This window comes from Cetorhinus maximus, chromosome 21, assembly GCF_964194155.1.
Source record: "Cetorhinus maximus chromosome 21, sCetMax3.hap1.1, whole genome shotgun sequence".
Lineage (NCBI taxonomy): Eukaryota > Metazoa > Chordata > Chondrichthyes > Lamniformes > Cetorhinidae > Cetorhinus > Cetorhinus maximus.
This window is the reverse complement of record NC_135899.1, coordinates 64,846,827-64,918,915: the sequence shown is the minus strand read 5'-3', so window position 1 is coordinate 64,918,915 and position 72,089 is coordinate 64,846,827. Positions and strand designations below refer to the sequence as shown.

The following is a 72,089-nucleotide window of genomic DNA, read 5'->3' as shown; positions in this document are numbered from 1 at the left end:
TCCGATCCTCCGGCACCAACTCAACATCCAGTGAGGATTGGAAAATTATGGTCAGGCACTCACAATTCCCTTCCTGATTTATTTTAACAGCCTGGCATACATTTCATCTGGTCCTGGCAGTTTATCCACTTTCAAGGTTGCTAATCCCCTTAATACTTCCTCTCTCCCTACGTTTATCACATCCAATACTTGACACTCCTCCCATCCCCTGCCGGACTGGTTTAAAGCCTCCTCAACAGCACTAATAAACCTCCCAGCAAAGATATTGGTGCCAGCCTCATTAAGTTGCAAACTGTCTGGCTTGTACAGTTCCCACCTCCAGCCTGGTTCCAATGTCCCAGGTATCTGAATCCCTCCCTCCTACACCAACTCTCCAGCCATGCATTCATCAGCTCAAACCTCCTATTTCTATGCTCACTAGCAGGTGGCACTTATAGTAATCTGGAGATTGTTACCCCTGAGGTCCTGCTTTTTGATGTCTTACCTAGCTCCCTACAATCTGCTTTCAGGGCCTCATCCCTCTTTCTACCTATGTTGTTGGTAACAATGTGAACCGCACCTCTGCCTGTTCACCCTCTCCCTTAAGAATGTCCTGCAGTCGCTCAGTGATATCCTTGACCCTGGAACCAGGGAGGCAACACACGACCCTGCAGTCACGTCTACAGTTGCAGAAATGCCTGTCTGTTCCCCTAATTATGGAATCCTCTACCACCATTCCTCATCCACTCTTCATTCTTCCATGCAGCTGAGCCATCCGTGGTGCCCCGAATTTGGATCTTGCTGCACTCCCCTGAGGAACCATCACCCTCACCGGTGTCCAAAATGGAAAACCGGGTTGTGAGCGAGATAGGCTCAGAGGACTCCTGCACGACCTGCCTGGTCCTCCTAGACTTTCTGGTCATCATCCATTTCCTCTCTGCCTGCATGCTCCTAACCTGTGGTGCGAACGCCTCCCTACGCGTGCTATCTATGTAGTCCTCAGTGTCATGGATGTGCCATAGTGACTGCAGCTGCTGCTTGAGTTCCGAAACCCGGAGCCCAAATTTCCTCAGCTGGTGACACCTCCTGCACATGTGCTCGTCAGGGCCACATAAAGTATCCATGACTCCCCACAGGATGGGCATTCCATGTGGCCGAGCTGCCCTGCCATACCTTAAGCTTGCTTTTGGACTAGTTCCCATAAATTGGAGACTAGAAAGTAAAGTAGACCTACTCATTAAACAGCTCATCCTCTTGTGCCTATAAGTTGGTTACTTAAGGGTTATGTAAACCTTTTATGTTTTTCTATTTTTCTAATATAACGTGCTGTAACTTTTGAGCTCCCCAGCCTCATTTTGAGGAGTACCCCAAAGATGCGCTGGGGAATCCCCTTTGAAGGTTCCCTAGTAAGGGTTTGCATGGCAATTGCCTGGAAGTGCAAACTTCTCCTGAGCAATTGCCTTGCACTGGGAACCATCCGAAAATGCGATATAAATCACAAACTTCGGATGGTTCCAACTGGGTTAAGTCAATAGTTACCCAGAAAAAGCTAGAAGAGTTAAAACCTCTTCTAACTTCTGGGTGACTTTTGCACAGGCCCACACCGACCCCATACAGCTCTCCCCCCACACCCACAAACCCCAGGGGACTCACCCACACCCCCACATGACTCCCCCACCAACTGGACCCCCACCACTAAAGTGTGTCCCACTGGGCCCCCCAAGGAATTCCTCGACTCCCCATGTGTCTTGCCCCACTCCACCTCCCTCAACCCTTGACACCACAGGGGTCTCCCTCCATCTCCCCAACTACCCCACCCCACAGGACTCCCCCACACCCATGGGGACTCTTCCTCACCCACCCCCCCCCACCCCCCCCGCATGACACTCACCCCCACCACTGCCAGAGGCCCATCCCCCTGAGGCCCAACCCAAGCCTGTCCTGAGATCCGAACCTCCCTGACACCCACCGGCCCCTGAAGCTGGACCCCGCATCTCACCCTCCGAGGCCCAACTCGACCCCACCCTCAGGCCCAATACTCAGGTGTAGTCTCCTGTCCGCATGCCCCTTACTGTTGATAATTGGAGATCTGGAATTGGGAATCATCAAAGTGGCTGGCTTCTATCTACATGCCAGCCCCTTAGCACGTGAAACACAGAAGAGTTTACTTAGCTGTGCACACACTGATATTCCATTTTTGAAGAAATAGTGGCTGTGTTTAAGGATGTTGCAATACATTGAAAAAACATTGAAAGATACCACAGCTTATATAATGGGGCTCACCCTGCTTTGCTACCAAGTCATCTTTAATCTTTCCATCTCCAACAACCTCTTCTGAACTATCTGCCTATTGTTTGCTAAGATTCCTGTTCATATGGACTCAGGATTTTCACTGTTTCTTTTCCACTTGCAATTTTCCTTTCCAATATGGGGAGAGAATAGAATGAAAGAACAATATGAGTGTGTGGAGACTTGTTTTCCCCAATATGAATCATCCAAAAATGAAGAGAGATGCAGGTGCATTGTCCCTTTAATTGAACTATCCTTGAAGAGTATCTGATGTCCTTGTCTTCGTTGATGGCAAGTAGGCATTATTAGCTAGGCCAGCATTTATTGCTCATCCTTAATTGTACTTGACAAGGTGGTGGTAAGCCACCTTCTTAATCTGAAGCAGTCCATGTGGTGTAGGTACACATAGTGCTATTAGAGAGGGAGTTTCAGGATTTTGATCCAGTGACAGTGAAGGAATGGTGATATGGTTCCAAGTCAGGATGGTGTGTGACTTGGAGGGGAAATTACAGGTGGTGGTGTTCCCATGCATTTGCCATCCTTGTTCTTCTAGGTGGTGGAGGCTGTGGGTCTGGAAGGAACTGTTGAAAGAATCTTGGCAAGTTGCTGCAGTGCATCTTGTAGATGGTATTGACTGCTGCTACTGTGTGCTGGTGGTGGAGGGAATGAATGTTTAATGTGGTGAATGAGGTGTTGATCAAACCAGCTGCTTTGTCCTTGATGGTGTCGAGCTTCTTGAGTGTTGTTGGAGCCGCACTCATCCATGAAAGTGGAGAGTATTCCATCACACCCCTGCCTCGTAGATGTTGGACAAAATTTGTGGAGTCAGGAGGTCAGTTATTCTCTGCAGATTTCCCAGCCTCCAACCTGCTCTTGTAGCCACAGCATTTGCATGAATCATATTTTTCAATATTTCAAGCCACAGTATTTATATGTCCGGCCAAGTTAAGTTTCTGGTCAATGGTAACCCCCGGAATGTTGGCAGGCTGTGTGAGCTGACAGATAATCGTTAACTCAGATAGTGTTCGAATGGAGTTCCTCAGAGAGCAAGAAGATGTGAGACAAGGAAGTGAATAAAACCTCTATCAGAGATACAGGATGTGGATTGGTATATATGCCTTGACTTAGCTTTACCATCTTTGCAAGTTTATTTAAGCTCTCCCTGCACTGTGTGACAGCTTCTAGGGTTTTGAATGTTTTCCTAATTGCTTCTACAATGTACATCCCTCATAACATCCTCTTATGTGGTTTTCTGCTGTCAGTGCCCAAGCCCACTTCTTTCTGCTCTGACTAGTGATACATTCACTGATGCATCTGAGAATCTGGGAGCCCTTCATAGTGCAGACCTCCAAGTGCAAACTGTCAATGACACCAGAGCTGGCCAAGGGGATGAGCCCTGGCTGCTTGGACTGAGTGCCTTGCGGCTCGAGGGCCACAAATCGGATGTGTCCTGCTAGGTATTCTCCAGGTGGGGTTGGCCAGGCTGTAATGACGCTGCAGGTAGAGAGTGGACTAATCAATGCTCCTCTGTCCTTTCAGGAGAAGATGAGCCATAACCAAATTGAGAGGTCACGGACAGGCGGAGGCCCCCCAAATCTCCTAATCCTGAGAAGATTTGAGCAAGAAGCCTTGGAGCTGGAGAGGTGCCTCGCACCTCGGTCAGCCGGTCATGGAGAGGCGGGGGTGTCAGACGAAGGTAAGAGTGCAGTGCACAGAGGTGAGAGTTTCGGATGGTGCAATCATTCTTGTGTAGTCTCTTCATTGATGGGAGCCTCAAAAGTGGAGTCCCCATTGATCATTGAAAGACAATGGCACCGTGATGCAGATCTCCATTGTGTCACCAGGGCGCCTGGCATGCACAGTGACAGTGTGATGACATAAACTAATGACATGTCCTTGTTCTCTCTTAGATTCGCCAACAGACACTTGTTCACAGGACCTCGAAGAGCCACCCCTGACACAAGAGGACCGCCAGGCTTCACCTGCACCTGTGTCACACCTGCGCTCTGAGCCAGGCACCAGCGCAGATACCAGCACCTCGGTGGGCGTTAGATCTTTAGCTACAATGTCAGTGCACAGCGGTGAGGGCACTTCACATTTGCTTGAGGAGCAGGTGGAGGCATAGAGTGCCCAGGACGTTGGCAGTCAGAGGACTGCTGGAGACCAGGGTGATACTGAGTTGAAGGCAAATGGTGAGCCTCTAGTTGCTCATTAGGCGGTAGATGCTGGATGTCAAGCGGGATGTGCGGGAGGATCTGGCAGAGATCCATGAGGGCATGTGTGGCATGGTCTCTGTTGTAGAGGAGTCCATGTGGAGCATGAGAACTGTGTTGACCCTTATGGCTGAGCATATTGCCTCCTCCATTGAGAGAGTGGAGACTCTCATGGAAAGGCAGCTCCAGGGACAGAATCAGGGGTTCCTGGGGTTGCACTTGGATCTGCAAGCCCTCACACAGGCAATGACCTCAGGTGATCAGTGCAAGTGTGGGAGATGGATAAGGCACCCAGTATCCCAGTTAGGTGCCCATCCATTAATGGCATGCAGGGAGGACCAGAGCAATCTCACATTGGTGCACGAGCTGCTGTTCGTCTCTGTGGGCTCCTCTCAGAGTGCTCTGGATGATGGCAGCAGCTCCTCCACCCCTCCACCAGTGACTATGGCATCTGATGAGGCTGCGATGACTGGGGAGATGGCAGCCGTGGCACTGGCCGCTCCCTCCCAGGCGGGGCCAGCACAGGCTCCACTGGCCAGAGGACAACTGCCAAGGTCATCAAGGCACCAGAGTCAGCAGGCTGAGTCCAATGCCGGTGTTGGCTAGGGGAGTGGTGGTGGGGGCACCAAGACGTAGCACTCGCAAGCGTAAGTTAAAGGCACCATGAGCACAAGAGGGACTGGTCATGGGTGATCTTCTGTTCTGTAATGTTTTGTTTATGTTTGCTGGTGTGGAAATGAACACCAGAGTTGATAATGTTAATTTGTTTTGATCGTGGAAATTGCATAAATTTTGTTTTTGTCGTAATGGCCTGATGCTTCATCTTTATTTTGGTGCAGGGTACGCCAGTATGTAATGCTGGACGTGAGTGGCTCTAAACTTTATTGCACAAGCGCTGAGTGGACTTTGCATTCTAATGAAAGACATCCGGGATGGAGGTGGTAGCCCTGGAGTGAGGCAGAGCCAGATCTTTGGCAGCCTAGCTGAAGGAGCAATGGGATCAAGGCGTCCCTGGTTTACCTGCCTCCCTGAAGGATCCAGAGATCTGCCTCCACATCCTCATCATTCTCCTCACCGTGCTCCTCTTCTGACTCACTACTGGATTCATCCTTTGTGACCTGTGGAGCTGTGTCATGATTCTCTTCCTCCAGTGGGTTCCCCCTTGCCAATGCCATATTGTGGAGAGCGGAGCATGCAACCACCATCAGTGACACCTGCTCTGAGGGTATTGTAGTGCTTCCCCTGAACGGTCCAGGCATCGGAAGCGCATCTTGAGAAGACCTATGGTACTCTCTATCACCACCCTTATGGAGTCATGATACCTGTTATACCGCTGCTCTGCCTCTGTTCTTGGGTGGCGGAGAGGCATCATAAACTATCTTTTCAACAGGTAGCCCTTGTCACCCAGCATCCATCCATCCAGTTGGGCTGGAGCACTGAAGAGTCTTGGCACCTGTGAGTGTCTCAGGATATAAATATCATGGGAGCTGCCAGGGTACCTTGCACAGACTTGCAGAATCTGCATCCTGTGGTCACAAACTATCTGGATGTTCATTGAGTGGAATCCCTTCCTGTTGATGAAGGCACTCGGCTGACCTGCTGGTGCCTTGATGGCCACATGTGTACAGTCAATTGTATTCTAGATGTGGGGGAACCCAACAATCGCTGCAAACCCTCTGGCTCACTCAGCCTGGCTGGCCTCATCCATACAGAAATGAATAAATATTATTACCTGCTTGAACAGAGCTTCTGTCACCAGCTTGACGCTGGTGGCCATTGACAGGTTGGTGGGCCCGCAGCTGATTTTGCTGTGCCCCCGTCTTCCTGACAATTTAAATGGGGTGGGGTGACGTAGGGGGTTCCGCCCGATGTCATCCCGCGTTGGTGAGCGGGCCCCGCCCCCAGCTCGTCGACGGCAAAATTCTGCCCTATGGCTCTATGACCCCGGAAAGAGCCGGAGGCATAGAAGTTGAGGGCAACTGTGACATTCAGAGCCACTGGCATGGGGTTTCCATTCACACAGTCGGAGGTGATCTCAGGCCCAATCATCTGATAAATGGAGGCCACGGTCTCCCCAGAGAGGCGGGGCCTCCTTCAGCTTTGCACCTCAGACATATTGAGGTAGCTGCATCACTGCCTGTAAACCCTGGCAATAGGATAGTAGCATCTTCTGCAGTCCCTTACACCTTGGTCTACTTGCTGGCCCTGCGCCCCATATGCCTGTGCCTTCCCTCCCACAGGTCACTCCCCTGGAAGCTGCATTGGGACACCCGGCCTCCTCTCCCTTCTGCCCCCCTTTTCCTCCTCAGAGGAGGTGCCTCCAGCGGAGACCACAATCCCCATTACCAGGGTAACAGAAGGCTGTCTGATACCTGGAAATGTCCACACGGTCAAAATTCTCCGGGGGTCTTGGAGACACCAATGAGTCCTGAAATGAAGCCTGGAAATGCTAAGAATGAAGCTGTCAAGTTTAAATAAGCAACCAGCAGCAAACTATCTCCTAAACTCCTCACTACTCACAATGGCAATGCTGCTGATCCTTTTTATCCCGCCCTTGGATGAGGTCTTGCAAAATGTGGGCTGCCCGCCTGCCCGTTTTGCCCATGCGATGGGCGTGAAATCACACAGGCAATGTAAAATTGGATCAATTGGGTTTTTAATGGCCTTAAGTGGCCTTTTAATTGACGGTGGGCGTGGCTCTGACACCCACGCGCGCCCACGGACCCGAAGGTTGCTCGCGTGCGGGATGACGCGCTGTTTTACGCCCAATCGGGCTAGGTGTGCGCCGGCCTGTGAGGTGTAAAATTCTGCCCATGGAGAAATAGTGCAAACAGCTGTTTTTAGTCACGCACACTGTTTCATTGGGGATTTAACCAACTTTTTGCTGACAACTTTTGTGGAAATTTCAGACATTTGCCTCATTGTTTGTGAGCAGCTGACTCAGCATAAAAAACATGCACGTACGTGGGGCTGTTAGTGTGAACATACTGTTATCTCATAAGTCCTCTGATCGATCTGAATGAATTCCAGTTCACTCGTATGGGCACCTGACATTTTCCTAAAGACAAGCCTTCTAACTGCACTGACCACTTGTTCTGTGTGGAGCTGTACAGTTGGGTAGATTGGTTGTAAAACTGGAAGCCAGGAGCCAGTACAATTGATCTAGGATTGCCCCAGATGCCTTCTAGAGAATGTACTGTACCTTTATTTTCCTGAATTACAGTAGAGAATGCTGAATTAAAAAGCGTACTGTCACTGCTGTGACCTGTGGGCACTTTTTTTCTTGCAAGTTATGCCCTTTTGTACACATGCTTCCTGGGCTACTGACACATTGTGGCTAAGGAGGTGTGTGACCTCTGCTAATGTCATTCACACTTGGCAGCTAAATGGCATGTGAAAGAAATGCAATTACATAGGAACAATTGAGATGTTCGTCAAGGGCAATTTTAGGAATTAGGGAGGCGGGCATGCCACATAGCACAAAAGGGCACATCCCCCTAATTTTCCTGCTTGGTTGTCTCTATGCCCTGTGACAATTTCCCCTATGATTTTCCTTCACTACTTTATCGGAAGTGTCTCATTTCTCCTTGAGGTGTCTTCATCTGTTGCAACTGAGATAGGAAACTGAACCTTCTGGACACAAACCCGTATCCTTATTTTTATTTTTAGCTTATTTTTCATAAACATGCACCTTGGAGTGATTACTGTAAGATCATTCATTCCTGTCTCACCTTTAATTGATAGTGATTCTGATGATCAATATTTAATCTTTCTCATGAAATTACAACCCATTATGTTTTTTTTTTAGTTGCCCACCTTCTCCTTGCATTCTCTGTAATTCTTCTAACAAACAACATATTTATTTTTCATTCACATTTTTAGTTCAGGAATCATCAAGTAAAAAACTAATTATGAATTTGCCTTGACAACCAAAGCAAAACAGTTCCAGTGAGGTTGGAAACAGTCCAAGATGACGACAATTGGAATGCATTAGCCAAAGAGACTGCAGGGCTTAAAGAAACATTGCAGCATCTGGAAGATGCACTGAATAAACTTATTGGGCGTAATGCTAAAATGGAAAGCGTACTTTCGGGGATTACTTTTCAAGTACAGTTGATGAATAATTCATTAAACTATTTAGACAACAATCTGCAGCAGTTACAAAAAGAGAGTGAAGAGGAAACTTACAACATGGTTTTGATGTTTTGAGAGAGAGATGAGTTATGCTCTGCAGAATTCCCTGTCTTATCTATCTTCAGCTGCTTCATCAATGACCTACCCTCCATGATAAGGTCAAAAGTGGGGATGTTCATTGATGATTGCACAATGTTCAGCACCATTCACGACTCCTCAGATACTGAAGCAGTCCATGTCCAAATGCAGCAAGACCTGGACAATGTTCAGGCTTGGACTGATAAGTGGCAAGTAACATTTGGCGCCACCCAAGTGCCAGGCAATGACCATCTTCAACAAGAGAGAATCCAACCATAACCCCTTGACATTCAATGGCATTAGCATCACTGAATCTCGCACTATCAATATTCTTGGGGTTACCATTGACCAGAAACTGAACTGGTCCAACCATATAAATACTGTGGCTACAATTCAGAAGTGTCCAGCAGGGTCGGGCGAGTGCTGAGGTGGGCTGCTTAGAAGGCCTGCCTCTGTTCTCCGGGTCTTTGGCGCAGTTGTATTAAAGGCAGCTAGACCCTCTAGCCTTCATCTCCCACACACCCACATTCCCCACCTCCCTCCATGCTCCTCCATGCCTCCCATGCCCCCTCATATCCCAAATGCCTCCTCCATGCCCCCTCCTTGATCTCTCATATACCCCATGACCCTGCATGCCTCCTTATATCCCCATGCCTTTCCATATGCCTTCCATTACTCCCATGCCCCCCACATCCTCCATGCCCATTTACCCAGTATGCACCATGTTCAGCACCAATGAGCCATATGATAACAATGGCAAGTATTGGAAACCTCATGAAAAAAATACCCAAAGAACACCCAAAAAACACTTTAAAGAAAATGCTGTTCTTACAACCTCATAAAAGTGTGTCACGACTCACTAGGGATAGTGCGCTGTAATATCAAGCCCCACTGTTCCCCGAGCCCCGACAAATGTGAAAAAGTTTGATCAAACCACCAGATTGCCCCAATTCTACCTAATTGTTTAATTTAGGTTAACAGAATACGAGCACCAGGTTTGTAAACTTAATAAGTAAATAACTATTTATTGAACAAACCGTCGTTAACCAGTGGCAAAAGAAAGAAATATGAACTGCTAACTTCTAACACTATAACTTAAACTCTCTCCCCTTCTTAAATCCCTACACACACACACACGACACATAAGACACACAAAACATGGATTTCAAGGGTGGGATAGAACAATTCAATAGCACTAATCCGGAGTACAGGGTTTGATGGGTTGATTTTGACCGATGTCTTCCAAATTCCTTTCAGTTCTTGTTGATGACATGAGGTGGTCATGCAGCACTTTATGGAGTATTTAGTTCACTGGTTGAGAACTTGCTTTTCAATGTCTTTAACAGTGGTTTTCCCCTTTTGTTTTATACAGGGGTTTCCTCAGAGAGAGGGCAGGTTATAGAAATATGAGGAAAAGAGATTTTATATGTTTTCTCTTTGCAGACCAGGAACTTTCTGCCTGCTGCATTGCTCTCACACAAACCCCTGGTCATCTGGTCAGGAGCCAATTAAAATGCTGTTGTCGGGCAGCTCCCTTGGTCCAGGACTCCTTTCCAGCACCACCCTGTCTTTCATGGTATACTCTGTTCCAGGACTGCAACATTGTATATATCTCTCATCCTGTCCCAGTGGATATGATTCTCAAACTGCAGCCATTGCAATTTTAATTCACTGTCCAACAGAAAATAAAAAGATATGTTCTTTACAACAGTCCAACAGAAGTAAAAATATATGTTCTTTACAAGTGTCAATCAGATACAGCTGTTCATAGTGCCAATACCAGAAGCTTCACCTCACTTCACTCCTCTTAATCTTGTCCAAATAATTGTACCAACAGTGAAATATCACATCAGATAAAGAATAACTTTTTATAACCTCATAAAAATGCCAATCAATTAAAGCTAGAACCTCTATTGAGCTTTCTAAACAGACCCTGCTGAGCTGATTCCATTAGTGAGTCTTGGAGCTCAGTCAAGCATTCATGATGAGGCCATCTGGCAACTGTAACAACAGAAATAGAAGGCCAGACATTTTTTCTCCTGTTGGCCTCAATCCTTAGGTCCCACCCACCATTTTAAAGGCCTCCAGAGTAATCCTGACTCAGTGAAACCTGCCATTCTTATCTGGTCTGGTCTATATTTGACTTGAGTTCCATGTCAATGTTGTCTTGTCCTTTTCAAGTAGCAAAGCACTCAATTACGTTCTCAGGGCAACTACGAACTTGCAATAAATGCTGACCTTGCCACTGAGGCCCACCCCTAAGAATCAATAAGAAGAAAAAACTGCAATAGATGATCAAATGATCAGCATAAGTGAAACGAAATAGAGAGGCTTATGGTCATGTCATCTAGCCGAATCCACCTGTGATCAATATTAATTTTGGGGCATGCCACCACAACATCATCATCTGTCTTTGTATTCTAAAAGCTGACCAATTTGTATTTCCAATATTTTCCTTTTTGTTAATTTAGTTTAATTCACGTTATGTTTTTGAAGGTCCCAAAGGAGAAAAGGATGATCCAGGAGAACAATGTGAAGTTGGATTGCCAGGGTTAAGAGGTATTTTGTGTCAAATATAAGAAACAATTTCACAGTAGTATTCTATTTTTTGATTTTCTGATACTTAAAAAAGATGATTGTAATTGAAGTGCTGTAACCATTGTTACAAAATAAGTGATAAAACCCGGGTTTTAAGCTGAGATAAAACAACCATTGTTAGTGCTTGTGGCAGGGGAGAAGAAAATGATCATTGAATCCTAATTCCTATCTGGGCATCTTGGAGAGCTGTTGATTTTGCTACAGTGAAGAAACATTTACAACACTGTCATGAGTATCAGTTTAATCATTGTAGGAACACACCCTGGGAAGCTTCTTAGTCACACAAAACAAACTTCATTTACACAAGAGCTTCCGTGGCTGCTTGTATCCGGCCAGCACCTCGTGCAGCCATTTTATTTCAAGGAAACCCCTCCCTAGAATTTATTGCCCCGCGCTAGCCACACATTGGTTGAACAAATCACGTGACCCCTACGAGGTTGAACTGATCTTAAGGCGACAGTCATCACAGTTAGGTTGAACCATGCCACGTAAAGAATCAATCTTTTAGTCAAGGGTTCAGTGGCATAAATGCACACTCAGACTATTAAAATATGAATATTTCATGGGTCATTTACTAGTCTAGAAATTGTATTTGGTTGTTCTGGAGGAAGTCATGCCACTAATATAAGGTGTATCGAGACCAATAGTATTGCAGCAAATTTCCAACATTAATACCTCTCACAGGTATTCTGATGCCACTGAGGTTCAATGTCAGAATGCCATTTGGTCAATTCTGTTTTTAATGCGTTTGTTTTAGGCACAAGATAATGACCCAAAATTATCTCACGGTGTGAACTTTTACTAAACAAATGGAAGCTGAAGAGTTGTGAAGAACTCTGTTTTCATTAAATTCTCTTAACATTGGACTTTGTGGTCAGCAGTGAAGTGATTTTTAAACACCATTGCTGTTCAAATGGTTGGACTAAACTGCTGACCTATCTTCAAAGGAAAACATATCATTGCTCGTTGAGCTTGCTAAAAGTTACATTTCTATTTTACCTGTGACAGTTGGGCAGATTCAGAACTCAGAGACTGAAATACAGTGTTTTAGGGATTAATTGCCACACGTGGCTAAAAGCTCCATTTTAAAATGCAAGAGTACGACCAGCAGCTGAGACATCAGACTGTTGCTGGACTGCTAACTACTTGCAGTGTTTCACTTGTTTTTGAAAACTATTATACCCTAACACTGATAGATGAAGGTATCATATTTCCTTGTAGCCGTGTTACTAATACCCAACAGTAATTTTCCCTTATATGTAAATGGCAGATAAGTAACAAAAGTGGACAGGGAGAAAAAGAGCATTGTTGAGGGCTTGTTAATGTTTGAATATTATTGTTGAAGGCTTTTGCGGTCAACAACAAGCCCAATGGCGCCATCAGTTCACATAGATATTACATAGATATTGTAAAGATTAGGCAAAATGTTGTGGCCATAGGCTGAGGGCAGGGAGGAGACAATATGAAACAATCCAGAATTTAAGGGCTGGATTTTACGTGCGTCCACCGGGTGTGTTTTTGACAGGGGGGGGTACATAAAATATGATGGGTGCCCACCCCAGCACCTTCCCCACCCCCTAATTCACCCCCATAACACGGTAGGTGGGCGGGTGCTGAAATTGGCAGCCCACCTGCCATATTTAAATAAATCATCAAGGATCAATTGGGTTTCTTCACAAGCCAGCTGACCCTGACAATATGCTGCCCACACCATAATAGGGTTGATGAGGGCAGTCGAGTGGAAGTGGGCAGGCCGTTTTTAAAAAAGTTTTTAAAAGGGCAGGAAGGAAGGGGGTGTACTATCTTTGGGGGGCGGGAGGGGGGGTGTCCTTTGTGCATCGAGTGGCAGCCCCCATTAAGAAAGTACCACCCTTTTTTCCTACTTGCTTGCTTGCCAAAATCCACAACTCCACCCCCCACCCCACCCCTAAACTGGCTGAAACCTCCCCGCTCAATACCCCAGACTTATCTCACTCCAAGATCCATTGGGCTTTCTTCTTCCATTGCTGAGCTCTTGGTGCTGCTGGGATTGCTGGAGCGGTTCAGTGGGTGACAGAAGTCCCACTGTCAGACATCTTAGCCCGCCTGCAGTGCGTTATGGCTGTGGGGTGGGCTGGCAGGGAGTGAGTTGGCTTCCCGCCATCTTTGCTTCCAGGTGCACGAGCTGTTAGCTCCCCTGTAATGTGCAGCCCACAAAGTCTGTCGACCAGATTGTGGTGGAATGCAATTCCTTTGCAGACTGTGTGGGGCAGCAGTAAAGAGTATTCCTCATATTGGAACCTATGTATTTTTAATGATTAGGTTTTCCAGGGCTGCCAAGACTAATTGGACTTCCAGGTTACCCTGGCATGAAAGGTGGCAGTGGACTTCCTGGACTACCTGTAAGTAAAGGATCAATGGGACAGCCTGGTATGTAATTATTTCCTAATATATTGATCAGCCTGCAAAGCCTGGCCAACCTGAACATTGTTGAAACTGAGGCTTGCATGAACACATAAAATAGCTGAAATCAGATCAAATACTACCTTATGCAGAATATCAGGAAAAAAATTAGTGTAACCATTACTTAAATATAATTCCTGTAATCATGTGATTCTGCGATTGGACAACAGTTACTAAATAATCCTCAGTGTGCTAAGAATTACACTGACAATCAATTTGAGATTGTTAGTCAGGCGTGCAGTGTGGTGCATTTGCATGTACTGGAAGCTGCATATATTAATACAGGGCCCTGTTCTTTGCAGGCAGAGGGGGGAATTTTAAGGTCCCGTCGTGGCGGGGGCGAGGCTGTGAGTTGTGGTGAGCCATTCAAAAGTCCATTGAATTGGTGGGACACTGATGTAAAATTCCACCCAGGAAGAACATGTGGACACATTACGCCTGTTTCAGTTAAACAAAATAAATGATAGCCATTTGCTGGTTCACTCCTCAGGGCAATGTCTTGACCAATCAGGGTCATGCTGCATGGTTTAAATTTCAAACAATGCTTGGCAGTTAACTGTCAATAATCATTAACAGATGCATTCTCCATGGCAATGCCTCTACCAATCAGAATCTACTTGCCAACCAATCAGCACTCTCTTCTCATACAGTATAAAGTTGTTGCTTTCCCTGACATTGGTATTCTTGTGATTGTTCTGATGAGTGCAAGATGAAAAGCTTCGACAAAATGTCTTTTTTCAGCAATGCTCAAGTTCTGTACTAATAATCATCCTGTCCTGATCTCCTGCGCCCGTTCTCAGTAAATTCCTAATCATCCAACTTTCCTTCCTGGTTCCCCTGCTAGTTGATATTGTAAATGGTTCCATCTCCTAAATTACTGGTCTCCTACCTTTCAAAACCATTGCCTTCAATTCCTTCCTCTAAAAGCTCAATGCTCTGAAGATCATCATTGATCCCCTTTGTCTTTGCAAATTACTGCCTCTTCTAACTTCTCTCTCCTCTCCAAAGTCCTTGAACATGTTGTCACCTCCCAAATCAATAACCTTCACCCTGCCGATCATTATAACTTCCTCCACTCCTACTTCATCCCCCCCGCCCCAACCTCCCAGAACTCCAGAGATTCACCAACTCTGGGCTTTTACGTATTCCTTCTTCCCTTGCCCCGCTATTGGCTACTGTTCCAATGCTCTGGAATTTTTGTGATAAAATCCCCTCCTCCTTTAAGCCCGCATTTGGGTACCCTGCTTGATATCTTCTCCTTTGGCCAGGATATTTCTGATGCTTCCTCTGTGAAATGCCTTTGGGCATTTTCCTACATTAAAAGCACTGGACAATGATTCCCTGTTTACATTGATGATATCCAGCTCTACCTCACCACCATCATTCTTGACCCCTCCACTATCCCTGTGGCAGTCCAATATCCGTGGATGAGCCAAAATTTCCTCTGATTAAACAGAGGGAGGACCAAAGCCATTGACCAGGGTATTAGCAGGAGGATGGTGGGATGGGCTGGGTTTGGAAGGCCAGGGCACAGGATTTTGGACAAGGAGCCTGGAAGTTCAGCTTCCCTTGCATGCTGTGAGGTTTTAACTCCAAAGCATGCATCTTTTCTCCTTGACAGACTCCCTGTCCATAAGTCAACCTGATTAACAGGCTTCACTTCGACTCTTGTGGAGATGACTTTGAAGCAGGTGGCAGAAACAGATACATTCAATCCCCTATCCCAGGCAATTATGATGGGGTGGCCTGGTCCTTGGCCATTCTGGCGGGGGAGGGGTCCAGACACAGGGCGGGGTGGCGTCTGGTCATAACCCAGAGAGGAGGGATCTGAAGGGGGGAGCTTGCGGGCCTGTGGGGGGAGCATGACTTCTCCTTTTGGCCCACAAGCAGTGCTATGAGGCCACTTAACCTTCCCTCCAAAGCTGTTCTTGCCTCCTTTCAACTTCTAGGTTTGCTTGGAAAACATGACCAGCTTCTGATAAATCTGTAAACAGATTAAATCAGAGGCTGCCATCCACATTAAAATATTTAAATTGCTGATCCGCCTCCCAGTAGTAGGCTTACTGCCTGACCTTTGTCCTCCCTCTGTAGAACCCAGAAGCAGGTGGGTTGAGATCAAGTTTGAGATTTAAAAAATTTTGACAACTGACCTGACCCAAATTCATCCATTTTGGATGTTAAAATTCAGCCAGTTGTCTTTAGTTCCCACCACAAATACTGTTTCCTAGCCATAAATTTCATCCCCCACCCTAGCTACTTCTTATGCTGAACCAGGCTATGCACAAATTCTGCATCCTATTTGGCCCTGTGCTGAGCTTCCAGCTTTATATCCTCTCCGTCACTAAGACCACCTAAATCCACCTCCACTCCTGTCGCTGTCCCTGCCTCAGCTCATCTTCGGCTGAAATCTTCAACTAAGCCTTTGTCATCTTGAGACTCAGCCTATCCTTTATCCTCCTTAAACTAACTTGCGTCAAGGCTTTCTCACCCATCACCACCATGCTCTCTGATCTACATTGGCTCTTGATCCATCAAAGCCTCAAATTTGAAATTGCAGAACGACTTGGAACACAATTTACATTGGGATCGCCTGTTGCGCCCAAGGTGGAAAACCTTTGCCGACATATTTGAAATGCTTCTCATAACATGACTAAAATAATATATCAGGCCCTTTAAAAGTTAGGCAGGTGCATTTTACATATCAAAACAAGACTCTGAAAACAGTTTTCTACTTACAATTTATAAATAAACTCTGATCAGTAGGGAGCTTTATGTCATTTTTATGTTTTATTTTATTCATATTTTGCTAATCAATGAAACTGACTCTACTGCTTCTTTTGCAGGCTCAGGGCAAATAGGGCTAGAGAAACATTGTACACTGGCAAAGAGGACAGTAATTAGAGATGTCCAGCAACACTTGGCTCTGGGACTGTACACATTCTGAGGATTCTGGGGTGACCTGTAGATAAGTGAAACGATTTATGCTTCAGATTAACTGTTTCTTTTAATATCGGGTAGTAGAGAAAAAAATGTGAACTGTTTTCTTCTAAACAAGTGAGTAAGAGTTCGGTTGAATGATCATGTTTTCTGTCTTTCCAAAAGATAGCTGTCTTTTGTATTCAGGATACTAGCTTATTGATTTTAGTTTTAAATTAACATGCAGTGTAAGTAGCAGATCACTTCAGCATTCTGTTTTTTTCGACTGTACTATGCAAATATTAGAAGGATGGGACTATTCAAATTAGTTTCAGTCACTTAATTTAAAAGCAGTTATGTGCAGTCCTAAAAACTACAAAGTGTTTGTCAACAACAGATTGAATTAGTCTAATGCTTTGCAGGTAGAAAAAAATTCCAAGGTGCTTTACAGAAATTTAGTCAAAAAAGGATGCTGAGCCAAACAAGGAGATATTAGGAGGGGTGACCAAAAACTTTATCAAAGAAGTGGATTTTAAGGACGGTTTTTAAGGAGATGGAAAAGTGGAGGCATTTAGAGATGGAATTCCAGAGCATTTGGTTTAGGCAGCTGAAGACATGAGGCTGGATTTTACATGCCCGACTGGAATGTTTGAAAGCGGGTGGCACCCAAAATCCAGCAGGTGGCCTTCCCGCCACCTACCCGCCCACCTCCCACCTGTTTGAAATTTTACGGAGGGCAGTAGAAGCATCAGGTGACCCACCCATCCTTGGCCGATTGAGGTTCCTAAGTGGCCAATTAATGGCCACCTCAAGGCCTCATCCTGGTGCCATTGGTATTTTGCTTGCAGAGAGGGGAGGCCCATGCCATGCAGGAAGCCTGGCAGCTTTAACTGCCCAGGCTGGTGTTGAGCAAGGGGGGACCTCCTTTGCTCATCGGAGGCACTGTCTATAAAGACATCCCCCCTTTAAACCTCCCTCCTGCCTCTTGAACCCAGCTCGCAAACCCTCACTCACCCCCTCGCCATGACCTCCAACCCAGGACTTACCTGTCAGTCCAAGCTCCTCAGCCTTGGGGATTGTTTGTAGTCCCAGCAATGGCTCCCAGTGACACTGCAGGCACTACAAAGCTGGTACCATGAATTTTGGTAGAACAGTATACTTGTGCCTAGTAAGAGGCAGTGCTTTGTCCTGAGATAGGGACGAAGTCTCACCTTAAAGCCAGTAACACAACTCACAGTGTTCAATTGCTAAGAGGCAGTTGTCGGGATTGTGGGTAGGCTCCTCCATAAGTTTTTATCCAGGGAGTGGGGACCACAGCACCCTGTAAAATCCAGCCCTGGTATGGCAAAGGGAGTGGGTGATGAAAAGCGACCAAGGTTAGAGGAATTGGGTGGGAGTTGATGAGGATGATAGAGCTGGAGGAGCATAAGGAAGGGATTTAAATACAAGGATGAGAATTTAAAATTTGAGGCAATGGGAACTATATCATTCAGGAGGTCAGGGGCAATGGGCGAGCGAGGCTTGGAGTTGGATAAATATGGGTAGCAGAGTTTTGAATGTGAAGTTTCCAGATGGTAGTCCGTTGTGTTTCTGTTTGGTACCTTTAAAATTCAGCTTTCCTTCTTTAGATAAATTAAGCAGATAAGGCAGAATCTATTGGCATATTTTAAGCTCTTGCTGAATTCTAGAGGCTATTTATTCTAAATAACATACTTCAAGGTCTGTTTATTTAACATATTTCATGTGCAACTTCTTTCTAAGGGTTGAGACAAGAGCTCTGAAGTTCCAAATGGATTCTCCTGTAGTAATTCCAGTTAGAGACTAACAGAATTCCTAACAAAACTAACATTAACTGGGTGGAACCCATTTTTCCAGATTGTTGTCTTTTTGGGGAGGGGTCTATTGGTCTCTCATCAATGTTACAGTGGGAGAAGCCCCTTGAAGTTCCCAGGCCAACATCCTGTTAATCAAGGGGCACTAGTAGATGATTGGCTAAAATTCACGGTGCAAGTCCTTAGGCTTGTTTTCATTTTAAGAGACAGTTTTTTTTACTCTGAGCGGCTAAAAGACTTTTAACTCGCAACAAAGGCTGGGTGAGAGCTCTGATGAAACTTTCGTTATCAGCGCTATTAGTCCTGAAATCCAATTTGTTGTTTTTATAAATGTGTCTAATTTTGGAAATAAATATGATTGCTTTTGCCTTGAGTTCATGTTTAATATTTTCATATTATTCCGAAGTTACAGTGTGAATCTTATGTGAATTCCAGCAGTGGCACAAGAATTGGGTTAATTCCAAGCTCATGCACTCTACCAAAGCAGAAAACAAGAGCATGCAGATTTCTGATCATAAGGGATGTGACCTGCTTTCAGAGACCATCAGCAAGAAAGTAATTAGAAAGAACCAGAAACTGTAACAAGAAAAAGCTTCTGAACATTCAAAACTTATTCTTTGCATTTTCCTGTTTGACAGTCTATTAGGTACTACTTTAGGCATCAAAAAAAACTTAGCTGTTTATTTTTAAACAAGAGTCTGTCATGCGTTAGACAGTAAATGTTTTGTTTTTATACTAATTTTAAAAGAGCTTGCAAATTGAGAGTAGAATTGTAATAGTAATCTGGCTATTCTAAAAACTTGAGGTTTAAAATTTGGATTCATAGCACCAGTTTTTGGCTCTACGAGTCCCCCGAAGGTCCAAAATGTGATTATGGCGTGTGCACATTACTGGCGCGAATCATGCATTGAGCTCCAAAATGGCAGCACTGGTGTCAAATTGGCATTGCACACTGACTGGCATAATGATTTGCCTACTCTGCAAACTTCCATTGCATTCTCATTGTGCATGCAATAATACAACCTGATCACTCTGACTTCTCTGGTGCCAACCCACAATATACCATAAATGACATCCTCCCCTTTTATCCTCCCCTTTGTCTCACCACTAACCATGAAATCCATGATGATGTCATACATTCCAATTTCCATCGTTTCCGCATCACTGACAAACGAGGTATAGTCATATAAGGCAGAATTTTACGTCCTGAGGGCGGGTGCAAAATAGGGCGCGATGACTTCGGCCGAGCGTCCCGACATCATCGCGCACTCGCGATATTTCGGTCGGCGGGCGTGCGTGAGAGTTGGCAGCGTGTCCGCCAACAATTAAGAGGCCCTTTAAGGCCGTTAAACTAATGATTAAGGCAGATTTTTTGTTGCCCATTGAACCTTACGTTTGGCGGGTAGGCGAATTAGCCACACGGCCTTTGCATTTTTGAGGAAACCTCATCCACAGGTGGGATAGGGTTTCTGACATTAATTAAAAAAAAATGTTTTGACATAATTTTTATTATGTTTATGTTCATGTGAGTGAACCCTATGTGGGGACAATTTTTTCCAATTTTCAAAAACTTTATTTCTGATTTTAAAATTCTTCAGCTCCCTGAGGTAGCTCCCTGCTTTCAGTGAGCTTTCAGTGCGCGCTCCCCCACACACGGACAGACTTCTGCGCTCGCCCTCCTCCCACCACCACCCCGGCAGCGCTGAGCTTCTCGGCGAGCCTTTCACGCTGGCTGCCCGTTAATTGGCCAGCGAGCATGAAATCGCAGTCGGGGGGCCGATTGCGGGTGGCGGGCCATTTCCCAGCTGCTCCCGGGCCAGCCCGCCGTGCCCACCCGACGACCCGAAAATCCCACCCAGGGCTAGAATTTTACGTCTTGCCGATGTGCGCGCGCCCGACCCGAGTGGACGTGAAATAGCGCGGGATGACATCAGGCGAGGGTCCCGACATCATCCTGCACGCAAGACGCAAGCAATCTCTAAGTCGGCGGGCGTGCACGGGCATTGGAGCCACGCCCGCCAACAATTTAAGTGCCATTAAAGACCATTAAAAAGCCATATGTACTCGAATTTACGTTGAAATTTCGCGCTCGTCGCATGTGCAAAACGGGCAGGTAGCAGTCCACTTTTAATGAAACCTCATCCAAGGGCGGGATAAAAAGGGTCAGCAGCATTGCCAGTGTGAGTAGTGAGGAGTTTAGGAGTTAGTTTGCTGCTGGTTGTTTACTTGAACTTGACAGCTTCATCTCTGTTCTCAGCTTCAGGTTTAGCATTTGCAGGCTTCATTTCAGGACACATTGGTGTCTCCAAGGCTCCCGGAAGATTCAGACCGTGTGGACCCTTCCAGGTATCAGACAGCCTTCTGTTACCCTGGTAATGGGGATCGTGGTCTCTGCTGGTGGCTCCTCCTCTGAGTAGGAAGAGGGGGCAAAAGGGAGAAGAGGCCAGGTGTCCTAATGCAGCTTCCAGGGGAGCGACCTGTGGGAGGAGAGGTGGAGGCACAAGGGGTGCAGGGCCTGCAGGTAGTCCAAAGCGGAAGGGGCCTCAGAAAACGCCTCTATCCTGCTGCCAGGATATACAGGAGTAAGTTGGACATTGGATGGCTCTTCTTTTTCCAAAGAGTTGTGAACCTTTGAAATAAATCATCAACTGGTGTAGAGGCTGCTCACTCTTTGTAAACGTCAAGAGGGAGCTGAACCAATTTTTGACTGGGGAAGAGATCCCATCATATTGAAAATTTTCTTGGATAACATGTGGTTCAAGGGATCTTCTTGATTAGTTTTGACCACCTGAGGAGATCTGAGAGGAATTTTCCAGGGTAATTCTTTTCCTTATTGATCTTGGGCTTTTTCTATTTTCCCATTCCCAGGAGGTTATATAGCTGGGTGTGGTGGTGTCGGGGGGGCGGGGGTGGGGAGGTGTGGAGGGGCAGGTGATGGCTGGTGGTTAGGTGGGGATTGTGGAGAAGTCGGTGGAGGGGGGTGATATTTCTCGACATGATGCTTCAGTCACTTTGCTGTGCGTGACAGGCTTAATGGACCATCTTGAAATTTTATGCCCTGATTTATGTCATTGCTTGATGGAGTTGTGTACAATAAGGGCTTCTTTAAACCATCCAATTGAAAGAGTCCAAACAAAAAGCAAGAAAGTTGTGGAAGTCCCAAACAAAAAATAATGGAAATAATTGGTCAACATCTGTGGAGGGAATAGATAACATAACATGTGGATCCTTCATGATAGTTGGACAGAATTTTAGATGAAATGCATTTAAAAAGGAACAGAACAAAGGGAAGGGCAGTGAAACCCCAGTCCTGTGGTCCCCAATTCTCAGATGGAGGTTATAAGCTGAAGAAATGAATGCCGGGATTTTCTGTGCCCACTGGCATCGAGCATGTTCGGTGGCATGAGCGGGTAATATGGCGAGAAGGCCAAAAATCAGCTTCACGACTTTGTGAAACCAGTTTGCGATTGTCTACTCCGCCTGCCGATGGCGGGTTGTGTTCCCCTCCACCATCAGACGTCGGGAACCTCATTGTAATACATCAGCACATCTTTATAAGGCCAGCCTGCCGCACTCATCCTGCACCCCCCTGCTGGATTGTCCGCCCACGTCGGTGGGAAAACATGCCAATGTGTTTCACAACGGCATACTTAAGACGTGCACTTGGCAGGCTGCACTTCACTTGGGGCTTCAAGGTTTGTTTGGCTACCTTGTTTCGGTCAGCACTCAAAGTCATCAATGCCAGGCTTCACAGACAGCAACACATCACTTCTAGGGGGGCTCACGGGTAGGTCACTACTTATCAGATCAGCCACATGTGGGTGGCTTTTCAAATGCTGCAGGGCAAGGTCTTGCTTGGGGAAGGGGGAGAAGTGGCCTCAGGCAAGGGAAGAGGCTGCAGGGCGAGAGCTGTAATGGGGAAGGAGAGCATCCCAGAGTGTTTGGGGGGGCACATGTTGACCTGCGCAAGTGGCTTCAAGATGGTGAGGGCTGAGGAGGCAATCTCCAGAGGAGATGAGGCCAGATGGGCATGTGAGGGTGGTGATGCCTCTTGAGCTGACAGTGAGTGAGCTGCCAGTGAATGTGTGATGGGCTTGAGTGTATGAGTTGAGAATGCTGAGATGATTGCCATACCCTGGCTGCAGGGATGAGATTATTCACCCTCTATCAGCATTAGATGGCGTGGTAATGTAGCTGCCCCTCCTGTGGCCAGAGCAGGGGTAGAGGACATCACAGCAGGCATCCATGGCATCCAAAAGGTGCTCAAGGGCTGCAGCCTTCTTGCCTTTCAGGGACATGTCTTCTTTGCTGCAGTCGTGGGCTGGAAGCACTGAGTGCGGCTGCACTTTAAATCTGATGCCTGGCGTGATGAGGCAGCGAGGTGATGGCGTGCCAGGCGAATGAGAGCCTGCCCGCCATGGAAACGGCATGTTTCCCAGGAATGCATAAGTATTGTGGCGAGTTTGATATGATACGGTGTGAAAACGTAGCAAAGTATAGGTCATTTTCATATTACTCATATGATCTCTGAGCAGCTTTACTATTGAAACAAAAGTGTAAATGTATTGCCCCCCCTGAGATTATGCTCAGAAATGTGGTCAAGAGCACACCCATTTTGCTGACAGCAAAAGATTGCCAAGTACTCTTTTATTCTCTTTACAATATGCCAGGGGGTAAGATGGATGGAAATCAGGAGGACTTAAGGAAATGCTGAAACCACATTGGTATATTTCTTCTTTGAGTTTTAAAGTACAATTTTCAACTCATTTAACAGGCATTCCTGCACATCAGACATTTTGGGAAAGATTTTCCCCCCATTGGGGGGGGAAGTGCAGGAGTGGGCGGGCTCCTGATCGGCACCCCCGGTTGGGGGTGCACCGCCATTTTACGTGGGCGGACCAATTAAGGCCCGCCCAGCGTGACGTCTGCCAGGAAGCGCTATGCGCTCCCTATGCGGGCGGGGGTTTTCCTTCAGCCGGGAGTGGGCTCTTTCGTGCATGCGCATGAAAGAGCGCACAGATCTCCCTGAGGCTAAGTGTTGCCTCAGGGAGATCGGCTCCGTTGTGAAACTTTTAATAAAGGAGTTTAAAAATTTTCCCTGGCATGTCCCCTCACGCAATACTGTTACATGAGTTAGGACATGTCCATAATTTTTATTGCAACCTTTCATTAAAATTTAAAAACACTCATGAAAGAGGCGTGAACATGAGGGAGGTGGTTAGTGGCCAGTTTCGTGAGCAGTGATTTGTTTGCATTGGGTGCATTGCAATTGCGTGTGTAACTTGCTCTCAATTAACTTTACATTGCTCTCATTGGTTTTAACCAGAATACCGGCATTCCTGGATGCAAGTGCCAAACCAGCTTGTTGTTATCATATGTCAATAGCACCATAGCAACACATATCACAGGAAGTTTAAAATGAGCCATGAATTCAGAAGTCTGAAGTACGCTGCAGAGAAAAGGTGGAATCACAAGTCTGCTGGTAAAATGGTAAGTGTTCCTTTTTGATCATAATTTTACATTTCAAACCATTTCACATTTTTAAAAATGCTTTTAAGAAGGTATGATAATCCTGGAAATGTTTTTCCCTGGCAATGAGAGGGTGCGAGAAAGATGATCATTTTGTTCTGTTATGCTTTTGTGTACTTGTGTGTGTGTGATGTGTATGGTATATGTGCAGTATGTGTGAGATGTGTATAGTTTGTGTTTTTGTGGTGTGTGTGGTGTGTTTGCTGCATGTGTGTTGGCACCTGTGTAGTGTTTGTATGGTGTGTGTTGTAGTGATGTCTGTTGATATGTTTGTACTGTGTGTTGTATGGCACATGTGCCTGGTAGATGAATAATGTGGCTTTTGAAAGGTATGTTGGTGAGTGTAAGGTGTGTTTACAGTGTTTGCTGTATGGTGTATGTATGTTGGCTTTTGCGTAATTTGGTATTTATATAGTGTGTTGCTGTGTGTGTGGTGTGTTTGTAGTGTGTGTTTTATGGTGTGTATGTATGGTATGTGTAGTGTGTGTATGGTATGCATGTGTGTAGTTTGTGTTTCTATGATGTGTTGGTGATGAGTGTTGTGAGAAATGTCATGTTGGTGTGTGTTTAGTGTGGTGTGTGTGTATATGGTATGTTTGTAGGTAAACCTTCAATGTAAATTCTGAATGGGAAAATAAATGGGCAATTACTTTTTTTCCTTTCTCTCTTCAATGAGAACGGCACATGAGAGAACCCATTTCTTTCACTGCTTTACATCCAGCAGACCATGTTCTGGGCTGTTTCTGTAATGAAAAAGCTTATTACATGGACAGATGTTTGACTGCCAAATCCCTACCAGGAGAGCCAGCTAGATATGAAAGGGTGTTGGGAAGTGGGTGGGGGGTGGGGGGGTGGTGATGGAGTGGAACCATTCCATTCCCATCAGACAATAGCATCCTGCTGGAGGTTAACCCAGTACTAGGAGATCGGAGCACTTATCTCTGCTTTCCAAGACACACATCCGCTCGGGATAAAATTGCCTGTGCTCTCCTAGTGAGAAGAGGGAACAACATGTACTGTAAATTCTGTCAAGCCTTTGACCTGAATAATGTATTCAGTTCTGGGATGGGGGCAGGGAATGAAGTGGGAGTTACAACCCCATGTGACTCAAGGTAGGAAAACCATGTTTATTAGTTTTCTTCTCTCTAAACTTCTCACAGAAAGCTGCATTAATTAATATAATGAACCTTTAATTCTTTTTCCACCAAATTTAATTTAGTAGCATGTTATGTTAAGAGACATTCAAGTTACAGTTTGGAAGTGGGGTTCAAATGAAACAAACAATTCAAAATTCTCTGATTTTCTAATCTTGTATCCAAGACAATATTTACTAACAATGCAGTTACTATGGGCATTGCTATGTGGGTAGAGACTAGAACATGCATGTTCTACATTACAACTACTTAATAAACAACCCTTAGGCTTCAAGTCAGGAGTTTCGCTTGATGAACTGACATGAATATGAGATCCTAAGAAAGTTTTCACTGCACTCTAGATCAAGATTCATAAAAAGTGATTGTAATTCCAAATTCAGATCCCTGACACTATGGCCTGGATTTTAACCTGGAAATGAGGGGCGGGTGCTATTGTCAGGTTGCGAGACCTGGGAGATCCCGTTTCTGGAATGTCCTGCAGATGTTAAATCAAGGCCTTTAACTGAGGTTCCCACGCACAGGCAACCTGATTGACAGGCTGGAGGCCTCACGGGCAGGAAGCCTCCTAGCCATCTAGCTAACTGAGCCAACTGGCTGCCTGTGCATGAATTATTCCATAAAATTTTGACCAAGGTCTCGTGTGTTTGCAAACAAATAAATTACTTTTTCTGGAGGCTGCGAGTGCAAAACTGTTCTTCGGAGATCTCACTTGGAAAGGAATACCGGGTGTGGCGTAAAACAAGCTGTCAATTCCCTTTAGCTCATTTTGTGCTACCATCAAAGACCAATTCCACCCCAGTGCCCCTACAAACACACAAGAAACCAGCAATACAAATATACCTTAATACTCCACCCCTAATGTTTATTCAGAAAGCAACTAAGTCATACGGACTGAGCCAGTTTCAAGTTCAATGCCTGGTCTGTTCTGAGTTATCTCATCTCTGTCAGGTGGCTAGTAGAGGAGCTACAATGTTGCCTTAGATTGGGGAAGATAAAAATTTGGTTGCTACCTAGATATTCCACTTGAAGTCCATATGTTGGATAAGGACAGAATTGGTCCTGGCAGTGATCCACTCTGCAACAAAATAGCCTGATGACACCCATTTTCACAGCTCCAAGGTGAATAGTGGCCACTTGAGCCAATGACCAGCAGATGTAGCTTGAGGAGCAATGGGGAGAAGAGTTGAGTGGGGGAATTGGCGAGGGAGGAATTTGGCAAAACAATGGAAAAAAATAACAAAGGCGCAATGGGGAAAGGTCGCTGTCTAAGACCTTTCTGCCGCAGTGCACCGAGGGGTTGGGAACTGTTGAGAGTCCCTCGGGCTGTACAGCTCAAAATGAATGTGAGCATTGAATACCAATTGTATTATAATTGTATTGAAGCACCTCAGAGTGCAACATGATGTATGTTGATAACTCCAATACCATTGTCTGATTGTCTGCATTGACCATATTGAAATGATTGTAATATTCATTGATTATATTGCTGCATGTGTAAAAGTTGAATCTGATTGTACTTTTGTGATGGTGATTTTGAAATGTTTTGGAATGTTCTTCCCGATATTTTATGAAAAAAGTATATTTTTCAAAAAAAAACATTTTCAGGAAAATCCTTTATTAGCCAAAAAAGCTAGCTGAAGACTTGTTTTCGATGAAACCCCCTGGATTTCTCGAAAATGTAGGCTGAATTTTAACTCCCAAAAACAAGTGGGATGGGGTCGTGTCAGCGGTCAAAATGGAACCCAACCCAACTTGAAGCAACCCACTTCTGGTTTTAACGAGAGCGAGTGGCCAACACACTCACGAGAAGTGGTTTGGAGAGCAAAAAAGAATTAAACATTTGTTATACTAATTAATACAGCTTTGTGCGAGAAAGTCAGAGAGAATAAACTTATAAACATGGCTTTCCTACCTGGAGTCACATGGGGTTGTATCCCCCACCTCACCACCCTGCCCCAGAGAGTGGAGGGCAATGGCAAACCACCACAGGCAAAAACTGCGAAGAAACTGGCTCAAGATGCAAGCATCATCAGATATTGAGCCAAGGAACCGTCTTCAGGGAGTGCACACACGATGATGGTGATGAAGAATTTATGCACAATGTCAAGTGACAAAACTAATTCTTCTCACTTACAGCAAAGATGAGGCCAATACTTTTTTTAAGAAACTGGGTATCACAGGAGGTTGTTCCCAACTTATCACCGTAGGGCTGGATGCCTTGCTCCTCAGTGACATATATCTGAATTTCTTGTTTCTGCTGCTGGTGTGAATTGCACCTGGTCATATAGGCGAAGTGGGAAAGTAATCCCATGCATCGCAGTGTGATATTTTAACAGAATAATTCTGGACCTTCAGATGGGCTCACTCATGAGGTTCGTCCCTTAACATAGTCGGCCTCATCACAAAATAATTGTAGACCTCAGATTGAGTAACTAACTGGATAGTGAGCGGAAAGCCATTCACAGTGATGGCACTAGACTGCAAAGCTACTATTATGAATATCTGTATTTTGTTTATTGTTAATGAACATATTTATTCACTTTCCAGAATACTGACATGCAGGGAGGCCACAAAAGAATGATATATTTGCTTCATGTTCTAATTGCGTGGGGACAGGCCCTTCTTTCTGGTAAGTCTTATCTAATAAATAGCAACATTTTTCACCAGCAACCCTAGTAAAAGTCTGCTTGTATTTTTTGTAAATTGATTTATTGTTGAGAAGGAAAATAAACCATATAAATCTGTGAAAGGAGAATTGTCACCAGGAATCTTGAAAGCAAAGCCATAAATCATAACATTTGAACAGCAGTCAGTTTAAAGATAGTGAACCTTGGAGAACAATGGAATGTTCAGAAATGTCCAAAGCTGTAGTTATTGTGAAAATGTTGATGAACTTGCATTGATATCTCTGACTTTGATATCCTTCAATTGATCACTATTTACATGCTGTTGGCTTTCCAGGTAAAATTCTAATAGGTGTGCAATCTTCCCATTCCTGAACACTGTAGTAAGTGTTGCTTTGTCAATGACCTAGTTACAGTTGCAGTGCATTGGGTAGCATCCCTCTGCGCCAGAAGCTCCAGTTTCAAGTCCCACTCCAGGATTTAATGGCCAGGTTGCGTGTAAACTTGTAAATCCTTCCAACACATGCAAATGGCAGGCGGTAAGAGTGGGAGAAATTCCTGGTCAGCCATGTGATGGAAAGAAATTGGGGCCTTTACCATCACTATCCATAGCTCCAGACTACAACATGCATATAAAAGTGCATGTTGCCACAGCAACTTGGACTCCTTGGAGTGCCAGTTGGCTCAGTAGGCTGAGCAGCTGGTGTGGATCAGATTGGTGCCAACAGCACGGGGTTCGATTCTCCCATCCAGAACCTGCCTTCTGGCTCTACCTTGTCCCACCTGTGGTGGAGGTTGTGGTGCTGTGGGTCAGACCTTTGGACAGAGAACTGAAGAAGAAGTTACAGATCAATTTGCTTAACAGCAAGCTGTGATTTCTGTGGTTCAGTGTTTCATGTGCTTTCTTCCCTGACTGCATATTGGATTCAATCCTGATATCCCAAATCTCAACAGTGTTTATAAACCATCTTTTACCTCTGCCTTCAATCAATTAACATCACAAAAACAGATTGTCTGGCCATTAGCACATTGCTGTTTGTGGGACTTTGTTGTAGGCAATTGACTGCTGCCTCTCCTCCATGACGACAGTCACTTCACTTCAGAAGTACTTAACTGGCTGTAAAATGCTTTGGGAAATCTCGTGGTAGTGAAAGGCACTATATAAATCCATCTTTTTTAATCGCAGTGAGAAAACTCTAGATTTACTCTCTCAACTCTGCCCTCCCCACCACCCCGCCCCGCCAAACTGCCACAATGTTTTGTCCAATATCACTCATTAAAGATCTCAAGTTTCCTGAATATTTATATCACAGTAACATTGTGAAAGGCGCAGCATCATAACGCTTGATTAACATTCATAAATCCTTTCCAACATGTTAATTGTCCCACTTCTTTTTAAAGTGATTATTTTACTTCACTTTTATTTGAACAAACCAGTTGTTAAAGTTAATTTCTTCAAAGATTCATCACCCTTTGGGACTATCACTTGTTCATTGGTCTCCTGATTATGTAACTCAGACAGAGCTCTGAAACATTGATACATGTCTGGAGTAAAACATAGCGAATAAGTGTGATGAATATCTATCCTGGGAAATAATGACTGTTAACTCCAGTCTAATTATTACAACTTAGGTTGTTTGATGTCAAAGCTCATGTTCACCCCTGAGGTGAATAATAACTCTAGATGTTGTATGATCTGTGTCCGTCTAATGATCATTTTATATTTCAAGTCTCTGTTTCTGCTTTTACTGCTTTAGAGTGGCATAAGACACCAGCACTGAGTTATATATTGCTGGCTCTTCAGTATCCTGTACTCAGGCAAGTGAAATATACACACAGATGGTTAAACCCATGCTCAAAGCAGCCATACTTTATATTATAAAGTTTAAAAAGATGGCTTCATACCAACTGCCATTAAGAAGTCTGAAGAGAACAAGATTACTTGTCCAAGGAGGTCTTATGCCACTCAATCGCTTGAATTGGATGTACCGACAGATTGACAACTCCACCCATCAGTTATACTGCAGCTTCTGCTTTGATGTGGCCGGTTACTTGTCCATGAGGGAGCTTTCTACTCTCTTTAGAGGGCTGATTTATGATCTGACCAGATACCTTAACTAGCATAACAGCTGTATAAAACAATAGGGTACGAAAATGTTAAAATGTTTTTTTACTGGTTTTCCAGATGGATTTGATGTCACTGTGCCGGAGACAACTTTAATAGGCATTCACAATCAAAATATTGTCCTTGGATGCAGGTTTACTGTTAATGGTGGTTTGTCATTGGAACATATTATAATCACCTGGCAACGTGCTGAGAACAGTGAGGTGGTGCACAGTTATTACTATGGTAAAGACCAACTCAGTCAGCAGAGTGAACAGTATTCAGACAGAACAAGTCTATTTCCAGAGGAATTCAAACATGGCAATGCTTCACTGAAGCTGGAAGGAGTGAGAGCTGAGGATGCTGGACAGTACATATGTTTTGTCAGCAATATATTGGGAAGCGCCAAAGAGACAATTTTATTGAAATTTGCAGGTAAGTAGACTTTATGGTTTTATTTGTTCCTAATTATGGATAAATGCTAAGTAGGTTCATGGAAAAATGATTTTATTGTGACTAAATAGAATGTGATAATTAATATTTAATACATTTAAAAATGTATAGAAAACATTTGGTTTGCAATGAACTCAATAAATTGAAATGAGTGTAACTAAGATTGCTATAAAAAAAACTAATGCTGTTAATGTAGGGAATTAAAAAACCCAGATATAAGTGGAAAATAGTTTGAATATTATAATCAAAGGCTGATCAAGATTATAGGCATCTTTCATGATCTTTAATGGAGAGGAAGGGTGTTGGACTGCATACATTTGGAGCTTCATTTCCTTCCAGAATGTCTGTTCACTCATGAACAATGCCCTTTCCCTCCAAAACTTCATCATAAACAATTGCATTGACATTATGGGCAGAATTTTCTGGCTGATGTGTGAGTGGCGGAGCCTGCATGTCAGCGCTTAAAATGTCGCACGCTGATGTCACTGCTGCCAGGGTATACAGGCGGCAAAACAGCTACCTCAATATGACTGAGGTGCAGTGCCGTAGGAGGCTCCGACTGTCAAGGGAAACAGTCAACTACATCTGTCAGATGATCGGCCCTGAGATCTCCCCTAACTGTGTGGGTGGGCACCCCATGTCAGTGGCTCTAAAGATCACAGTTGCCCTCCACTTCTATGCCTCTGGCTCCTTCCAGGGCTCAGTGGGTGATCTTTGCGATGTTTCCCAATCAGCTGTCCACACTTGTGTCAAGAGGGTTACAGATGCTCTGTTCAGACGGGCATCGACCTTCATCCACTTCCGCTGCGACCAGGCAAGTCAGGCACAGCGAGCCAGAGGCTTCACGGCCATCGCTGGCTTCCCCCGCGTCCAGGGTGCAATAGACTGTACGCATGTGGCCATCAAGGCACCAGCAGGTGAGCTCAGTGCCTTCATCAACAGGAAGGGCTTCCACTCCATGAACGTGCCTTATGCTTACATTTGTGGGTGCTATGTCTTGGTGCCGCCCCATCGCTCGGAATGGCTTGTGAGGCAGCCTGCTGACTCTGCCATCCTGTTGGCCTCGATGACCTTGGCGGCCGTCCTCTGGCCCGTGGAGCCTGTGATGGCCCCACCTGGGAGGGAGTGGTCAGTTCCAGAACTGGCACCTCCCCAGTTGTCGCAGCCTCAACAGATGCAACGGTCACTGGCAGAGGGGCGGAGGAGCTGATGCCCTCATCCGGAGCACCCTGAGAGGAGCTCACAGCGACGACAGGTAGCCGCTGCGCCGATGTGAGGTCACATTGGACCTCCCTGTTCACCGCAGATGGATGGGCACCGAGCGCTGACATTTGGTGCCCAGAAAATCTCCCACATTGGGAATGACCACCTGAGGCCATTAGCGTTGTGAGGGCTAATGCAGGTCAGAGCGTAACCCAATCAGAAGACTCTCAATCCGATCGAAGCCCCTCTGCATGAGAGTTGCCAATCTCTCAATGGAGGAAGCCTGAAGGTCTGTCCTGAGGTTCATGCCTTCACTTACACTCTGCCTGGACTCCTCCACCACAGAGACCAACTGAAGCACACCCTCATGCAACCCTGCCAGATGCTCCCACACATCCTGCCGCTTGTCCTGCAGCTGCTGCATTGCTGGCATCTCCAGAGGCACATCATCACTGCCGGACTCAGCATGTGCCTGGTCTCCTGCAGTCCTCTGGCTGATGGCGCCATTGGCACTCTCTGTCCCTGCCATCTCCTCCAGCGATTGTGAAGTGCCCCCTCCACTGTACCCCGGGACACTAGCCGATGTTACATTCCCCACCGAAGTGTTTGTCGCTGCGCTGGTGCCTGGCTGGCTAAAATGATGTGCTGCAAGTTGCACGTCTTGGCCCTCAGGTGTGGAGGGAGGGCTCTGGACTTGTTGGGCGCGGCCATGCGGTGTTGGTGCTGAAATTAACAAGGACAGTGCATCAGTTAGCGTTCAGTCAGTAACACCTTTCATCCCTTTCCCCCCCAGCCTCATAAGTTGCTCACCCTTCAAGAACCTAAGGAGACGAACATTGGTGGGGTGGTAAATAGTCAAAAGGAGGCCCAAACATTACACGCGCATACAGACAGACTGGTCAGACGGCCTCAGGAATGCCACATGGAATGTTATGTGGATAAGTGTTCGGTTAAGCACTTGGGCAAGACAAGCAAGGTACGAGAACACATGAGTAATGGTAGGACCGTGGGAAGTCATGACGATTACAGGGACCTTGCTGGGCAGACCCGTTAAGGTAGCAGAACAAGTACATAAGGCGTTTAACAAGGTGGAAGCCAGACTTGCCTTTATTAGCCGAGGAATAGAATGTAGGAAAAGGGAGGTCATGTTGCAAGTGCAGAAAACGCTGTCGAGGCCACATTTGCACTTCTGCGTCCAGTTGTGACCTGCACTTCATGGGAGGGATGGCATTGGAGTGGGGAGAGTGCAGAGGTACCTGACCTGCATGCATGCTGGCCTGGAGAGTTGGAGTGATGAGGAAACATTACAAACACTTGCGACATTTGCCGTGGAGCACAGGAGATTAACAGGTCGCATTATTGACCTTCAAACCGTTATGAGGGGCATAGAAAGGGTGGACAGAAGGCAACATTTCCCCTTGGTGCAGGGATGACTAACGTGGTGGCATTTATTTAAGTTGAGTGCCATGAGGTTGACAGGTGAAGTGCTGAGGACCTTTTGGACAGAGTAATGTGGGACGCACTGGCTGAAAGAGTGGTGGAGGTACAAACCCTCCTAAGATGCAATAAGTCTTTGGATGTGCAGCAGCGATGCCATGGCATGTTAGGCCATGGGGATAGTGGTCACAAATGGGATAAGGTGACTTTGGAAGGTGCTAGAGACGCGCATCCTCAAGGGGCCGAGGGACCTTTGTGTATGACCCACACGTCTGACTGTATCAGTCTGTGAATGAACAGTGTTGCTGCATTAACGATTGTTGCATTAATGATTGCAGCAACCATCAGTGGTTTGGATGGTGGAGAGACAGAGTGGATGGGACTGTGGCCCTCAAATACCTGGCTGCTGCACCCCAGCCTCGCCGACACCTGCCGCCCTGGCCCCCTGCCGCCTCCCCAGCTCCATGGCCTGCTCCTCATAGGTGGTGAGGCACTGCAGCACGGTGTGCCCACCGCCAGTCCGCTGCCGCTCCCTCATATTGTGCTCTGTTTTTGCCTGCAAAACAGAGAAGAGGATTTATTGGGGCTGATCGCTCATGTACTCTGCACGCACACGCCGTACCCCAACCACAGTGGCCCATCTGAGGCCTCCAGCGGCTCATGTCCACACTACTGGTGATGAGTCCCCAGAAGATAGTATGGCTGGTCGCAACCCCCTCCTCCAATGGCCACCTTGGACACATTCGGTGTCCATCACTTTGAATAACACACGGGTCTTAACGCCATGGCAAGGAGGCGCAACTAAGTGCGGCGCCGAGGCCAGCAGATGGCTCTTGGCCACGACACCTTGAGGCTCCCCTTCCACCATCTCATCACCATCAATAAGACATGTGTTGGAATTCTGAGTATGTGTCCAGCTGCCTCCCTTGCAGGTTGCCCCCACACTACTCAAATGTGACAAACACCAACATATGCTGCAGGGAGAACCCATCTTCTCCTCAACCACTAAGGCTGATGTAAGCATGGTCATTAACTGTTTGCCCACCCAGCGTGTGCCAATTGCCCAATGCAGTAACGACAGTAAGACTTAGGGGGGTGGGGGGGGGCCTCAAAGGCTAAGGCTACCTGCTGGGTAAAATGGCCAAGGCTGACATGGTACTCACCCTTCCAGAGTGCAACAAATCATTGAAGCGCTTGCGGCACAGCATTCCGGTGCGCCGCACATCGTCATGGGTGCTAACAGCCTCCGCCACCTCCTGCCACGCCTGCCTGGTGACGTGGGAGACCCTCCTCCTCCCATCTTCTGGATACAAAATATCCCGACGGTTGGACACCTCTTGGAGGAGGACAGCAAGGCAGGCATCTGAGAAGCGAGAGGCACAGTGGCCCCCCCGCTGGCCTCTCCTGCAGCCTGCCCCCCTCCTCCTCCTCCTCCTCCTGTGCCCTCAAACCAGCATGTCCTTCTCAATGAGTGGCCATGGTGCACTGCCTCAACGAGGCTGCCTGGCCACTCTTTATACAGACTGCCAGCTCCCCATAGGAGCTGGCGGTCTGAACATGCCTGCCTCTGCGACGATTTTCCCCTTCTACACGGGAGTCGCTAAACCGCTGGGTGGGCCTTAATTGGCCCGCCTGTGCAAAATGGCAGTGCGGCCCGTTTCGGCGGCAGCAATCGGCTGCCCGCCTGCTGCCGAGTCAGTCGGGCCTGCCCGCCCGTCTAGGGCAGAATTCTGCCCTATGTCTTTGTTGAAAACTTGGCTCACCGTGTTTAATCTTTGCCTATACTGATGGCTCCCCAACTGGCTATACATTCCACCATCTGCCCTGCTCAAACTACCACAGTGGACAGTGTGGCCTTTATTAGCAAGTCACCAAGTGGCCTTGCTTTCTCCCTTTATACATCTGACACTTTCGCCTTCTCCAAGCACCTGCCCTTGTTCTACATCACCACACCCCAAACTTGACGTTAAGTTTCTCACCGAGGTATCCACACACCTTTTCTTCCTCAGCTTTCTCAATGAGCAACTCCTCATATGTGGTCATTTTAATTTCCATTTCCATGCACCTTGCCCTCTCTCATCTGATTTCACTGCCATCTGTTCTATCATAACCTCTAATTCCATATAAACTCCTTTACCCATATACACAGCCACCCTAAGTTCCGAAGTTCCTGTGTTCCGAAGAAGAATCATATTTGACTCGAAACGTTATCTTGGTTTGTTCTCTCCACAGATGCTGCTAGACTTGCTGAGTATTTCCAGCATTTCTGTTTTTATTACACAGCCACCTTCTTGACCTTGTTATCTCACATAGCCTCTGCACTCAGGTAGTCTCAATCACAGACAAGATCACCTCCAACCAATTTATTATATTCCTCACCACACACACCTCCTTACATCTTTCCAATCCCACCTCCTATAATACCCATAAGACGTAGGAGCAGAAGTAGGCCATTCGGCCCATCGAGTCTGCTCCGCCATTCAACGAGATCATGGCTGATCTGATAATCCTCAACTCTACTTTCCTGCCTTTTCCCCATAACCCTGGATTCCCTTACTGAATAAAAATGTCTATCTTAGCCTTGAATGTATTTAATGACCCAGCATCTACAGCCCTCTGTGGTAAAGAATTCCACAGATTCACTATCCTCTGAGAGAAGAAATTCCTCCTCATCTTTGTCTTAAATGGGCAACCCCTTACTCTGAGATTATGCACTCCCACACTCTCCCACAAGGGGAAACAACCTCTCAGCATCTACCCTATTAGGCCCGCTAAGAATCTTTTATGTTTCAATAAGGTCGCCTCTCATTCTTCTAAACTCCAATGAGTACAGGCCCAACCGACTCAACCTCTGCTCATAAGAAAATCCCTCCATCCCCGAGATCAACCTAGTGAACCTTCTTTGGACTGTCTACAATGCCAGTATATCTTTCCTTAGATAAGGGGACCAAAACTGTTCATAGTATTCTAAGTGTGGTCTAACTAGTACCTTGTATAGTTTTAGCAAGACTTCCCTATTTTTATAATCCATTCCCTTTGAAATAAAGGCCAACATTCCATTTGCCTTACCTATTACCTGTTGAACTTTATTTAGCTTTTTGGGATTCATGCACGAGGACCCCCAAATCCCTCTGTGTCACAACTTTCTTTAGTCTTTCTCTATTTAAATAATATTCAGCTCCTCTATTCTTCCTGCCAAAGTGCATAACCTCACACTTTTCCACATTATATTCCATCTGCCACATTTTTGCCCATTCGCTTAACCTGTCTATATCCCTCTGTAGACTCTTTGTGTCATCTACATCACTTGCCTTCCCACCTATTTTTGTGTTATTCACAAACATGGCGATGGTACTTTCATTTCCTTCACCCAAGCCATTAATATATATTGTAAATAAATGTGGCCCCTGCACTGATCCCTGTAGTACTCTACTACTTACAGATTACCATTTTGAAAATGCCCTCCCGTATTCCAACTCTCTGTCTTCTATTAGTTAGCCAGTCCTTTACCCATGCTAATATACTACCCCCAACACCATGGGCTCTTATCTTATTAAGCAGCTCTATGTGCAGTACCTAACTGAATGCCTTTTGGAAATCCAAATATATTACATCTACTGGTTCCCCTTTATTTATCCTGCTTGTTACCTCTTTGAAGTATTCTAATAAATTTGTCGGGCATGATTTCCCCTTCATGAAGCCATGCTGGCTCTGCTTGGTTAGATTGTGCATTTCTAAATGTTCTGCTATTATATCCTTTATAATAGACTTCAACATTTTCCCAATGACAGATGTTAAACTAACTGGCCTATAGTTACCTGCTTTTTGTCTTTGCCCTTTTTGAATAAGGGTGTTACATGGGCAGTTTTCCAATCCTCTGGGATTTTTTCAGAATCTAAGGATTCTTGGAAGATTACTACCAGTAATATCCTAGGATGCAACCCATCAGGTCCAGGTGACTTATCGGCCTTTAGCCCCATTAGTTTCTCTAGTACTTTTTCTCTAGTGATAGTTACTGTATTTATTTCCTCCCCCTCTTTTTACCCATAATTATTTAGCATGTTTGGAATGCTATTAGTGTCTTCTACCATGAAGACTAATGCAAAGTATTTATTCAACTCCTCTGCCATTTCCTGGTTTCCCATTATTATTTCCCCAGCCTCATTCTCTAAGGGGACTATATTGACTTTGGCCTCTCTTTTCCTTTTATAGATTTAAAGAAGCTCTTACTGTCCATTTTTATATTACTTGCTAGTTTACCCTCAAAGTTTATTTTCTCCCTCTTTATTATTTTTTTGGTCGTCTTCCGTTGGTTTTTAAAACTTCTCCAATCCTCTGGCTTACCACTAATCTTTGCCACATTATATGTTTTTTCTTTCACTTTGACACTATTCTTAACTTCCTCGGTTAACCGTGGTTGGTTTATCCCCTTCCTATAATCCTTCTTTCTTAAAGATATATCTTTATTGTGAATCATGAACTATTTCCTTAAACACCTGTCATTGTTCAGCAACCATCTTTTTTGCTAAACCCATTCCCCAGTCCACTCCAGCCAACTCTACCCTCATTCCTTTGTAATTACCCTTATTTAAGTTTAGCACAGATGTTTCCAATTTAAATTTCTCATTCTCAAACTGAATGCTAAATTTCTGTGGCATCAGCTATCCTTCACGGACCTCAGTTAACATCAGTTATGGGGAAGCTATTACTCAAAGCTATTTTTAGGAATAGAGTGAGCACTGGAACAAATATGAACTGATAAGAAAGAGTCAACGTAGTCATATCTGATTAATCTAGTTGAAGTTTTTTGAAAATGCCACTAATTAGATATATAAAATATTATTGGAGTGTCTATACATTCAACAAGGTTCAATAAAGGAGATTGTTCATAAAAAATGAGAACATACAGAATTTAGGTAGCCTTTTGACTTGGCTTGAAAATTGATTGAGAGGTAGGAGACAAAGAATGGGGATAAAGGGAATACACTCTAATTAGCAGGATGTGACTGCAAAAGACATGTGGAGACCTGTAATGATGCATTATTACTTGTAACGTGTAGTTCTGCGTGAACAAACTGGACTTTGTTTTGTTGCATGGCTGATTTTTCATCTTGTGTCTGTATCTAATTATGTATTGATACCATTTTCAAATTATTTAATGTCAATGAAAGCAAATTTCTGTGGTTACTGAGTAATCCAAGCTATTCTACTCTATAATCCGCAGCTCACTACAAGGACCCAGAACTGCTGATCAAACTCCAGCCAACAAGTTCGATTTTCATTTTAAAATCTCAAGGTTATCCTAAGGCATCTGTCCTCTGGTACTGTGCAGAAGGTAAAAATTTGCTCCTGAAGCCTAAAATTTCATACCTTCAAAATGAAGATGGTCTCTATACACTCCTGAGTGTTCTGGAAGCTGATAACGAAAATACAAATTGTAACCACGTAGTTGAAATTCAGAACAGCCTTGTTAACCAGACTGTTATCAGGAAATTCAAACTCCTTTTACCTCGTAAGTCATTATTTTGCTTAACAATTAGTGGATTTCTTTAAGGTGAATTTACTGGGGATTGTGTCTTTCCCCAATTCAGTTTCAAAGATTTTATTTTTCTGTAGAAATGCAAGTGGGGGTCAATTTTCCCAACATATACTACCAGAACAGTGACTTAGAAATAAGGAGCACATATCAAAGAAATCACAACTCTTTCTGCACAATTTCCTATTTACAACTTTTAATCGATGTAAATTCATATAGGCTGTGACCTACAATTTTTTAAATATTTGCTCCTGATGGGAAATGTGACAAGAATGCCTGAGGTTTCCTGATCTGCACTCCCCATGGGTGAGACACTGTGCTGGGAGCATACGTTCGCTGAATTATAACGTTAATTGCAAAAAAGAGCATTGTAACATTTACCTCTGAATACAACATGAATCATTTTTGGGATATATTCACAGAAGCTGTATGATACAATGCCTTAAGTTCATGACACAATTTCTGCAGGGGTTTTTCCTGATCTCCCACTGTAACTTCAGCAGAAACCTTAAAGAAATGGTATAAATGAGGATTACATTGTGAAAATAGGAGAACCCACCCCCCCATCCCCCAACCCCTGGAAGAATTCCAGATGCATATGTTTTGTAAAAATGCCTTAATATGACTGATGATTATTTTATATTTATATCTTTTTCACTTTCAGCACAAGGCATTCAGGAACATAACCCTCACAAGGAATGGTGGATTGTTTTTGGCTTCGAAATACTGGTATTTGCAGCAATTATTGTTCTGGCATTTGTAATATTTAAACAGCGACATGATCAACAAAGGAAAATGGGAAAAATAATGAAATATGAAATTGCATGAATGATTCCATGGATAAAATATCTGACTTTTGTTCATTCTCAGTGAATGACAAAGCCAACATTTTATTGTCCTGGGTAGCCCTTGAGAAAATGGTGAGAAGCTTTTTTCTTGAACTGCTGCCCATGTGGTGAAAGGACTTCCATGGTGCTGTTTGATGTATGTCACAACGAAGGTTGGAAGGGAACTTGGAGGCAATATTTCTCCCAGGCATCTGCTGCCCTTGTCCTTCTGAATGGTGGAGGTTGTGGGAGATGCAGCCAAAGAAGCAGTGTACCCTGTGGAGACTACACACTGCAACTGTGGTTCAGCATCAGTACATCATAATGCCGAGAGTAACTTATCACTAAAGAATGGATCATGTTCCTAAATCCAGAAAATCTGTGATCATTTTATGGATGGTACAGTACTTGAAAGCATTATGTTTATGCCTCTGGTGTTATGTAGAAGTTGTTCTCTGCTTTCTCATCCAACTTATAAAATGCGTGTCACATGGATAAAAACGAAATCATTATTGAAGCTCAGGAGCAGGTAGCAGTGAGAAAATTATGGATACATTTCCAATTCAGAAAAACAAAGTCAAGGTTCACATGCAAGGGTGTGAAGTGATCAGATAGGATTTGATCATTTCAGATTATTAGTTGATCTCCAACAGGGGCAGAGTTTTGCATAGGGGGCATGAGGGGCCATAGCAGGTGTGTGGAAGGACAGAACTTGGCCGGGGGTGGGGGGGGGCAGCGGAGGACCTTTTGAACTTACCTTTGAAAAGGTTCCCTCATGCATGTGTTTATGAGTCCTCTGAGGGGCCGTGAACCACAACTCTTAAAAAACCTGGCCCGATACCAGGAAAGTTGGAGAGGAGTGGGAAATGCCCATCTCCGCAATGGAGCCAGCCAGGGTCAGGAGCGGTGGATGCGGACTTCTGACGGCAATCAGCTTGCATCCTTTAAAGGCACTTCCAAAAATCAGACAGCCCGGGAATGGGAATCCCGGAATCAGGACCCACCCACCATTTTTAAAGGGCTCCTGAGTCATCCTTGAGTCAGTGAAAATCCAGGCCTAGGTGTTTGGCTCACATTGTTGCCAGTAGGAAAAGAGTACACTGTTTTCTGATCTGCAGTTGAGGGAAAATAGATCAACACCAGTAAATAACTTATTGCTTTAACAAAGGCTTAATTAATGTGCATGGGCCACAAGGTTAAAAATTGTGGTCCCCAAAATTGAAAAGCTGTGATCCTAGCAGTTATGCAGGGATCATGGGCACTGGTGCTTTCTGGTTGTGGGATCATCAAGAGGGCATCTCATTTGTGTATGGCTGGTGGCTGGTGACTGCTGTGTACTACTATGGGTGCAACTCCAGTGCCCACTTCACCATGCGGATACAATATCTAGCCCATGCTTGCCGTTGGATGTGGGTGACCCAAGCCCACTCTACCTGCCTCTCATACCCCAGTCAGAATCCTTTCAGCTGTTCTATTCCATGAATATAGCCAGCGAAGGGGATAATTGGAGCTTTTATTTACAGGGATACACACTACAAACATGTCCCTACTCACCCAACCAGCCCAGCTATTTATAGACGCACAAGTGAATCCCTAGTTAATGCCCTTGACCTGAATACAATTAAACATGCAATTAATACACAGTTAGCCCGACATCACCGCGTGCCATCACGATATTTCGCTGGGCGGGCGCGCAATGAAGTTCAAAGCGCGCCCGCCATTAATTAACGGCCTAGTTAAGGCCCTTAAATCGTCAATTGACGCCGATTTTCAGCCGCCCGTGCGATCTTCAGGTCGGTGCACGGCCGCAACAGGCAGGCGGGTAAGAGACTTTTTAATAAAACTCATCCACGGGCGGGATAAGAGGGTTCAGTGGGGTTGTCAATCTGGTCTGTGAAGTATTTATTGCAGAAAGTGTTTTAAATTTGCCTGTGTGATCTGTAGCAGTTCAGAACTAATTCCAGCAGCTTCCTGTGTACTTTGAACCTTCAGCTCAGCACTCTTCAGTCAGGAATCTTTATCGGGCCTGCAGCTTTCTGGAAGCCTCCCTTTAACCTGGGTATGGGCTCTGACATGTCCACTGGAGGCAGCTCCTCTGAGGAGGAAGGGAGGGCTAGAATAAGGAGGAGGCCATGGTGTGCTTAAGTTGGCTTATGCTTACATTTAGTGGTGCTATGTCTTGGTGCCACCCCATCGCTCGGAGTGGCATCTGAGACAGCCTGCCGACTCTGCTGTCCTGTTGGCCTTGATGACCTTGGTGGCCGTCTTCTGGCCCGTGGAGCCTGTACTGGGCCCGCCTGGGAGGGATCTGCCAGGTCCACAGCTGGCATCTCGCTAGTCGTCATAGCCTCACCCGATGAAGCGGTCACTGGGAGAGGGGCAGGGCAGCTGGTGCCCTCATCTGGAGCACCCTGAAAGAAGCCCGCAGATATGACAGGCAGCTGCTCCGCCAATGTGAGGTTGCCCCGGACCTCCCTGCTAACCGTCGACGGATGGGCAACGAGCTGGGAAGCTTGAAGCCCACACCATCTCCCACATTGGCACTGCCCAGCTGTGGCCACTGGCGCTGTGTGGGCTTGCAGGTCCGAGCTTAACCCCAGGAGAAGCTGCTTGTTCTCCTGGAAGCCCCTCTCCACGAGAGTCACCACTCTCTCCAGGGAGGAAGCATGACGCTCTGCCATGAGGCTCATTGCATCAGTGATGCTCCGTGTGGACTCCTCCACCATGGACACCAAGCTAAGCATAGCCTCATGTATCACTCCCAGATGCTCCCACACACCTGGCCGCATTTCCTGCAGCTGCTGCGTCATGGACGACTCCAGAGGCACATCATCAGGCATCGACTGAGCATGTGCCTGGTCCCCTGCAGTCCTCCAACTGCTGGCCCCATTGGCACTCTCTGTCTCTGCCAGCTCCTTCAGCGACTGTGAAGTGCCCTCTCCACTGTCCCCCGGGACACTAGCTGATGTTGCAATGCCCACTGAGGTGCTAGTATCTGCGCTGGTGCCTGCCTCGCAGAAATGGTGTAACACAGGTGACAGTTGAGGGCCCTCAGGTGTGAGAGGGGACATCTGGAATTGCTCCTGGTGGACAGGCTCTGATGATACTGAAATTAACAACAAGGACAGTGGGTCAGTTAGCGTGCACACACTGACACACTTCATCCCTTTCCCCCTGGCTCATTATGCGCTCAGCCTTCCAGAACACGAATATTGGCGAGGTAGCAGATAGTTAGGAGGGTACACTCACATTACAGGCGGATACAGACAGACTGGTCAGATGGCCTAAGGAATGCCAACTGGAATGTTATGTGGATAAGTGTGAGGTGGTGCACTTGGGCAGGAGAAACAAGGCACGGGAATACACGAGGAAGCGTTGGACAGTGGAAAGTAAGGAGGATTAGCGGGACCTTGCTGTGCATGTTGACAGGCCCGTTAAGGTAGCGGGACAGGTACATAAGGTGTTGAAGAAGATAAATGCCATACTTGCCTTTATTAGCTGAGGAATAGAATGTAAAAACAGAGAGGTCATGTTCCAAGTGCAGAAAACGCTGCCTAGGCCACAGCTATAGTTCTGCGTACAGTTGTGAAATGCGCTTCACGGGAGGGATGTGATTGGAGTGGAGAGAATGCAGAGGTCGCTGACCAGGATGCTGGCTGGGCTGGAGAGTTTGACTTATGAGGAGACGCAGCATAGACTGGGTTTATTTCCCCTGGAGCAGAGGAGATTGAGGGATGACATTATTGAGGTTTATAACATTATGAGGGGCATAGATAGGGTCGACAGGAAGAAACTTTTCCCCTTGGCAGAGGGATGAGTAACCAGGTGGCATAGATTTAAGGTAAGGGACATGAGGTTGACAGGTGAGGTGATGACCAACTTTTGCACACAGAGTGTGTTGGGAATGTGGGACGCACTACCTGAAAGGGTGGTGGATGCAGAAACCCCCCTAACATGTAGTAAGTATTTGGATGTGCAGTTGCGATGCCATGGCATTCAAGGCCATGGGGATAGTGGTGGGAAATGGGATAAGGCAACTTTGGAAGGTGTTTGACATGCGCATCTTCGAAGGGCCGATGGACCTTTGTCAGTGACCCACACCTCTGACTCTATCAGTCTGTGACTTAGCAATGTTGCAACAATAACAAATCAAACAATCATTAGTGCTATGGATGGTGGGAAGAAAGAATGGATCTCACTGTTGGACTCAAATACCTGGCCGTTCCACCCCAGCTTCACCGACACCGGCTGACCTGAGCACATGGCGCCTCTCAAGCTCCAGGGTCTCCTACTCGAAATGGCTTAATATCATGAGCTGGGCCTGGCTGCCTTCGAGTTCTCGAATGCTCACATGCATTGTGAGCATTCTTCTTTTGATAAACGGAAGACCATTCATTGTGGCAATTCGCACATGGACTCTGCACGCGCACGCTGCCCCCCAACTACAGTGGCCCATATCAGGCCTCCAGTGCCTCCTCTCTCCGCTACTGCTGATCATTCACACAAAGATAGTACACCTGCTCCCAACCCCGCCCCCCCCGACCCAACGGCCACCGTGGACACAGTCTGCGTCCATTACTTTCGGAAACACACGGTCTTAGCCCCCATAGTAAGGGGGCACAACTACATGTAGCATCGAGGGCAACAGATGGCTCTTGGCCACAAGACCTTGAGACTCCCCTTCCACAATCTCATCACAGTGAATAGGACATGTGTTGGAGTTCTGAGTATGCGCCTAGCTGCATCTCCTGCAGGTTGCCCCCAGGTTAGTTATGTGCGACTAAAAGCAACACATGGTGCGGGGGTGAACTCATCTCCACATGAACCACTCAGGCTGATCTAAGCATGGTCACTATCTGCTTGCCCACTCAGCATACGAAAAATGCCCAACATGATTCAATGCAGTCACGACAGCAAGACTTGCAGGGGGGCTCTTAAAGGCTAAGGCTACCTGCTGGTTTAAATGCCCATTGCCAACATGGTATTCACCCTTCCAGAGTGCAACAAATTGTTGAAGCGCTTGCGGCACTGGATCCAGGTGCACCGCACCACATCGCGGGAGCTCACCACATCCGCCACCTCCTCCCAGGCACATTTGGTCATGTGGGGGGGGGTCTCCTCCTCCCATCCTGAGGGACCAACACCTCCTGCCCGTGCTACCACCTCCTCGAGGAGGGCAGCAAGGCAATCATCAGAAAAGCAAGGGGCACATTGGCCCCCCCGCTGGCCTACCCTGCAGCCTGCCCTGCTCCTGTGCAGACCCTGCAGCCTGCCCTGCTCCTGTGACAGACCCTGCAGCCTGCCCTGCTCCTGTGCAGACCCTGCAGCCTGCCCTGCTCCTGTGCAGACCCTGCAGCCTGCCCTGCTCCTGTGGCAGACTCTGCAGCCTGCCCTGCTCCTCTGCCCTTCCCCCCAGCCTGGCCTGCTCAGCCGGCCCCCTGCGGTGTGACCTTGAAGTGGTCATTGTGAGCAGCCTATAGGACGCTGCCAGGCTTTCCTTTAAACAGACTGCCGGGTCACCATTGGACCCGGCAGTCTGTACACGCCCGCCGCAGCCAGCACACTTCCGCTATTCACGGGAGTCAGAAATGCGCTGGGTGGGCCTTAATTGGCTTGCCCATACAAAATGGCGGTGCAGCCCTGATTGCGGGCGCCGATCGAGTCCGCGCCCTCCCGCGGTCGCTCCTGCTCCGCTCGCCTGACAGGCAGAAAACTCTGCCCTAAGTTGTGGGATCCAGTTATGCCCTTCTGGAAGCAGGTATTGGTCACCTCACAAGGCATCTCAATCCAATGCTGGAATCCAACAAAGGTAGTGAACTTGGAAACCTTGATGTTGGGAATCCCTGACCCTAGTGTGACCCTATTAACATTTGCCTTGTAAGGGGAATATGGGGGAATATATCAGTTACTTAAATTGGATCCCTGATATTTTTTCTTTTGTTCTGTCAAATTCCTGCCAGAGTTATGGTTGATATTGGGCAGAACCCCTATGGACTTTCAGGGCCCAAGTGTTTATTCAATATGCAGGCATGGTGGGCAATTGGTTCGTGTTTGGGTTAATCGCCTGACTTACATCCAGGCCAAGTTTACATTTTGTTGACTTCAGTGAAGCCAAAAATTGGGTGGGATGTATATCCCTGAATGAGCCCCATTTCTGGCTGTCATAAACATCTGGACACTGCCGTAGTCTGGTTTATTTCTTTCAGGTTCAGTGCAGTCTGTTAATGTGATCTGCTAAGCAAGGGCTTAAGTTCAACTCTTACCTAACAAAAGTATCTAAGCACTGGCTGAAAAAAAATGCGAGATATTCATATTATTTCACACCCATGTTTATTTTGGATGTTTTGTTTTCATTGGTTCAATTTGAGAGTATTTTATACTTTTAGTCAGGCATATGGAAACTTGAAAGTTTTGTAAGTTTGTGATTGATATACATGAAAATGCAGTATTTTATTGTTTATACAATTTTCTGAATGAATTATTAATGTCTTCTATTTATACTGTGGGAAAACAATACCCGCATGGGCCCCAGCTATGCCTGTCTCTTTATGGGGTATGTGGAACATTCCTTGTTCCAGTCCTACTCCGGCCCCCTCCCACAACTCTTTCTCCGGTACATCGATGATTACTTCGGTGCTGCTTCATGCTCTCGTCGGGACCTGGAAAAATTTATTAATTTTGCTTCCAATCTCCACCCCTCCATCATCTTCACATGGTCCATCTCTGACACTTCTCTTCCCTTCCTTGACCTCTCTGTCTCAATTTCTGATGATAGACTGTCCACCAATATCCATTACAAGCCTACCGACTCCCACAGCTACCTCGACTACAGCTCCTCACACCCCGCTTCTTGTAAAGACTCCATCCCATTCTCTCAGTTCCTTCGCCTCCGTCGCATCTGTTCTGATGACGCTACCTTCAAAAACAGCTCTTCTGACATGTCCTCCTTCTTCCTTAACCGAGGTTTTCCATCCACGGTCGTTGACAGGGCCCTCAACCGTGTCCGGCCCATATCCCGCGCATCCTCCCTCACGCCTTCTCCTCCTTCCCAGAAACATGATAGGGTCCCCCTTGTCCTCACTTATCACCCCACCAGCCTCCGCATTCAAAGGATCATCCTCCGTCATTTCCGCCAACTCCAGCATGATGCCACCACCAACCACATCTTCCCTTCACCCCCCCTGACGGCATTCTGTAGGGATCGTTCCCTCTGGGACACCCTGGTCCACTCCTCCATCACCCCCTACTCCTCAACCCCCACTTATGGCACCTCCCCATGCCCACGCAGAAGATGCAACACCTGCCCCTTCACTTCCTCTCTCCTCACCGTCCAAGGGCCCAAACACTCCTTTCAAGTGAAGCAGCATTTCACTTGCATTTCCCCTAACTTAGTCTACTGCATTCGTTGCTCCCAATGCGGTCTCCTCTACACTGGAGAGACCAAACGCAAACTGGACGACCGCTTTGCAGAACATCTGCGTTCTGTCCGCAAGAAAGACCCAAACCTCCCTGTCGCTTGCCATTTTAACACTCCACCCTGCTCTCTTGCCCACATGTCTGTCCTTGGCTTGCTGCATTGTTCCAGTGAAGCCCAACGCAAACTGGAGGAACAGCACCTCATCTTCCGACTAGGCACTTTACAGCCTTCCGGGCTGAATATTGAATTCAACAACTTTAGATCTTAAACTCCCCCTCCCCCCATCCCCACCCCGTTTCTCACCCCCGCCTCCCTCCCCCACTTTTTTTTCAATATTTATATAGATTCTTCTTTCCCCACCTATTTCCATTATTTTTAAATCTAAAACTAAAACCTTGTTAGCCTTTCCACCCCACCCCCACTAGAGCTGTACTTTGAATATCCTGTCTTCCATTCTTAATTAGCACTTTTCTCAGACAAAACACCTCTTTGACCCTTTTGTCTGTGACATCTTTTGATTATCTGCTCATCTCCACAATCACCACACCCTCAATGTCTCTCTCTCTCCCCACCAAACCCCGCCCCCCCACCCACCTTAAACCAATTTATATTTCTCCCTTCTTCTAACTATGCTTCAGTTCTGCCGAAGGACCATGAAGGCTCGAAACGTTAACTGATTTCTTCTCCGCCGATGCTGCCAGACCTGCTGAGTTTTTCCAGGTAATTCTGTTTTTGTTCAGAATTTCTTTGTCAGGGACAAGTTTACTTGTGTAATAAAGCATAACTCAACGTAACATGTCCTGCTGCATATTAAATTTTAATTATCCATCAGATTTAAATATATTCAAACACCAGTGATCATTAAAAAATTTGTTTTAATTAGTTTTAACTTTTTTATGTCTTGTGGTCATGAAGGTGAGGAAACAGCAGTCATATGAATGGAAAAACTTTTCACTTTTTTGCACCCAGTATAGGCTCTGAGGACTCACAGATCAGATATAGTACAACCTGATGCAGGCAATTATTGAAGTTATAGCTCCTTAACAGTGCGAACCCTCCTTTTTTTCCCCATGTTCATCATTGCAGCTTTACCTGCTTACACTGGAAATGCTGCTTCTTCTGAGAGTCGTGTTTTGCGAGAAACTCGTGAGACATGTGTGCTGTGTCATGTATTATGTATGAGACTGTTCTGCTGAAACCTTTCTTTTTACAATTTTGTCTGCGAGGTGCTGAATTACACTGGGCACTGTACGTTAGTAATTACTTATAACCATTTGTCACATGTGAGCATACAAAGTGAGTGGTAGCTGGCAATTTAACTGAAGGAGAGGGCCTCACAGCTGAGCACATCCCTGACCTTATCCCAAATCCATCCATAAGCACTTTACAGGAGAGGTGACAGGACTGAATCAGAACTGGGAACTCTCTCTTTTACCTTTCAAGTCAATTATAACTCCCTACAGACAGCCTGGGTAAAATTGTCTTGATCAGAGATTTACTCTGTTTTGCTGAATATCAGATGAGGCAGGATATGAAACTACAGAGACAATATGGGATTCTGTGCTGGAATGTATCCCAGGTTTTGAGGCTGTTCACCCCATTGACCTGATTTGGGGCATGTTTACTTGCCAACTAACACATTGGGTGGAACCGTTTGTGCCCGCTGGCAACAGGCATGTTCGGCACCGTGAGAGGACAATATGGTGAGAAGGCCAAAAATCGGTTTCACGAAGTTGTGAAACCAGTTTGCGATCCTCCGCTCAGCCCGTCGATGGCGGGCTGTGTTCCCCACCATCAGACATCGGGAACCTCGTCACAATAAATCTGCATATCATTATAAGGCCAGCCCGCCGGAATAATCCCCTGCCCTGCTGGATTGTCCGTCGCGCCAGTGTGACTGTCGGTGCAGAACACGTCTTGACAAATGTGACGTACAAAAGTCGGGGCTTACTGCCAGGGCTTTGCTCACATCACGGACATCCGAGGAGCAAAAGGTGCTGGAGCCCCACACCGATGACACATTGGAGGGACGTCCATGACATGCTGGGTGGACTCTCATGGACATGGCTCTGCTGCGAAGCAGCCCACAGAAGCTGGGAAGTCATCGTTGAGGGTCTGCTCACAACGGATGATGGTCGAGGGGGTGGAGAGGAAGGTCCAGCTGTGTTTGGAATAGGGTGATGTCTCGGGGTGGGGGGGTGGGAGAGGAAGGTCCAGGATCGACTGGGAGAGGAAGAGGTGTCAGGATGGGGTGAGGTTAGGAGTGGGGTAATGAAGGTGTCAGGATGGGTTGAAGTTGACAGGGGATTGGAGGTGTTGGTGGGGAGCTTGAGAGGGGGGAGGGATTATGGGGGAGGGAGTATGGGGGAGGAGTGGGTAACAGGAGAAGATGGCAAGTGGGGAGGTAGATGTAAGGGGGTGGAAGGTGTAAGGGAAGGAGTTCGGGGGGAGGAGGGAGGGTAGAGAGGGGAGGGAGTAAGGCTGGAGGGAGAAGTAAGGCTGGAGGAAAGAGTTGGGAGGGGGGCAGGACAAGGGGTAGCGGGAGTAGTAAGGGTGTCTGAAGAAGTCAGGAAGGTGGAAGTGGGGCGGAGTCCGGGGGAGGGGGGTGATGGAGAGAGGGGTTCCAAGGAGGGAAGGGGTTCCAAGGTGGGGTAGTCCAGGTGTACGTGCAAGGGAGGGCTCTGATGAGTCCATGACTGCTTCCTGGGGAGTGAACTGAGGGTGGGTGTGGAATGAGGGAATGGTGAGAATGACTAAGGGCAGAGTGAGGAGGGAGGGTGTGTGGGTGAGGGTTCGACGGTAGCGGTGGAAGGGACAGCGAGGGTGGTTGGTGGGGAGTCGGAGGCAGACACAGACGTGGGGAGTGGGAAGGAAGAGGTGGGGGAGGTGAATGTGGATGGGGGTGGGATTCTCAGGAAGGAAGGGAACGTGCACATTCACCTGGACATTCCCAAAGGGAAAGGGTTGTGGCTGGTAAGTCATGGAGGGGAGGCAGAAGGTGATGCCAGGGGGGTGAACTGTGATGGGGGAAAAGAAATGGATGACTGGAGGAGGGGAAAAGGCAGGGGAGCACACGAAAAAGCGAATCCAGACCATGCTGTCTAAATCGAAAGTGAAGCGACAGTCATGGTGGGCGAGATCAGGTGCTCCGTGGGAGTATGATCATTGGGTGGATGGAGAAGCAGGTCAGCTCAGATGGACAACTGAAAGTGAACCCCAGCAGGCAGCATTGAAAATGCTCAGGACAGTGAGGTGAGTGTGATATGTGCAGGATCCGCGTACATGGGAGAGAGCTTGCACGAAGCTCTGAAAGGCCCTGCCACACACACACACATCTCCCTCCAGAGTTACTCGTTGGCCAGCTGTTCCCCCATGCAGTGACAGAGGATGAAGTTGAGGGGCTCATAGGCAAATGGGCCTGGGAGGGAGTGGACAGCCTCTGAGATTACTGACTGGATGATCCAGGGGTGTTCAGCTGCCGGACCTCCTCCCCTCAGGTGCCCTGGGGCCCTGGCCTAACTCCTTGAGGGGAAGGATCACCGGGAGGGACGATGAGGTGCCCGCTTTCCCTCTTGTGTTGCCACTGCAGGAACTCACCCATGGCTCCCGCGATGGAGTACAGGTCTGCACACATCTCCGCATTCTGCTGGACCAGGGTCTCCATGGCATCTGCTATCCTCCCCATGGAGACCTCCATACACGCACATGTGGGCACCACTTCAACAGAGAGCAGGCAGACGCACTCCTCTGACTTGCGTGCCACTCTGTTGAGTGCTTCCAACAGCTCTGCGTGATGTTCGAATGCCTTCTGACTCTCCAGGATGAGTTGGAAGGCCATATCCAGAGACTCATCATCTGACTTGGACCTCACAGAGGCCTCTTCCCCAGCAGTCCTCTGAGTGCCGGGGAGCTCAGCCGAACCTGCCTCCTCCTACTGAGGACATGTGTCCATGTGGTGACCACCAGATTGTGAACCCGAGCCTGCTCTAGAACTAGGTCCCACCGAGGTGTGTGTCTCTGCGTTGGAGCAGGGTATGGGTTAGCGCTGTGACAGGTCTTCCAGGCTGTTTATTTCCAGTTCTTCAATGGAGGAGGTGTCCTCTTGGCTGGAGGTGAGGACGTGGATGAAGCTGGGGGACTGACTGGCTGAGGGTGTCAATCGCTTGTCAGAGCTCCCTGTGAACCAAAGTAGAGATAATTTGTGCATGGCAGCAGAGTCAAAAGCAAGAGAGAGAGCACTCATATTTGTGCTGAGAGAGGGATGATGTGGTGCAGGATTCTCACAAGGGTGTTTGCTGCCGACCTCACTGTCACCGCAGGCACTGTCCATGTTCTCACCAGTCAGCACGATGGCACACTCCTCAAAATGAGTGAGGGGCCTGATGTGGGCCACTCCCCCCCCCAGTCTGGGACCTCTCCCTGCTGTTGTGAGAAGGCTTCTCCTGCATGAAAACAGATGGAGAGAGTGTGAGCAGGACACATGGCACTGTGTGGAATGTTTGTTTGGTGAGTGGAGTCATGGACAGGATGAGGTCGTGATCTCAAGAGGATATGAGCCTGAGGGAGATGTGAGGGTGTGTGTGAGAGTTAGTGGTGTTGTCCCTTGAGGTGTGAGATCCCTGTGGATGTGTGATGGGTTTGAGAGTGTGTGAAGTGAGAGTGATGAGAAGAGTGACTTACCCTGGCGGAATGGATGAGACCATTCAATCTGTCGTGGCACTGGGTGGCTGTCCTCTTTTGCAGGGCACTGGCACTCACCACTGCTGCCACCGCCTCCCATGCTGGATTGGTGATGCAGCTGCCCAGGTAGAGGACATCATGGCGGACCTCCATAGCTTTCAAAAGGTGCTTGAGGGACGCGTCACTGAAGTGGGCAGCTGCAGTCTTTTTGCCTTTGGGGCCATCCTGTCTTCCGTGCAGCAGTCCTGGGCTGGAAGCACTGAGAGGTGTGCGTATGGCTGCACTTTAAATGTGACACCCGGCGTGATGAAGCATGACGGCGTAGCAGTTGAATGAGACTCGGTCTGCCATGGAAACAGTGGGCAGAATTTTGCCCTTGGTGGGCGAGCGGGCCCCACTGGCTCGGCGGCGGGCGGACAGCCGACCCCCGCTGCTGAAATGGGGCCCGCCGCCATTTTGAGTGGGTGGGCCAATTAAGGCCCGCCCAGCGGCCTGCCCGACAGGAAGCGATATGTGCTTCCTGTGCAGGGGTGGGGAGGGAATCCCCAACTGTCAAAGTGCGTGTATGCACGCGAAAGAGCGCACTGCTCCCTGAGGCAAAGTCTTGTCTCAGGGAGTCTAGTGACAGGTAACAAAAGTAAAAAAATAGAGAAATATTAAAATTATTAACATGTCCCCCTCATGTGACAATGTCACACGAGATGGGACATGTCAATAAGAAACACATAAAATTTGTTAAATTTTTAAAAAACGGACATGAAACTTCATCTCGTCAGTGGATGAAGTTTCATGAATAATCTAGAGCCCGCAGGGGCTCCTGGCCTGCCCGCCAGCCTTAAGGTTGGACTGGCAGGGTCTTTAACAAGGTTAATTAGCCTGTCAATGGCCTCAATTGGCTGATTTTGCTGTCCGCTTGCCTTCCTGAAAATTTAAATGGACCGGGATGACGCGGGGGTTCCTCCCGATGTCATCCCGCGTCATTTTCCCGGTGGCTAGCAGGCCCCGCCCCCAAATCGCTGAGGGGAAAATTGTTTTCAGTGTGTTTCCCAGGAACGCTTATTATTATGGCGGGTTTGGGGCGACAGTTGTGAAAAGCTGCCATTGCGGCCGGTAAAATGTCATTTTACCCACCCGCTACCGCACTTAGTGCAAATCTGGGACGATTCCGCCCATTATCTGCAGGACCAATGTGACTGAACAAGGCAAATTCTGTTTTACTACATGTAAAGACAGGATATTCCAGATTTTTACCAGTGTATTTGAGGATGTATTCCATAATTTCATCCTTTTGTAATTAGGAGCTTGAATGATTAAAGGACAGCTTTTATGAAGGTTGGCAACGGTACATATCAGAAATATAGAGGTCAGCATGTCCGTTTTGTAGCCTACATTATTTGCTGCCATTCACTTTCATTGTCTAATTCCCATTTTATTATGTGGATTAGCAGGATAACGACAATCGCATCCTAGAATTTCATTAATTTCTCTGTTGAAACTGCAAACCTGCTATTTCGATCATTCTTTGACTCCAGGAGTTGGACTTGCATCTTTAGATAACAGGCATTCCTGCTGAGGGTGGGATATTGTGCAAGCTCATGTTACATTGGAATAAATGTGACTCAACCTGCAAATCACACCAGGAAATAAAACAATTTCTCAGAAAAGGCTTCCTCTGTGCATTACATATAACAAAATCATGAACTTGTTTGTTAAGAACAGATGTAGGATTTTTTTACTTAGTACAAAGAGCCATGGAGTCATAATAGCACTGAAGGAGGCCATTCAGCCCCTCAAGTCCACACCATCTCTCTGTAGAGTCAGTCTCATTCTCCCATTCTATCCCCGTAGTCCTGCAAGTTTATTTCCCTTAAGTGACCATCCAATTTCCCTTTGAAAACATTGACCATTTCTGTTTCATGTATAAGGGCAGCAGTCTTTATCCGTGTCTGTCTCAGTGAGAGTCTTTATTGAACACATTAGAAATGGCAGTCCACAGTGCTTGTCTCATGGCAGAGTCACATGACAATGGCAAACCAGGTAGTTCACTGGCAGCACACTTAGCAAGAGTGCATTTCCAAAACCCAAACACTTTCCACTTCCATCACCCTCAAAACAGCGCGTTCCAGTCCATTAGCACTCGATGTGAAGTTCTTCCTCACCTTCCCCTCTGTATATCTTACCCAAAATCTTAAATCTGAGTCCCCTAGTCTTTGTACCATCGGCTAATGGGAACAGTTTTTTTATTTTAACTAAGCCTGTCAAACCTTGTATGCCTCTATCAAACCTCCCCTCCATCACCTTTGTTCCAAGGAGAACAACCTTGACTTCTCCAACCTAACCTTATTGCCAAAAATCCCTCATCCCAAAGGAAATCATTCCCTCTCCCAGGAACAGGTAACTCTATTGTGGAATATTTTGCAGAACATTTGAAATTAATTCTAACATGATGGCACAAAGTTCCTGTTGCACTGCTTCAACAATGTACCTCAACAGCAGCTTTGTACCAACATTAAATATTTATTTTCTTTCTCATGCAGCTTTTCTCTGAAACCAGCAACTTTGTGACAAATTAGGGCTAATTTATACCCGTTTAGAAAAACAATTATTCTGCTGCAGCTTCTTTTACCTCAGGTTCTTACAGTTGTCCAGGAGAGACAACCTGGACTCTATTATAAACAGGAGCATTTTATAGCCTTCACAAATACTATTGTGGGGTGGCCAATTACTATTAATGTACTATTAATGATAGAATTGATCAGCAGACACTTCTTGGGTGGAAACATTAAGTTTATTTACAATACACTCAACAGCAATGACACGTATACTTTCAACTCCGATTCCATCTCTGCACTGACCGATGAGGTAGTCTGCGCTACACTCCTATTGGTTACTACAGCTCATATAATCATCCTTAACAAGTATTATTCTTAAAGGTACATTAAACTAAATAAAACCATAATTACTACACTTCCAAACTTGTTTGCTCCTGTAAGTACACAGGACTAACAGACTGCAACTGAAAATAATTAACTGCTCCCCTGGCTCCCACACCTATGCGATGATGCATTGGATGGGGTTATGGATTGTTGGGGGGTGGAGGGGGCGTGGAGAGTTCAGGGGTGGATGGTCGCTTAAATTTACCCCCAGGTCAGCATGCCAGTTTCCCAACACTTCCTGAGGCCAGCATGATAGGATTTCAGAATGTACCAACAGGTGCCTTAAGAGGCAACCTGCCCAAACTCCTTCAATGGCCACTTAAAGACATTGGGGGGGATTTTCTGAGACCACTGGTGGCGGGTGTAATAGGTGGTGTGTGCAGAAAATATGGCACGACCTGCTTCACGACGGTGTGAGGGCAGGTCGCGATCGTCCGCTCAGCCCACCAACGGTGGGCCGTGTTTCCCGCCATCGGTCAGCAGGGAACTAATTGTAATTCATTGGCATATAATTAAAAGGCCATCCCTCCAGGCTTTTGGCACCCTGCTGTATCATCCGTCTACGTCGGTGGGAAAGTACGCCGATGTGTTTCACAACATCACGCAGGCGACCTGCACTTGGCGGCCTTCACTTTGGGGGAACTGAGGTGATTGAGCAGCACCGTTCTCCATAGCTCGCCTGTTGTTTACAGGCCTCCGGGGTGCTGGGGGTTGGGGGCAACTGATGCCTGGCCTTGGAGATGACTGCTGTGGGGGTTATGGGCAAATGGTGTCCAGGGGCAAGTGCTGGCTAGCCTCGAGGACAACTGCTGAGGTGGGGTGGGGGGAGTGTCTGAGGGCAAGTGCTGGCCAGCATTGGGGGTGACTGCTGAGGTGGGGGGTGGGGTCAAGTGTTGCCCTGGCACTGCATCCCACACACAGGCAATCGAGGTGGGGGGGCAGGGTAAGTGATGGGTGTGGCCACGCATTAGGGCCACCTGTATAAACTGACCATGTCCCTGCAACTAATACAGATCAGGCGCAGCCACAGTGATATGATTGTGTTCAGGCTCCTAGCCTGCCCACCCATGCAAGCAATGTGGAGGCACCATTGGGGTACTGAGCGCTCCATATCTAACCCCCGTCCCCCCACCCACCCCCGGTACAGACTTCAAGTTCGCCACCACTTTATTGGACCAGGGAGCAGTTGGGCTGCACACGTTGTACAATCTCCTTGCCAACACTGGCCATGCAGCAGTCACTGCTGGAGGTGCTCACAGCCCCTTGCAATCTCAGCATCCCGGTTTGGGCCTGTGTCCCAAATGTCACAGGTTGACAGGGAAGCCATGTGGTGCACTCATCTCTGGCCATCCGAGGGGTGACTAGCACTCTCTGGGAAGCGTTAATGGATGGTCACACAGGGCCAGGAAAGGCACTAAGTACAGCCATGATAACCATGTCTCTCTTTCATGCTGCAGGAGGACCACGTCAAGATCATGGATCCTGGTGACCTAGCTGTCTGCCTGATGGCCTACAGAGACCGTAGAAGACGGAGGAGAGAGCGACTGAGGATCCTGGCTGTGCAAAGGCAGTAGCAGCAACCTCATGAAGAAGGGGCAGCAGGGGCTTCTGCACACGCTGCCCAGGTGCGACAGCGAGCTGTGGCTGGTTGGCACATAGCGCCACCCAGGGTCTATAGTCACTACCTGCCATTCCTGCTGGTGACTTAGAACCAGTGTCGCCGACAACTGCGCATGTCTAGGGCCCTGGTGGCTCACATCTGTCATTTACTGTAGGACGTGACGCCAAGGGGACATGGAGGGCATCCGCTGCCAGTGGCTGTGAAAGTGACCGTGGTGCTCAATTTCTATGCCAGTGGCTCCCTTCAGGGCTCCACAGGTGACCCCTGTGGGATTTCACAATCTGCCACCCACATCTTCTACATGGCACACAACTTTGTGCATTTTTGCCCAAGACCAGGACAGTTAGGATGCAAGGGCCATTGGATTTGCCCTGATCTCGGGATTCTCACAGGTACAGGTGTGATCGACTACTTTCATGTGGCACTCAGGTCTCTGTCGCTACACTCGGTGGGCTTCATCAACTGCAAGGGCTTCCACTCACTGAATGTGCAGCTGCTATGCGACCACCAGAAACGCACCCTGCAGGTGTGCGCATGGTTTCCAGGGAGTGTGCACAACACCTACATCCTGAGTCACTCGCAGGTCCCTGCAGTCTTCCAGGATCCACAGAGTCTGCAGGGATGGCTCCTCAGGGACAAGGGGGTGGGGCCGTGGCAGATGACACCTGTGCGGCGGCCTCAGACTGCAGCATAGTGACGCTATAATGAGGATCATGCTACAGCTCGCAATTTGGTGGAGTAAACCACCGGGATGCTGAAGATGAGGTTCCGGTGCCTGAACCAGTCTGGTGGAGCCCTGCAATACAGTCCGCAGAGGGTGTCACACATCGTTGTCATCTGCAGCACCCTTCACAACTTGGCGCTGCAACGGGGAAAGGAGGAGTTGGAGCAGCTGCACGTCTCCCCCGATGAGGAGGATGCCGATGGGGATGAGGGTGAGGGAGTCCTCAGTGGCAACGACGATGGGGATGAGATTCTCGCACTGGCTAGATGAGGCAGGCGTGCTCGGGAGGCCCTCATAGCTGCCAGATTTGTGCAGGATGATGATGACATGCAGTGAGGTGTCCCTGTAGATCCTCACATTGCAGTTGTGAATGTTTGACTCCAGTCTGGCTTAACTCAGCGTCAATACCCTCTGTGAGAATACTCCTGTCATGGAGATGCAATGGAGGCCCTAATAGTTGCTCGATCGCAGGATGATGATGACAATGTGCAGTGAGGACACTCCATAGATCTTCACATGGCCTCTGAGTATGCCTGACTCCTGTCTGGCCGAGGGCAGCTCACTTGCGCTCCATGATCAGAGATGCAGCCATGAAACTTTAGACGCATCTGATGCTGTGTCCGCCTTCAGCACCTCAGCCCTACAGGAGCTGGTGCACACCATCACTGGTCACAGATGTGATGGGGGCCAGCCCCACCTTAAAGGTGCTGAGAGCACACAGAGAGAATGAGAGAACTCTGTGGCATCTGCCCACTACATTCTGGTAGCAATGACCAGCACCGCCAAGGTGCAGGTATCAGTAATGTTTCCAGGGAGTGTGAGGCTGGACCATCACTGTGGTATGAAGGCTGCACAGAGCTCAGGGAAGAGGCCCTAGACTGAGACACCTGCCTTTTATCTTGTGCAGAAAGGTTTCACAACCGAGTGACAAGTGCACTGCTCATCAGAACAAGGAGCCACAGGCAGGGACACATTCTTGGGAGTTTATTGACAATAGTGAAAAGTATGTACAAGTGATCAACACCCATGTCCAGGCTGTGCAAATACTTTTACCTAACTTTCCTAACCCTGTCGCTACGTCTTGGTGCTCCCCGGACATCCACAGCGGAGGTGGAGGCAGCCTGCTGACTGTGACGTCCTATCTGTGATGACTTTGGTGGGCATCCTCTGGAGAGCCGAGACTTAGTGGGCCCCAGCCTGCTTTCAGGGTCCTGCTGTGTGGCAGTGGCACCCTCCTCGGCCTGTGAAGCTGGATCTGCATAGGTCACGGAGAGGGGATTCGGATGGGCTGGTCACTCCCAGAGTCACCCGGGTGGACGGGCCCGGAGTGTGCACCTGCTGATCCTCCTCCCTATGGGTGCCCGAGGGCCCTTGGCTGACTCCGTGATTGGAAGGGGTAGCTGGAGTGAGATCGAGCTGCCCAGCACCCCCTCGCGTACACAATGTCGGAGGCCAACTATGGCATCAGCAATGGTTAAGCCTGTGCAGCAGTGCAGGAGTGATGTCCTGGACCAAGGTCTCTATGGTGGCTGCCATCCTGCCAGTGTTGACCTTGGTACATTGCAATGCCAGCACTATCACCTTAGCCTGAAGATGGGCGGACTCCTCCATCGTGCCTTGCAATCCGAGGAGTACAGTGAGCATCCCTTCCTGATGTTCCCGAGCTTGCCTTTGCAGCTCCAACAACTGTGACATGACCGAGTCCAGAGGCTCGTCATCTGGCTTGGACTCAGCAATATTCTGGCCTCTAACAATCCTCCGAGTGCCGGGGACCTGGGAAGTCCCTGCCTCCACCTGCTGTGGACCAGAAAGTGCGATGTGCTCACCAGATTGTGATCCCAAGACTACTCTAAAGCTAGGTCCCACCGAGGTGTGTGTCTCTGCACTGGTGGAAGGTATAGGCGAGCGCTGTGATGGGACTTCAGGGAGGGTGCCTTCAGATTCCTCGTCAGAGGTTTCTTCGGAGCTTGATTGGAGGCCCTGGGTCATGGAACTTGTTGGCTGTTTGGCAGATGTGCCTACGAAAGCAAGGGGAGATAATTAGTGCATGGCAGTGGCCTGTGAAAGAGAACACATCACTCACGGCATGGTTGTCTGTTGCACCACTGGATCCTCACTTGGTAGAGCAGCGCCGACCTCACTGTCAGCGCAGGAATGGTCCAGGTTGTCGATGGCCAGCTGGATGGCTCTGTTTTCAAATTCTGTCAGAATTCCAGCATCACTCCACCTGTCTGCGACCTTTCCTTCCTGTTGTGTGCCAGTTTGTCCTGCATGGATAGAGATGGGGAGAGTTTATCAGGATGCCTGCCGGGCCAGATGATAAGTATGCCTGGCCTATGTGGGTGGTGAGTGGTCTCATGGTTGGGTTGAGGAGAATGACGGTGTGTGTGAAAGATTGAATGGTGATGCCCCTTGCACTGGTAGTGAGTGAGGGCCCTGTGGATGTGTGATGGGTTTGTGAGTGTGTGAGTTATGAAAAGAGCGACTTACCCTGGCGGAACAGAGGAGATCATTCATCCTTTTGCGGCACTGGGTGGCTGTCCTCCTCTGCAGAGCGTTCGCGCTGCCACCACCTCCCAAGCCGGGTTGGTGACATTGCTACCTACTCTGCGGTCTGAGCGGGGGTAGATCACATGCCGTCAGGCCTCCATGGCATCCAGCAGTTGCTCGAGGGACCTGTAGTTGAAGAGGGGGGCTGCAGTCTTTTTGCCTTTACAGACCATGTCTCCCGGACAGAGATGGTGAGCTGGGGGCGATGAGCGCTTTGATGACAGCTGCCTTTTAACGATGGCGGCCGGAATTATGCAACTGTGGGGTGATGGCGAGTGGGCGGATGAGAGTCCGCCCGCCATGGAAATGGAGTGCTTCACGGGAGTGAATATATAATGAGGTGGGCTTGGGAAGATACGGCGTGAAAACCCGCCATTTTTGTCGGCGAGTAGGACTCCATTTTACCTTCCCGCTACTGCACCTAGTGCAATTCTGGTAAAATTCTGCCCATTAACGAGTTTGTTATCAGCTCATTCAGAGAACTGATTTGGATTTTCTTTTCACAGGTAGAGTTCAGTGTGCCATATTAGAACCATGACATGGAGGAGGAAGCGGTGATCTAGCGGGGAATGATCTGCAAATGGGGGACAGAGGCAAAAGGCAGCATTGCGGAGAGAAGATTATGGGAAGGCCCTCAAAATGTCGGCAGCAGACAGGTTGCCGAGTTGTTAGCGACAGCAAATTGCTAAGATAGACTGGAGAGATAAGATTCGATACAGACTGAAATAAAGATAGAAAATTCAGGTAATGTGCTGACAAGCCTATTAGCATCTGCAAAAAGAAAGGACAAACTAATAACTAAAGCGTAGACCCTTTTTATGGCCATCTTTCCTTACCTCTCCATATTTGCCTCTCCTCCTTTGGCTTAGTGTTTATTTTCCCTCATGCCTTTGTTTGGGAAGCTGTTCTACAGTAAAGGTATTATATAAATGGAAGTTTTTGTTATTGTTAAAACTGACTTGATCTACACCTGTGATGCCAGCCTGTCTTTTCTCTTCGGGGAGGTTTCTTGACCTACCGTCTATGTATAGCATGTGGGCTCTCCCTGCCCTCTGCTCAGGTTGTGTTTCCCTTTTATGGATGAACAGCCTCAACAGTGGCTGCCACTTACTCCTTAAATTGGGTCTGCTTATCTGTCTTGGTTCCACCTCCTTGCTGCATTCACCACCGCTAATGCTAGCCAATTAAGCACTCTGCATGTCAAAAGTGCAGCGTGCGCACATTTCCACATTGGTGCAGGGCCTGGAGTTCCACCCAGGAATTGAAATCCCACCTATTGCTACAGTTAGACTGGGTGAAACAGAAGAACATTGGACAAAGATAAGATATGACATCTGATAAATAGCACTCCTTCAAAAATGTAGTAACATTGTGCTTTAAACCAGTGTATGACCAAAATTTTAAAAAAATAGTCATTCCCTCCTCAAAATATGTATAGTTTAGTTTTTTACTTTGGTTATCTGGTTGAGTATTTAATCTGACTAAACCTTTAGTGAATTCTATACATGATAGAAAAAGGGTGATTATGCGATAACCTGTAAACATTTGTAATTTGGTAAGATACTTTGAAAGTCAATGAGAACAATTACCTTATACATACCTACAAACACAATAGTTTAAATACCGAGCAATTCTTGTAATTAACAGAATAATTAATAACTCAGAACATTTACTGTTGTTGACTAAATGAAATTAGATTGCAAGTTAAATAGTCAATTAAGTGTAAGAAATTCCAGCTTGATACATAACCATCAACCTGAAGAAATATCTGGGCATTAAATAATATATAGGGGGGCATCTCTGGGAAGGATGATCCTTGACTGAAGATATAAACTGCCTACAGAATATATAGGTGATCTTCATGGAATACAATGAACGATGTCATTCCCACTGATGGGGGATCCCTGCATGTCAATGCAAAAGACAAGACTGAAGCATTGCAACCATCGTCGGAAGTGCCAAGTGGATGATCCATCTCGGCCTACCCCTGAGATCCCCAGCATCACTGATGCCAGCATTCAGCCAATTCGATTCATTCCATGTGATATCAAGAAACGGCTGAAGTCACTGGATACTGCAAAGGCTATGGACCCTGACGACATTCCAGCAATAGTACTGAAGGCTTGTATTCCAGAATTAGCCTTGCCCCTAGCCAAGCTGTTCCGGTACAGCTACAACACTAGCATCTACCCGGCAACATGAAAGATTACCCAGGTATGTCCTGTCCAAAAAAAGCAGGATAAATCCAACCCGGCCAATTACTGCCCCATCAGTCTACTCTCAATCATCAATAAAGTAATGGAAGGTGTCATTGACAGGTCTTTCAAATGGCATTTATTCAACCATAACCAGCTCAATGAGGCTCAGTTTGTGTTCCACCAGGGCCACTCAGCTCCTGACCTTATTACAGCCTTGGTCCAAACATGGACTAAAGACCTGAACTCAAGAGGTGAGGTGAGTGTGACTGCCCTTGATATCAAGGCAGCATATGATCAAGAGTGGCACCAAGGAGCCCTATCAAAACTGGAGTTAATGGGAATTGTAATGACTTGACGTACGGGACAAGTTTCTGAAACAATTGTACCAGGGACCCAACAAGGTCCACTTCCGAAATTCCACACGAAAGCTGTACCTCCTAAAGTGAATCTTCGAGCTTTGCTATGAATATCATGATTCAATTTTTGATTACTCTGATTCTTCTCTACCTTCCCCTCTAAGCTTGAAAACACCAGTCTTAACCTTGTACATAGGCGGCATTTCATCAATAATTCAGACAGCTTTGAACCTGTATTTGAAAGAGGCGTAGTACGATAATGAGAAGAAAGTGGGAAAGCTGAGTTTCTAGAGTACCTTCGGGTAACCTCTTCATTCCAGATTTGAAAGTTTGCACAGCTCTCTCAGCTAAGCCATTTGATGAGGAATGATATGGGGCTGTTTTAATATGTCTGATTCCATTTAAACTCATGAATCTCTGAAACTCTGTACTGGTAAAGATTGCACCATTATTCAAAATGATGACTTCCAGTAGGCCATGTATGCCAAAACATTGACGCAGCTTTTCGATAGTTGCGCTCGGTGTTGGTGATCTGCCTTCATTTTCATCCATCCATTTAGAATGTGCATCTATGATCAATAAAAACATGGTACCTAAGACTGGTCCTACATAATCAATATGTAGTCTAATCCAGGATTGACCAGGCCACTCCCAGAGATGCAGTGGAGCTGAAACAGGCAGCTTCTGTTGTTGCTGACAATGGAGACAATGCTTGACCATGCTTTCAATGTCACTGTCAATGCCTGGCCACCAGGCATAACTTCGCACAAGCATTTTCATCTTCGATAAGCCTTAATGTGCACTGTGAAGCTCTGTCAAGAGTGGTTCTCTTCCTTGCGAAGGGACGACAACTCTTGATCTCCACAACAAGATTCCATCTTGACAGCTTAACTCTGTTTTTCAGGCATGGAATGGTCTCATCTCTTCAGACACAGGTGAATTTGACTGCCCTTGCAATACAAGGTCTTTGACTTTTGACAAAATTGGATCTCTGTTCGTCTAATTTCTAATTTACTTCACATACAGGTGAAGAATACAAGAAACTCAGTACAAGCACAACTTCTTGCGGCACTGGGGCAGGTACACTGCTATCTGGCAATGGGTGATGGCTGAGTGCATCCGCATGTGCAATATGCAAGCCAGGACATTGCATAAAGGTATATTCATACACAGATAATATTAAAGCCCAACGTTGAATTTTTACTGATGCTAATGGTGGAATGGCTTTACCCTCACTGAATAAACCCATTAATTGTTTATGGTCCGACACAATGGCGAAATGTTGTCCATGTAGGTACTGGTGGAATTTCTCCACTCCGAATATCACCAATAAACCTTCCTTTTCTAGCTGGGAATAACCCTTCTTAGCTGTGGAGAGGGTTCTCGAGATGTAGCCAATTGTCCTTTCAGATCCATCGTCCATCCTATGTGATAACAGAACTCCCACATCATGAGGAGGCGCATCACGTGTTAATGCCAACTCTTTCAATGGGTCATAGTGTACCAATAAACGTGACAAATGCAACAGTTTCTTTACCTTCACAAATGCTTCTTCCTGTTGCGAATTCCATGACCAATGATGATTTTTTTTTTAACAAGTGTAATGTTGCTAACACCGTTGACAAGTTTGGCAAGAAGCAGCTTTAATAGCTGATCAGGACCAGAAAATACTTGAGTTTGGTTACATTGGACGGTGAGGGTGGATCTTATATTGCCCTAACTTTCTCTTCTACTGGATGTAAACCCGTGTCATCCAACCTGTGATCCAGGTAAGTAACTTCTGGTGCTTGGAATGTACATTTCTCTTTCTTCAACTGTACACTGGCTTCCAAAAATCTTCGTAACACCTCTTCCAGGTTGGCCAAGTGTTCGGTTTCAGTTGACTGTCATGGCAGGCGGATGGTAAGTGTCAGGCTGCCCAAATCCCAGAGGGAAACTTGAAGCAGCTGCTACAACTATTTGTAATTTGTACTTATTTTGAGATGTGGGATTTGAATTCAGTGAAAGAAGGCCACTAAGTCTTAAAAGCTTCTTACAAAACTAAATTAAACCTTTATTAATAGAAGAAATAATTTTAAGCACGTACATGGACCTACAAATTACTACTATGATAACTTCCAAATCCCCTAATTAATCTATCCCCAGTTACACCTTCGTTAATGCAACAGTAAAACAACATATATTTAAACCCACCCAGGCAACGCACACACCCTGGACAGTCAAATTAAAAATGAGTTTTTCTTAGCTTCGGTTCCTTGTAGATAGCAGCTTGAGGCTTAGATGCTGGAGGCTTTTCACGCTTGTGTTAGATCTTAGATTGCCTGACCTTACACACAGTCTTCTCTCCTTTATACATATTTTCCCCTTTGAATGCAAATTTCCATTATTTCACTATGTCTTTGGACTTTACCTTTCAAATAATAAAAATCTATCATAGTACCAATTTTATCAGTAATCTTTGGGAAAAATAAACACATTGTTTCTTAACTTCTCCTGGCTAGGTGAAAAATTCACCTCCTCTTTTGAATTCAAGCTAGTCTAGTTTATTTTAAAATGCAAATGTTCCCTTTACACCTTACATTCTAAAACATCCCCCATGTTCATCTACTTAACATTTCAAACCTAGCTTATCTTCTGATACACCAAAGCCTTCAGACCAGCTGCCTTTAATTCAATTAAGTCTCACACACACACAGACACACACACACACACACGCACACTCACACTCATAGACCCCACTATTACTCTACTTTACAATAAATTGCAATAACATTATGAAAATTATTATATCTTCCTGACTTTGACCCTGTGGTCAAATCATCATCTGGGTATACTATCACTCAGGGAAGTCCTTGTAAAAGACTCTCCATTGTCCTTTGGAAGGTTGCACACGTAGACGATATTGCAAAGGGTAGGCGAGTATATTGATACAGACCCTTGTGCGTGTTGATGGTTACATACCCTCTAGACATACTATCCAGCACTAACTGTTGGTATGCGTGGCTCATATCCAGTTTTGTATAGAATTTGCCTCCAGCTAGCTTTGTATATAGGTCATCTCTCCCTGGGATAGATACTTATCTAGTTTGGCTGCCTTGTTCACAGTCAATTTACAGTCCCTACAGATGTATATAGTTTGGTCAGGCTTCACCACTTGGACTACAGGCGCTGCCCATTCTGAGAATTGGACAGGTTGGATGATGCCCAGCTTTTCTAACCAGCACAGTTCTGCATCCACCTTCTCCTTTAAGGCATAAGGCACAGGTCTGGCCTTAAAGAAACGTGGTGTCGCCTGAGAATCCACATATATTTTTGCTTGCAAGCCTTTTAACTTCCCTAATTTGTCACGAAATACACTGTCATATTTCCCTAGCAGTTCAGGAACTCCTCCTGTTCTCAGGTAAAATATTTCAGACCATTTGAGCTTGATTTTTTGTAACCAGTCTCGGCCCAGAAGACTAGGTCCTTCACCTGTCACTATGATCACTGGAAGCTGGGTTGTCTGTTGCCCATAGGACACAGGTGCAGTGGCGATGCCCTATGTATGGATTCTCCGGTGTATGTCTTCAATTGAGCTGTTGTTCGCTCCAGATTCAGTGACTGGGTACCTTCCTTTAGGTATTTAAAATGTGCTCTCCCACCACTGTGGTTGAGGCCCCTATATCTAGTTCCATTATTAGTGGCTTTGCATTAACTTGGATTGTGACAGTGATAGGTTTAGTTTTTACAGTGGTTATGTTATACAGGGAATAGATGTCGGTGTCGGCAGCTTCAGGTTCTGCTGTAGTTTTCAATTCAGTCATGCTGGTTTGCTGCTTTAAGGACTGTTTCAACTTCACTCTGCATTGCCTTACTACGTGACCTTTCTTATGGCAGTAATTGCATTGAATCTGCAGGTGCCCGGTACATGGTCACCCTAACATCTATAACAGATTAACCTTGAAGTCGCTGCTGAAATGTTTCTACTTGGCCTTTTCATGTTTCTAACAGTGGACACTACCTCTCGCTTTGCTGCTGTGTCTCTGGTTTTTGTGCTGTCCCGGCCCCACATGAAGAACAGTGCCATGTTGTATGTGTTGCAAAGCCTGCGAGTCTCTCGCAGCTCTTTCTATGGCTAGTGCTATGGAAATGGCGCGCATCAAATCGATGTTGACTTCTGCGATTAAACAGCGCTAAAAGGCATTGTCGTGAACTCTACAAACTAATCGGTCCTGCAGCGTATCATTGAGTGTGTCTCTGCTGCGATGGACTCTCCCGGGGCCCTTACTCTGGAGTTAAACTTAAACGCCTGCATTATAATGGATGGCTTTGGCTGAAAATGCATTTTCACGAGGTCTACTAATTCATTAAAGGACTTAGAATTGGGTGCATTTGGGACCGTTAGGCTGCGGATGAGATTGTATGTCTTGCTACCACATATACTCAAAAGAATTGCTTTCTGTTTCTCATTAAATTTTTCAATAAATGCTTGATTGGCACTCCATCCACCATCTTAAACATTGATTCCCTCCACCACTGACGCCACAGTAGCAGCAGCGTGTACCATCTACAAGATGCACTGCAGCAACTCACCAAGTCTCCTTTGACAGCACCTTCCAAACCTGTGACCTCTACCACCTCGAAGGACAAGGGCATCAGATGAATGAGAACATCACCACCTGCAAGTTCCCTTCTAAACCACACACTATCCTGACTTGGAATCGCTGTTCCTTCACTGTCCCTGGGTCAAACTCCTGGAAATCCCTTCATAAAAACACTGTGGGTGTACCTACGCAACATGGACTGCAGCGGTTTAAGAAAGTGGCTCACCAAGGGCAATTAAGGATGGGCAATAAAAGCTGGCCTAGCCAGTGATGCCCACATCCTGTGAAAAAATAAAAAATGTTCACAATGGTGAGTACTGATATGTTCCTCTACCATAGTATTATCTATAATAACACCGAGTCATTTGGCCCCCACCAGGAAATAAATATTCAACCAGTACTATTCCTGAACTCTATGCAATGGGCCAAAATGCTTTTGAATGTCTATAATTACGGACTTTGCTCCTTTTTATTGAGTTTCGAGCCAATGCTATTTAACCTAAATTGACATGCTTTCATAATTATTGTGCATTATAAACTCAAGATAACAACTAGAGAATGAGGAACAGCAAAATGCAGCGTCATTAGTGTTCCACTTTGAAAAGAAAATGCTAGTGCGTGACCTTCCTCAGTAATTGAATACTGTCACCTGCTGCCTGGAAACTGTCCTTCATCAGAAGTCTACGAAAGTGTCTTTGGAATGAGTGGCAAAGGCTTTTTTTCCAGCAAAGATTGTATGATTTTCTATAGTGATTAAGCTATTCAGTGAAAGTACTGCAGCCACCAAACATTAACTTATACACTGAAAAGGCAATGCTCTCTGCGCCTTCCATAGCTCAAAAAATTCTCCCAGCTGCTGAACAATTCTGTCACAACTCATTTTGTGCACGTTGACAAGTTAGTCCCTTTGCCGGCTAATATAGCAACATGTTGGTCGGAATTTTGCAGCCCCTCATACCTGCGAGATATTCCAGTCCTGCCGATATGAATGGGTATTTCAATGGCTCGATGCCTCGCCGCTGGGGAACCTGCCGCGGGGACGGGTTGGGGCTGGAAGATTCTGGCCAATGGATCAATATTGCAATGAGAGATGAAACAGCGAGATGCCAAAACAATCCAGCTTGCTCTTAGAAGAAGGAAAGAACATATAAGTGAGCTCCAGTGCAGTGTAACTGGGGGGTATCCAAAGATGTGCTGGGGAACCCCCTCCAACCCCCTAAGCTCCCAGGTAAGGTTTGCATGGTAATTGCCTGGGAATTGCAAACTTCCCTTGGGCAATTGCCCTGCATTGGGAACCAGCCACTATCAGCATCTTTTCTAGCCCTTACCACTGCCACTAACACTCCCTTTGTCCTTTAGTTCATGACATCTTTGTCAATCCCTCCCTTGTCCCCACCTATCGCTGGCCTTCTATCCAGCTCCACCTGCCCCACCCCCTCCTTACACAGTATAAATTTAATCACAGTTCCACTTCTCTTCAGCTCTGAAGAAGGGTCATATGGACTTAAAATTTTAATGCTGTTTCTCTCTCCACAGATGCTGCTAGACCTGCTGAGTTTTTCCAGCATTTTCTGTTTTTGTTTCAGATTTCCAGCATCTGCAGTATTTTGCTTTTATTCTCAATTGGATGGTGGTGCCGGCTGTGGCCTCTTAATTGGCTGCTGCTGGTGAAATGCCACACAGGGTCTCATCTGTCTGTGCTGGCTCAGGTTATCTCACTTTCAGTCCTGCTGGCGGGGCAACCCAGATTTTAATAAAATTCCAGCCAGAGGAGATGTCAAAGCAAGGCAAATTAAATATGAAGAATAAACGGGCAGGGATGTTACGTAAGAAAGAAAAATATGGTCGTTCAGCACCTTTACTTGCAGTAACTCTATCCATTCAGTTCCATTGATACTCCCTGTCACAAGGCTATGCCCCTTTAATTTTGAAGAAATTATTTTTCAACATTCAACTGACTGGAAATTTTGCAATTTGAAATGAGACAAGATAAACTGCTTAAAAATGCAAGGCCACCTTCCATTAAGCAAACAAATCACCCTCAGGGGAGTGTGAAGAGAGGGATATTTCCGATAATTCAAAGATGCATCGAAACTCGTCACTGTCTGAGGAAGAGAACGTTAAAATAGAAAGTGCGGGATATCGAAACAATGGCTGCCACAGACAGACCCAGCCACAACCCCTTGGAAATAGACAGTTAGTGAAATATAACAGGGTAGGCTGCAGCCACTGAAGAGAAATTGCAAGAAAGTCTTCAGCAGAAGAGACAGGCTGAAAGCTGGGCTCTCTCTCTCTCTTGGGACAAGTGTATTAACCGGCTTGGAAGACAACTTTACTAAAAATCTACCGGCGAACTGAGATCTTAAAATAATTGCGACATCTTCTACATCTGACCGCATCCATAAAACCAACTAATCAAAATCGGCCACAATGTTTAAAATCTGTGTCTCAATGACAATCAAAGGGCACTTAACCGTATATTCTTATAACCTTTTTTATTGAACTCCCATTATCTCTGACACCTGTGTGTGTGTGACTGTGTGTGTGTGACTGCATATGTGTGGTGTGTGTGTACGTGTGTGTGTTTGTGCGTGTGTGTGTGTTTGTGCATGTGTGTGTGTTTGTTCGTGTGTGTGAGACTGTGTAGTGTGACTGTGTGCATGTGTGTGTGACTGTGTGTGTCTGTGTGTATATTGTGTGTGTCTGTGTCTGTCTGTATGTTTTGTGCATTTGTGTGTGTGTGTCTGTATGTTTTGCATGTCTGCGTGTTCGTGCATGTGTGTGTGTTTGTGCGTGTGTGAGAGACTGTGTGTGTAGTGTGTTTGCGTGTGACTATGTGCATGTGTGTGTGACTGTGTGTGTCTGTGTGTATGTTGTGTGTGTGAGACTGTGTGTGTGTGCCTGTGTGTGTGTCTGTCTGTATGTTTTGTGTGTGTGTTTTTGTGTGTGTGTGTCTGTATGTTTTGTGTGTCTGTATGTTTTGTGTGTGTGGTCCCAATGATGCATGAGGGCTGAACGTTTGACATTTAAAATTGGGGGTCGTATTCAGAATTTGTTCCCACAGACTGATGAAAGAATTGGAGTGGGGAAAGTAAATTGCTCCTTCAAAAAACAGTTAAAAAACTGCAAAACTTTTTTGGGCCTGTAATACTAAAGTGCTAAAATGTCCACATTCGATATCAATGCTTTCCTAGAACAAGTTGAGATAACTGGCAAGAAGTTAGCAGCACTGTCCTTGGGAGAATTAAAAGGTGTAGCTAAGCACTTAGAGGTGAAAGCCTGAAAGATAAAAATAAATGGAAATTTTAAAACTGGGGAGCCAGTTCACATCTTCTCACCCGTTCGTAACACTACCATTCATACTTTCATTCTCATTCACTAATTAAATGTGTTCAAAATAATGGATGCAAACAGTAGAAAAATTGGTAATTTATTTATAAATTCCCCATTTCAGGTCTTCGATCTCACCTGGATTTGTGTGGCTGAAGCCAACAATAGTTCCCATCAGCTGACCACTCAGATTACAGCATTACTAGACGTTCATTTATTCCCTGATGTTGATCAGGATGCATCGGAAAATTGAATATTTAGCATTGATTGGGTATGGCAATGCCTGGCTGGAACTGAAATGTTGAATTCATTTTGGGAAACAGGGTTTTACCTACATCAAAAGAAAAAATAAGTAAAAGGTGGATGGATGAGAAAAATAACAACAACCCATTGATTACTGAATATTTAATCTTTGAAACCTAAGATATACTAAATACAACAGAGACTAAAGCAGATCGCACCATCTTTTCCCCCTCTGTCTTCCAACTGCCCTCATAACTGGTGTAGAATGATGATTATTTTGAGGACACTATTGTTTCTATCTAACAAATTATCCATTACTTGACAGACTAGCAGCAATTGAAGTACTATCATTAGTCCATCTCCCTGCTGACATTTTCACCCATCCATAAAATGGAACTCATTGAATCAAGACAGCTCACACTGACTCCTAAACATGAGCAGCATGGAACCACTGGCTTCTACACAGCATCAAAAGCAAATGAAAGTTGAAAGGCAGGCAGGGTAAGAAAAAAGGTTCTTTCTGCCTGTAACAATTATTATTCCTACTTGAGGTTTTAACTGCTCCAGTACAGTTTATAGTGTAATAATTTATACAGAATATGCTATTTCCCTGTCATGTGCAGTGAAATAAAACTGAATTACCTGTAGTTAAATTCAATGGCAGAATATATCACTTCATTTAAGTCAAGCAATACATCCAGCTGAAGTGTCTCATTTATCTCTGCCCATCACAATGCTTGCTTTTGGACAACATTAATACAAGGAGAAGGGAATAAACCTATTCAGCTATTACATTTTGTCCCAGAACAAGCCCAGCAGCCGTTATCAACAGATTGGTTCAATGAGCTTTGTATAACTGATAGAAAAATTGCAACGGATTTGTGGTAGCACTTTAGTTGCCAAAAGTCTGATTAAACAGAACGTTTGATTAACAAGAAACGGAAGTGTCATCAGAATAATCAATCCAGACCCTCTATACAGAGAGAGCTGCTCAAATCTAAATGCACAGCAGCAAATACATTCAAAAGGAAGGTTTAGAAATTGATTACACAGGGTGATCAAAGCAAGTAATTCCCCTAAATGTGCACATAAACCTCTCAGTACAGACTGAAAAGCATTTCAAAAGACCATTGTAAGACCTCTCATAGTATAAGCATTTCTTGGCATACTGATATACAGCTGTGAATAAATTAATAAGGTAATCTGTATAAGATATCCATACTTGTCCCTTCTTTATGTAAGCTCAGTTTATTGAACATGATGTAGGGCACTCTGAAACTGAACTATACCACAATGCAAACTAGATCTGTTCTGTCTGACCACAATTTAGAATCGTGTCAAGTATTTTATTCCAAACTGTGCAGAACTAACAGCATCATCAGTTGAAGGTGAAGGGGAAATGAATCATTTGATGCAGCAGTTGGTGTGCAGGCATTGGGATGTGTAAAGAGCTGTTAATAACAACGTTTAGACGCTTATTTTTAGCTACCTGTACAGAAAGGTGTTGAAACCATCAATTTCACTGATGGAACATATTGGGTCTCCTAGGCAGCAGCATGGCTGGAATAATTGCACAAAACTGAGCAAACACAGCAGGCAGTTTGACAGCACAGTTAAATAAGTCTGAAAGAATGACATATTTTGCATATAGGGTAGAATTTTTCTGTCAGCGTGTGGGGGAAGTGGGTGGGGATGGGGAGGGCGGGGGGTGGGGGGGGGGGGGGGGGGTGTGTGCGGACCCGACATGCTGACGTGTAAAATGATGCGCGGTGACGTAGGCAAGCATCCCAACGTCATTGCGCAGTCCCGCAATATTTCATTCGGCGAGTGTGCACTGGAGTTGGCTGCGCTCCCAACCATATGCAAATGTCCTATTAAGGCCATTAAGAAATTAATTGAAGTACTTGTGAATGCTGCCCGTCCAACCTTAAGGTTGGCGGGCAGGCGAAAAGCCCAAGCATCCTTCGTGTTTTTTAGGAAACCTCATCCACGAGCGGGATGAGGTTTCCTAAAGCTGTTATTAAATAAATAAATAAAATTTCATAAATATAAAAATATGTCCCAACTAGGGGGCATGTTTAAATACATTTTTACACCATTTAT

At 46.3% G+C, this 72,089-nt stretch overlaps 1 protein-coding gene across 1 annotated transcript; it reads left to right on the top strand.

Annotated features, from left to right (window-relative positions):
- The first annotated feature begins 23,899 nt into the window (after window positions 1–23,899).
- Window positions 23,900–44,367, top strand: LOC144695932 (CD276 antigen homolog). The gene is made up of 5 exons (XM_078567026.1): window positions 23,900–23,971; window positions 27,712–27,793; window positions 29,974–30,327; window positions 38,210–38,320; window positions 39,186–44,367. Exons 1-5 carry the CDS (start codon window positions 23,900–23,902, stop codon window positions 39,347–39,349), a joined length of 783 nt encoding a protein of 260 aa, XP_078423152.1. The 3' UTR covers window positions 39,350–44,367.
- Window positions 44,368–72,089: the final 27,722 nt, after the last annotated feature.

Excerpts from the sequence above, each read along its gene's own strand:
- LOC144695932 (XM_078567026.1), top strand. The coding sequence starts at position 23,900 with ATGAGCCATGAATTCAGAAGTCTGAAGTACGCTGCAGAGAAAAGGTGG. Across the intron at positions 23,972-27,711 it reads ACAAGTCTGCTGGTAAAATG|AATACTGACATGCAGGGAGG; the intron begins GTAAGTGTTCCT and ends TTCACTTTCCAG. Across the intron at positions 38,321-39,185 it reads CCTCTGGTACTGTGCAGAAG|CACAAGGCATTCAGGAACAT; the intron begins GTAAAAATTTGC and ends TTTCACTTTCAG.